General features: G+C 43.7%; 1 protein-coding gene across 1 annotated transcript; it reads right to left on the bottom strand.

The window, feature by feature from the left end:
• Window positions 1-11,278: 11,278 nt before the first annotated feature.
• On the bottom strand, window positions 11,279-56,478 carry rnpepl1 (arginyl aminopeptidase like 1). Its single transcript, XM_034169018.1, has 11 exons — window positions 54,887-56,478; window positions 44,794-44,934; window positions 41,019-41,170; window positions 35,105-35,221; window positions 34,754-34,989; window positions 15,684-15,797; window positions 15,121-15,233; window positions 14,930-15,038; window positions 14,485-14,712; window positions 12,498-12,640; window positions 11,279-12,404 (listed from the first exon to the last, which is right to left on the bottom strand). Exons 1-11 carry the CDS (start codon window positions 55,382-55,384, stop codon window positions 12,090-12,092), a joined length of 2,166 nt encoding a protein of 721 aa, XP_034024909.1. The 5' UTR covers window positions 55,385-56,478; the 3' UTR covers window positions 11,279-12,089.
• Window positions 56,479-68,223: the final 11,745 nt, after the last annotated feature.

Genomic DNA, 68,223 nt, shown 5'->3' with positions numbered 1-68,223 from the left:
AAAAATCATACATCAGCAACATCCAGAAATGCCGCCGCCTTCTCTGGGCCCGAGCTCATTTGAAATGGACAGACGCAAAGTGGAAATGTGTGCTGTGGTCTGATGAGTCCACATTTCAAATTGTTTTTGGAAATCATGGATGTCATGTCCTCTGGACAAAAGAGGAAAAAGACCATCCAGACTGTTACCAGCACAAAGTTCAAAAGCCAGCATCTGTGATGGTATGGGGTGTGTTAGTGGCCATGGCCCACAGTCCATAGGTTTGGAAACATCTATTGATGTGTGTAATAGTTTTCTGTACTTTTTCATTGAGAAGGTTGCTTCTGCAAGAGCTCTCATTTCTCCACCCACCTTTGACCCCTCTGTCCCAGTTCCTTGCCCAGCGGTCTTCAATGGTTTTGAACCTGTGACTCTGTCACTGGTAGAGAATGTGGTGGCCCACATAAAACCATCAGGTTCTCCTCCTGATGTGGGCCCTCCTCACTTCTTTAAAGATTTTTTTCCTACCTCAGGGCAGTCGGTTCTAACTATAATAAATCGCAGCCTGTCCTCTGGTGTCCCTCTAAGCTTCAAACACGCAGTAATACAAGCTCTGCTGAAGAAGCCTGGCCTCAACAGCAGTGGTGGGCACAGCTAACCAAAAAGTTAGCTTTGATAACCATTAATCCGATAACTGAAAAGTTATCTTTTATGATGCTAAATTGATAAACTGCTAAAAAATTTCCAACCCCAATTCCAATGAAGTTGGGATGTTGTGTAAAATGTAAATAAAAACAGAATACAATGATTTTCAAATCCTCTTCAACCTATATTCAACTGAATACACCACAAAGACAAGATATTTAATGCAAAGAAAGAGTTCACTGCGCTTCTGCACAGCACAAACAAATCTGGTGCAACCAGGCAGGACCAATTTGTAAAAAAGAAGAAATAACTGGTGCAGCACAGAAATAAGTGCAAAAAGTCTTTAATAAGGTGCTGAAAAAAAATGTTCAAAGGGACTGACGTTTCGATGTGAGAGTCACATCTTCCCCAGTTATTTCTTCTTTTTTTTACAAGATATTTAATGTTCAAACTGATAAACTTTATTGTTTTTGTGCAAATATTTGCTCATTTTGAAATGGATGCCTGCAACACATTTCAAAAAAGTTGGGATGGGGCAACAAAAGACTGGGAAAGTTGATGAATGCTCAAAGAACACCTAATTGGAAACAGGTGAGTGTCATGATTGGGTATAAAAGGAGCATCCCCAAAAGTCTCAGCCATTCACAAGCAAAGATGGGGTGAGGATCACTACTTTGTGAACAACTGCATGAAAAAAATAGTCCAACAGTTTAAGAACAATGTCTCAACGTTCAATTGCAAGGAATTCAGGGATTCCATCATCTACAGTCCATAATATAATCAAATTCAGAGAATCTGGAGAACTTTCTACATGTAAGTGGCAAGGCCGAAAACCAACATTGACCTTCGATCCCTCAGACAGCACTGCATTAAAAACCAACATCATTGTGTAAAGGATCTTACCGCGTGGGCTCAGGAACACTTCAGAAAACCATTGTCAGTTAACACAGTTCGTCGCTACATCTACAAGTGCAAGTTAAAACTCTACCATGGAAAGTGAAAGCCAAACATCAACAACATCCAGAAATGCCGCCACCTTCTCTGGGCCCGAGGTCATTAGAAATGGACAGACACAAAGTGGAAAAGTGTGCTGTGGTCTAATGAGTCCACATTTCAAATTGTTTTTGGAAACCATGGACGTTGCATTATGAAGAGCAAAATACGACAACGGAGACCCCGGACTGTTGAACAACTGAAGTCGTATATCAAGCAAGAATGGGAAAGAATTCCACCTACAAAGCTTCAACAATTAGTGTCCTCAGTTCCCAAACGCTTATTGAGTGTTGTTAGAAGGAAAGGTGATGTAACACAGTGGGAAACATACCACTGTCCCAGCTTTTTTGAAACGTGTTACAGGCATCCATTTCAAAATGAGCAAATATTTGCACAAAAACAATAAAGTTTATCAGTTTGAACATTAAATATCTTGTCTTTGTGGTGTATTCAATGGAATATAGGTTGAAGAGGATTTGAAAATCATTGTATTCTGTTTTTATTTACATTTTACACAACGTCCCAACTTCACTGGAATTGGGGTTGTACACTGTTTCTACTGATAAACTTATATCATATTTAATCTGGGATCGTGCACATATTCAAATTAAGGTGCAGGAGCCAAAAACAAATACATAAAAAATATAGCTGCAAGCAGCCATGTGGGGGTCGAGCAGAAATGCAGCGTTAATGTTAATTTGCTCACTATGAGGACAGTAACTTTACTGAAGATGTGATGGTGGGCAGACATTGATAAACTATTCACCTGTGATAACTCAGTACAGCCTTCTAGTTATTTTGCAGATATATTTACCGCTTTGCTTAAAACATTTACCCCTTTTCAAACATTTCTCTCTGCTCAGCTGTCAGTCAGTCAGTCTGTCCTGCTCGAGCGTCAGATAACGTTTCAAAACAGACTTCTACTGCTGCTCACCTTCTAGCCAATCAGAGGGGAAAAGGGCGGAACCTTCCCCTACCATACTACGTTTCACAAATTCGCCGGAGACTATAAAGGGAGTGGTAAGATGGCCGCTCCGCGGTCTCTCGTACAGACAATGACTCATCCACAGATTTTTCACAACGATCGATTTTAAAACAATAAAATGCAGCACATGTTCTCAACAATACCATCGTAAAGTTCAAACCACAGCGATAATTAAATTGGTATTGTCAGACCTGTTTTGTTTGGCCTGAATACCAAATCTGGTTTTATTTGTAATAATGACCGACAATAACGTGGTGCTGACTCATAATTAGATCAAGAACGTACACGGGAACACAACACTTTAAAGTCTTACCGTTCAGAACCACGTCCGTTCCCACAAAAATCCACATCTGATCGTAAGTGGCGCTTTTCCAGTCGGAAGGTCGAACAGGCCGCCGGGCCGCGTCCCAATCTGGATCACTGCCTCCTTGATCCAGGCGGGTCCTGCGCCGCTCACCGAGATTCCGGGTTTTCATTAGTCAAACCGAGTACCCGGTCGCTCTCTGATCCGGTCTGATCCTGGGGAATGCGGCAGCTCTGTGAGACGAGTGTCCCTCCTCTCCGGTGTAATGGCGGCTGGCCAACCGAACCGGCTGCTGCATTATTGCCGTAAATACGAACCCTCATCTGGAACCAACCAAAACGCGTTCGGGGGAGACGAAGGGTTTTAAGAAGGCTTTAAACTTTACCTACCTCTTTAGCACATGTACATAGCTTTTATATATTTAAGGCTTTATGGTGATTTGCACTCAGGTTCATCAATTTAATCATGTTCTATTCTTTGAACTTCGTTGTTGAAACACTGTCCAGCTTCATTTCAGTGTATATTTTTGAGTCTTTGACACTGGTAGCAGTCCATGTTTTTAGATTATAGGAAGAAACCTCAAGCAGGCCAGACACAATGAGGGGACAATCCAGCCATCGAGGCAGTGTGAACAGCCACACGTTCCCTAAAAGTGCCCAATCACAAACAGAATTTTCAGTTTTGAAATTGCCTTTTTTCTTTTTTACAAATGAAACAAATTACATATTTACACATACAGATTTATTTGTAAAACCCATCACACGTTTCAGTAACTTGTGGGTTATACCAACCAGCCAACCGCTGATGTCAGGAAACTAATCTTCCCATAATGCATTACAGCATGTGTGTCTAAACTAGGGATGGGCAAACTTTTTGACTCATGGGCCACACTGAGTTCTAAAATTTGACAGGGGGGGCCAATCGAGGAGCAGATGGATGGTTTATGTGAACTAATGTAAATGACATGTAAAAGCCATTATACAAAAGGTTTTGGTCTTTAACAAGCAGCAAAGCATGAATATGAATAGCTTGTTGTACAAATTATTTTACAAATGCATGTATTTCATAATAGTAGAGAAACTCACGTTTATTTTCACAGAAGGGTGCAATGTGAAAAAGCGAAGCTGAGAGTAACCCCTCGCTCACACTTCCTCTGGTGTTACCGTTGTGGGGTACGGATGCGGGACCCACAGAGAATCCAAGTCATTAAAAAGATAAACCTCTCTCAGTGGCCATGGAGCTCTGCGGCTGCGGTTACCGAGACCCTGCGGTGCTGCAGATTTTTCCGCAAGAAGTCTATCCTTGCGTGCTGCCGGAGCGCTCCGCATCAAAACAGCGAGCATAGTCTCTGGACCTGTTGCCAGAGTTGGCTGCAGCTCCGCACAGCAGACGGGGGCGGTGTGAGTGGCCCACTGCGGCATTTACTGAGCCTGTAGACTTGGTAAGTGCATCGGAGGCAGTGACAGCGAGGCCTAATGCTGCATTTATGTGCATTTGGAAACACTGGAGAGACAAACTCTAAATAAAGAGCCAAATGGCCGAAATGACAAGATGTTTAGGTCATTTTGGGATAATCCAAGGAGCATCTGAATGCAGCCCAATACACCACACTCCAACAAGGGTCATTGTGCGCCATCTAATGGGGAAATGCAGTAATTGCAGGAACATTAAAACAAATGTGATTTAATGGTAATTAAATTTAATAATATAGTTTGGACAAGTTAGGCAGGCCACATTAAAAAGCCAAACGGGCCATAGATGGCCTCATAGTTTGCCCATGTCTGGTCTAGGTCAAGGTCAAGGTCAGGTTTATTTATAAAGCACATTTACAAACAGTCAACACTGCCCCAAAGTGCTGTACAATAAAAGGAATTAAAATTATATCAAGTTAAATACAAGAACAAAATAAATCAACAAGACAATAAAAGATGTGGCAGTGTTCAGCTCATCTTGTGTTAAAAGCCAGTGCAAAAAGATATGTCTTTAAAAGAGTCTTAAAAGAGTCAACTGAAGGAGCCAGTCGGACATTCAATGGCAGAGAGTTCCAGAGCTTAGGCCCTGCAACAGCAAAGGCTCTGTCTCCCCGGTCCTTAGCTTAGACCTGGGACAGACCAGTAAACTCTGGTCCGCGGAGCGCAGAGCTCTTCCTGGAGTGTACATTGACAGCATATCAGATAAATAGAATGGGGCTTGACCGTGAATTGATTTAAAAACAAGCAACAAAATCTTAAAATTGATTCTAAAAGCAACAGGTAACCAGTGCAGTGAAGATAAAACAGGAGAAATGTGTTGGTGCCGTTTGGCTCCAGTGAGCAGACGCGCAGCTGCATTTTGCACCATCTGGAGGCGATGCAGAGACGACTGATTAAGACCAACATACAGAGAATTGCAGTAGTCTAAATGAGATGTGATCAAGGCGTGCACAACCTGTTCCAGCTGTTTTGGGGGCAGGTAATACTTGATTTTACTTAAACGTCTAAGCTGGAAGAAGCTTGTTTTGACCACTGTGTTGAACACTGTGAACACTGTGTTGTCTAATTGCTAAAACCTTCAAAATTAGTACATCACTTTAAAACTAAAACATATAGCTGATATTTTCACTTTGTAAAATGACAGATGTGACGTTAATTTCAATAACTTGTCCGGAATTAGTTTGTTTAAAATTTTAACCATAAGTCAAAACTGTCTGCCTGTCCATGACTCCAGTAATACACCAACAGGTCTGTATGGTGTTAAAATAATGTTTTTTCCTCTTCCTTTCTCAATGGTAGCACTCTATCCTCTGCCTGCAGAGGATAGAGTGCTACCATTCATGGCTGTCTCTCTGCTACAAAACATGTAATAGGCAGGCAATGTTTCTGTGTAGGCTTTCAGTGGTCCAGGTGATTTCCATAGTAGAGACGCTTGAATCTTCGACTGGACTGGGTTGCTTGACGCAAGAAACCCAGTCCAGTCGAAGATTCAAGCTTCTCTACTACAATAGGAAGGCACTAAAATCTTTGATTTTAGACAACAAATGTTTAACTGTTAAGCTTTATTCACTGTGCCTGCAAAAATGTGTTAGCGGTGTAAAAGTTATCGGAACTAAATTTATCGGAAGCTAATTGGTCCACTAAGAGCTAGTAGCTTAGCGTAGCTACTAGCTCTTAGCCGATTTAGCATGGCAGCTTCTCCTGTCTCTCCCGCACTTTTCTGCTCTGGGTGTGAAATGTTTAGTTATTCCTCGGCCTCCTTTAGCAGTAACGGTACTTGTAATAAGTGTAGCTTATTCGTAGCTTTGGAGGCCAGGCTGGGCGAACTGGAGACTCGGCTCCGCACCGTGGAAAATTCTACAGCTAGCCAGGCCCCTGTAGTCGGTGCGGACCAAGGTAGCTTAGCCGCCGTTAGTTCCCCCCTGGCAGATCCCGAGCAGCCGGGAAAGCAGGCTGACTGGGTGACTGTGAGGAGGAAGTGTAGCCCTAAACAGAAGCCCCGTGTACACCGCCAACCCGTTCACATCTCTAACCGTTTTTCCCCACTCGACGACACACCCGCCGAGGATCAAACTCTGGTTATTGGCGACTCTGTTTTGAGAAATGTGAAGTTAGCGACACCAGCAACCATAGTCAATTGTCTTCCGGGGGCCAGAGCAGGCGACATTGAAGGAAATTTGAAACTGCTGGCTAAGGCTAAGCGTAAATTTGGTAAGATTGTAATTCACGTCGGCAGTAATGACACCCGGTTACGCCAATCGGAGGTCACTAAAATTAACATTAAATCGGTGTGTAACTTTGCAAAAACAATGTCGGACTCTGTAGTTTTCTCTGGGCCCCTCCCCAATCGGACCGGGAGTGACATGTTTAGCCGCATGTTCTCCTTGAATTGCTGGCTGTCTGAGTGGTGTCCAAAAAATGAGGTGGGCTTCATAGATAATTGGCAAAGCTTCTGGGGAAAACCTGGTCTTGTTAGGAGAGACGGCATCCATCCCACTTTGGATGGAGCAGCTCTCATTTCTAGAAATCTGGCCAATTTGCTTAAATCCTCCAAACTGTGACTATCCAGGGTTGGGACCAGGAAGCAGAGTTGTAGTCTTACACACCTCTCTGCAGCTTCTCTCCCCCTGCCATCCCCTCATTACCCCATCCCCGTAGAGACGGTGCCTGCTCCCAGACCACCAATAACCATGCAAAAATCTATTTAAGCATAAAAATTCAAAAAGAAAAAATAATATAGCACCTTCAACTGCACCACAGACTAAAACAGTTAAATGTGGTCTATTAAACATTAGGTCTCTCTCTTCTAAGTCCCTGTTAGTAAATGATATAATAATTGATCAACATATTGATTTATTCTGCCTTACAGAAACCTGGTTACAGCAGGATGAATATGTTAGTTTAAATGAGTCAACACCCCCGAGTCACACTAACTGTCAGAATGCTCGAAGCACGGGCCGGGGCGGAGGATTAGCAGCAATCTTCCATTCCAGCTTATTAATTAATCAAAAACCCAGACAGAGCTTTAATTCATTTGAAAGCTTCTCTTAGTCTTGTCCATCCAAATTGGAAGTCCCAAAAACCAGTTTTATTTGTTATTATCTATCGTCCACCTGGTCGTTACTGTGAGTTTCTCTGTGAATTTTCAGACCTTTTGTCTGACTTAGTGCTTAGCTCAGATAAGATAATTATAGTGGGCGATTTTAACATCCACACAGATGCTGAGAATGACAGCCTCAACACTGCATTTAATCTATTATTAGACTCTATCGGCTTTGCTCAAAAAGTAAATGAGTCCACCCACCACTTTAATCATATCTTGTTCTGACTTATGGTATGGAAATAGAAGACTTAACAGTATTCCCTGAAAACTCCCTTCTGTCTGATCATTTCTTAATAACATTTACATTTACTCTGATGGACTACCCAGCAGTGGGGAATAAGTTTCATTACACTAGAAGTCTTTCAGAAAGCGCTGTAACTAGGTTTAAGGATATGATTCCTTCTTTATGTTCTCTAATGCCATATACCAACACAGTGCAGAGTAGCTACCTAAACTCTGTAAGTGAGATAGAGTATCTCGTCAATAGTTTTACATCCTCATTGAAGACAACTTTGGATGCTGTAGCTCCTCTAAAAAAGAGAGCTTTAAATCAGAAGTGCCTGACTCCGTGGTATAACTCACAAACTTGTAGTTTAAAGCAGATAACCCGTAAGTTGGAGAGGAAATGGTGTCTCACTAATTTAGAAGATCTTCACTTAGCCTGGAAAAAGAGTCTGTTGCTCTATAAAAAAGCCCTCTGTAAAGCTAGGACATCTTTCTACTCATCACTAATTGAAGAAAATAAGAACAACCCCAGGTTTCTTTTCAGCACTGTAGCCAGGCTGACAAAGAGTCAGAGCTCTATTGAGCTGAGTATTCCATTAACTTTAACTAGTAATGACTTCATGACTTTCTTTGCTAACAAAATTTTAACTATTAGAGAAAAAATTACTCATAACCATCCCAAAGACGTATCGTTATCTTTGGCTGCTTTCAGTGATGCCGGTATTTGGTTAGACTCTTTCTCTCCGATTGTTCTGTCTGAGTTATTTTCATTAGTTACTTCATCCAAACCATCAACATGTTTATTAGACCCCATTCCTACCAGGCTGCTCAAGGAAGCCCTACCATTATTTAATGCTTCAATCTTAAATATGATCAATCTATCTTTGATAGTTGGCTATGTACCACAGGCTTTTAAGGTGGCAGTAATTAAACCATTACTTAAAAAGCCATCACTTGACCCAGCTATCTTAGCTAATTATAGGCCAATCTCCAACCTTCCTTTTCTCTCAAAAATTCTTGAAAGGGTAGTTGTAAAACAGCTAACTGATCATCTGCAGAGGAATGGTCTATTTGAAGAGTTTCAGTCAGGTTTTAGAATTCATCATAGTACAGAAACAGCATTAGTGAAGGTTACAAATGATCTTCTTATGGCCTCGGACAGTGGACTCATCTCTGTGCTTGTTCTGTTAGACCTCAGTGCTGCTTTTGATACTGTTGACCATAAAATTTTATTACAGAGATTAGAGCATGCCATAGGTATTAAAGGCACTGCGCTGCGGTGGTTTGAATCATATTTGTCTAATAGATTACAATTTGTTCATGTAAATGGGGAATCTTCTTCACAGACTAACGTTAATTATGGAGTTCCACAAGGTTCTGTGCTAGGACCAATTTTATTCACTTTATACATGCTTCCCTTAGGCAGTATTATTAGACGGCATTGCTTAAATTTTCATTGTTACGCAGATGATACCCAGCTTTATCTATCCATGAAGCCAGAGGACACACACCAATTAGCTAAACTGCAGGATTGTCTTACAGACATAAAGACATGGATGACCTCTAATTTCCTGCTTTTAAACTCAGATAAAACTGAAGTTATTGTACTTGGCCCCACAAATCTTAGAAACATGGTGTCTAACCAGATCCTTACTCTGGATGGCATTACCCTGACCTCTAGTAATACTGTGAGAAATCTTGGAGTCATTTTTGATCAGGATATGTCATTCAAAGCGCATATTAAACAAATATGTAGGACTGCTTTTTTGCATTTACGCAATATCTCTAAAATCAGAAAGGTCTTGTCTCAGAGTGATGCTGAAAAACTAATTCATGCATTTATTTCCTCTAGGCTGGACTATTGTAATTCATTATTATCAGGTTGTCCTAAAGGTTCCCTGAAAAGCCTTCAGTTAATTCAAAATGCTGCAGCTAGAGTACTAACGGGGACTAGAAGGAGAGAGCATATCTTACCCATATTGGCCTCTCTTCATTGGCTTCCTGTTAATTCTAGAATAGAATTTAAAATTCTTCTTCTTACTTATAAGGTTTTGAATAATCAGGTCCCATCTTATCTTAGGGACCTCATAGTACCATATCACCCCAATAGAGCGCTTCGCTCTCAGACTGCAGGCTTACTTGTAGTTCCTAGGGTTTGTAAGACTAGAATGGGAGGCAGAGCCTTCAGCTTTCAGGCTCCTCTCCTGTGGAACCAGCTCCCAATTCAGATCAGGGAGACAGACACCCTCTCTACTTTTAAGATTAGGCTTAAAACTTTCCTTTTTGCTAAAGCTTATAGTTAGGGCTGGATCAGGTGACCCTGAACCATCCGTTAGTTATGCTGCTATAGACTTAGACTGCTGGGGGGTTCCCATGATGCACTGAGTGTTTCTTTCTCTTTTTGCTCTGTATGCACCACTCTGCATTTAATCATTAGTGATTGATCTCTGCTCCCCTCCACAGCATGTCTTTTTCCTGGTTCTCTCCCTCAGCCCCAACCAGTCCCAGCAGAAGACTGCCCCTCCCTGAGCCTGGTTCTGCTGGAGGTTTCTTCCTGTTAAAAGGGAGTTTTTCCTTCACACTGTCGCCAAGTGCTTGCTCACAGGGGGTCGTTTTGACCGTTGGGGTTTTTCTGTAATTATTGTATGGCCTTGCCTTACAATATAAAGCGCCTTGGGGCAACTGTTTGTTGTGATTTGGCGCTATATAAATAAAATTGATTGATTGATGGATCAGTTTGGATATGTCAGAATACTTGAAGAGGTCATGTTGCCTTATGCTGAAGAGGACAAGCCCTTGAAATGGGTGTTTCAACAAGACAATGACCCCAAGCACACTAGTAAACCAGCAAAATCTTGGTTCCAAACCAACAAAATTAATGCCTCGCAGATGTGAAGAAATCATGAAAAACTGTGGTTATACAACTAAATACTAAAGAGTGTGCATATCATGAATGCTTGGTCTTGATGGATTTGTGAGAATCTACTCAATCTACTGGTACCTTGTTTCCCATGTAACAATAAGAAATATACTCAAAACCTGGATTAATCTTTTTAGTCACATAGCACTACTATTATTCTGAACACTACTGTACGTCCCTTCAGCTGCTCCCTTGTTTGCACTCGGGATCGCCACAGCAAATCCAAGGTGGATCTGCATGTTGAATTGGCACAGGTTTTACGCCAATGTGGCAGGGGTGGGATTTGAACCCGGAACCTTCTGCATTGAAACCAAGCGCATCAACCACTTGGCCACCAGTATTTCACAGAATTTCACAAAGCGACATTCAGATCAGATGAACATTTCAATGAAATAAATTTTTCATCAACAAGTATTCAATAGTTGTTTCCAGTGACGACACCAGTGATTTGCCCTGCCCCCTGGGACCACCTGACCTTTCTGGAGGCGGATTTCCATTTCCCGCCAAATTGTACAATCTGAAAAAATACAATTAATGGAAACACGTGTATTTTGAGAAACAAACCCTCAAGCATCACAAAGATGTTTTTGAGGTAGTTTTTCGGTGATTTGAAAAAGCTGTATTTCACAAACCTGCAATGGAAACACTTTTCCCCACTACCACCGATCTCATCATGTACAGGAAGAGCCACTTTGAACGTTACAAGAGACAAAGGTTATGGTAATGTGTGTGTGTGTGTGTGTGTGTGTGTGTGTGTGTGTGTGTGTGTGTGTGTGTGTGTGTGTGTGTGTGTGTGTGTGTGTGTGGGGTGGAATCTGTCGTCATGACTACTGGAAGCCAGTTGTCACATAACGCTGTCATTGTGTCTACATTCCGAAGAATATCACTGAACTCTGAACAAACCTGTGCTAGAAACCAAGCTGGTGGCAATTTTTACTCAAACAGCTTTGAAATGATGAAATCATGACTGACACATCATGTGAACGCAGTACCCAAATACCTGATGTTACTGTTACCACCACAACAATACTGCCGAGTGGATCTGCATAAAAACTAAGGGCAAAGATTCAAAGAGAGGCTTCACTTGTGAAGAAGTGAACCTTGTTTCATAAAGTCAGGTGCTGGTGTGAATCTTGATATTCAAAAATCTCTCCACAAGTTGCTGAGTTGGTCAACCTGACAATATGTTCAGTCCTGGTTACTGATCCCATCTGGTTATTTTGACCAAAATTTCTCAAAAATCTGGTAAAAGCACATTGTGGTTGGTTGAAACCTGGTTCAGTTCTCTAAGTGACCAGGTTCTGGACTGAGAAGCACCAGATCAGCACCACACTGGCGAAAACCTGCTTTGTCCAGTTGCTTTGGAGGATTTGTCTTGATGGGGAACCATTGATCACACCAAGGTGTCAGCTGGTCATAGTCTGCAGCAGCCATTTTAACTGGACGTTGCAAAGAGCCCACAACTAGTCACAAGTGTAGATTTCTGTTAACTGTCTGCAGCTGAGTTCAGGTGGAGATGTTGCCATGGCGCAGGGTGACGGGGAGGTTGTACCAGTGTCCGGCTGAGGCGAGGATGTGGCAGGAGGAGGTACAGTGGAGAGCGAGCAGCTTATCTCATTGGTGGCCACTGAACTGCTTTGGAAGAGGATCTGCTGTAATGTCTGTCTGAGATTAGGATGGAGTCGGCACTGTGTCTGGTGGAAGATCTCCACGGCAACACACTTCATCACACCAGCAACCAGGTCCTCATAAAGTGGCACCGTGTACATCCTGGATGTCTGTGGAAGGACAACAGTTTCCAACAGCTGAGAGGTTTATTCAGTGCCAAATAAAGACAAGACTCAGCCTCAGACTGGATTTGAGGAGCTTACGTGTTTGTGGAGAAAGGCACGGACTTGGGGAAGTTCGGGGTAGAAGGAGTTTCGGATAACCAGCTGCAGCCAGCGGATTTGAACCTCTGCATTCAGTCCACCAAACAGAGTTGAGTAACAGCCAGAGAGACTTGCCATAACACCTGGAACAGACACAAACCCCATCAGATTCCAGGAACACAGACAGACCAAGAGCTACCTCTTGGTACCGAGTCGCAGTCGAGTTCCAGTCCATTTCCGAAACTTGACAGTTGCTGGAATGATGTCTGGTCAATAGAAAACAGTTTCTTTTCCTGTTCTGACGGTGTCAGTCCAGAAAAACGCAGGCAGGAACTCAGAGAGTTCCAGACTTTATTTTTCCTTTTCTGAGTGTTTTTCAGAATTGCAGAATTCTGTCCTTGTGTAACTAAAACAGTAAAAGTGACACACTATTTACCAGCTTCATCCTCTTAGCTGCTCCAAAACTAGTCTGATCTGTGGAAAACTGAAACGCAATGATAGACCAGCTGAGTTATAAAGCCTTGCTCAAGGGCATCCCAGTGATGCTCATTAGGGTGTCCAGACAACCACAGCATCTGTCTTTACTCTTCTGTAATCTTTGGCACCCCCTTAAGGTCCACATGACACATAACAGTCTGCTTTACATAATTAAATATATTGTCAACCTTCAACAGACTCTGTCAGGATTCGTAATGTTTTCCAACATATTTTATTTTAAAATGCGTACGTCTTCCTTTCATGACCAGGAAGTGTTTTATACAGAAGGTAGAGCTTCACCTCACAGGTTGGATGCTTTCTTCGCTCTGTGGACAAACACATTAGCTTCTGCTCTCTAACACACAGTTTGCACTATAAACAAGAGCAATCAGAGATTTCTGACGTCCGCCAATCCGGATCCAGATCACCTCCACAATTCAGTGGAGTTTTCTACGGCCTAATATCTATCTGTGGTGAAAATATGGAGAGAATCTGTGAAGCAGTTTTGAAGAAATCCTTCAAAGCTTGAATAAAGTGACTCTTGATCCAGAACCCGGATTCAGATCACTCCAAAATTTAATGGGTTCCTCTGTGGCTGAATATCTATCTGTGGTGAACATTTGTCAAAATCTGTTCAGTAGTTTTGATGTAATTTCGCTAACAGACAGAAAGACAAATAAATAAACTGATGATTTTATTACGTCCTTGGCGGACGTAATAAATAATGTGCAGTTTTCAAACACTTAATGATATTGAGCATTTACCTCACCTACGAGTGTGTGTTCAGCGGCCAAAAGAACCAGTTTACCTGTGTTTTGCACCTTGTACAAAAACAATTAGCCTGTTAGCTTCTGCTCATTAATACAAATACTGTGCAGGTTAAAATAATTTTGCATGACACAGGAACAAAACATTTCAAAAATAAATGAACTGGAGCTAAGTGGGGATTTTTTAACTGCTGAATCTGACACAGCTGGACTGCTCACAGTCTGACTCAGTCTCAGTGTCTGAAGTTGAAATCAGACTCTCACTGCATCCACTATACCACAGAATCGCCTTGGATTCCAGACAGGACCTTCATTCTCCTCCAACGATATCAGCATCATCAAACATCCATAAGTTCCTCCCAGACACCTCTGGATCTCATCGGAGACATGAAGGTCCCTGCTGAGATCAGTGATTGTTTCTACGAGTTCAACACTTTCAGCACAGACAGAGACACTTCTGATGGACGAGTCCAGGCAGGACCATCACAAATCCAGACACACTGATACAGAAGACAAAACCGTTTCCATAACCATCAACAAAAAAAATCCCCTCTTCACAACTTGATGTTATTTCAGACCAGAATCCAAGATCACCTTCTTCCACTTTATAACGAGGGGCAGTGACACAGAGGGCGGGGCCTCCTGAAAAATCAGCAACTGTTTCTGTATTTGTGTTAACAGCAACACTAATATTATAGTAGTAGTAGTCGTCGTAATAGTGGTAGTAATCTAGTACTGCATACCGTGAACTAGGGGACAGCTGTCCAGCATTCGGTCAAGGAAGAGAACAGTCTGGAAGGTGCTCCAGGTTGAAAGGTCAAAAGTCGACACAACCTGAAGGTCAGGGGGCTGGTTCCCCCCCCACAGCGCACACAAATCCTGGACAGGTGTGATCAGAACACTGCCTGCTGACAGGTCCGGCTCATAAAGGGGCGGACCGGACCCGTTTAGCCAGCGGTCAAACTCCAGACCTAATGGGAACCAACAGAAACATCCTGCTAACAGAACAACACTTTATTCCAGAATTCAGGGCCTCCCACGGATTTCCTGATTAGTTTAGAGATTTAAGAGCATATCAAATGTTTTCTGCAACACAGATGTGAGTGAAAATTTTATTCAACAAACCTAAAAGCAGGAATGAATAAAAATTAAAATCCAAACTAGGTCTGCGGCGGGGGGCGCTCTCACCTTCTCTGTGGGCGACAGCGGCTTCTTTCAGCTCAGGGAAGTAACCGAGAAAAAAGTCAATGAGGTCCTGAGCAGTCACACTTCTGAACTTAAACTCTGAAATGAAGTCCTGCAAATACACACAACAAAAAGGTCACAGTCAGGCCCCGCTTCAGCTGTGACCTTTGACCTGTCTGTGTGTGCTCACTGACCCTGAGGAATACATCGAAGCGCTGGACGTCTCCACAGAGTTGAGAGAGGTACGAGACGAAGCAGAAACCCTTCTCATAAGTGAAGAGGTTCATAAGAGTGCTGGGATTTACTCCTGCAGGAGACCAAAAGAGTAGTAAAAGGAGGAAGGAAACAGGAACAGAAGAGAGGAGACAAACCAGGGGAGGAAACAGACAAGGAAGCACGGGAGGAAACAAAAACCACGAGGCAGCAAAAAAGAAAAGGAAATGGTCCAAAAATAAAGGAACAAGGAAGCATGAATTTATAAAAAAAAAAAAAAAAAAAAAAAAAACAAAGTTTAAAAGTGTTTGGCAGAAACAAAAGAGGAGGAAACATGAGAAAGTGGGAGATGAAAGAAAAGGAAACAAAGTTGTAATGAGAGAAGGACGATAAAAAAAAGCAAATGTGACTAAAATCAACAATAAAAGGTGGAAACAAAAAGAGCAGAAAGAAAAGTAGAAGACATTCGAGAAAACAGGAAATTCAAACAACAGCAAAACTAAGGAAAAGCAGAAGAGAGAAAAACCAGGAGTCCTCAGGATACCTTGGTCAAACTTGACCTGCAGTTTGCTGACAGGACTGTTGTCTCCGAGGAGACGCAGCTGTCTGTGGAGGGCGTCCATTCGCACCACGGTTTCCAGGCAGGTGAACGCCACACCTGAAGGGGGGATAGAGTTTGAACACGGTGGTGATGATGGCTGAGGTTCTACCACACGCCTCAGTAACGGCAGCAGCTGTGTCACTTATTGTGGTCAAAATGTGTCTGTTTGTCTTCGTCAGACAGACAGAGAAGGTCAAGTGAACAACAGACAGGAAACTGAGCCAAAGTGCTCAGAGAACACAGCGACACCAAACCCACATCATTCACATAAAAAAACAAGAGCACTCTGAGAGCACAGAGACTGATATGAACCACTTGCACACATGGACGCATGCTCCCCCCACCCCCTCCCCCCTTGTGTTTCTGTGTCACGGCCTCAACTTTACCTATAAATTCTGGGTCTTTTAGTGAAGTTTAGGGCAAGTGGCCGGCGATCACCTTACTATTTCTTGTTTTTCTTGTTGCTTAACGTTGACAAATTACACTGTATTTGTCTTACTGATGCTTGAGTCTGTTTTTTTCTTTTCTCTCTGTTTGAGGTGCAGCTCTATCCACAGATGGGTGTCGTATCCGTTTCAGAAACGGTCCTGTGCACCGGCAACATTTCCTGTATATTTGTTTTGTGAATTGTTCTGCAATTTGTGTCTGTATCATGGCCCAAGCAGAGGGTCACCCCTTTGAGTCTGGTTTGCTTGAGGTTTCTTCCTCAGAGGGAGTTTTTCCTTACCACTGTTGCTCTGGGGGTTGGTAAGATTAGACCTTACCTGTGTGAAGTGCTTTGAGGCAACTTTGTTGTGATTTGGCACAATATAACATACAATAATTTGAAGCACTCAGAGGTTACAAAAATGGACAGAGAGAACTTGTGACCTCGCCAGAAAGATGTGTTGGCATCAAGTTTCTGGTCCCCTCCCCTCCCGGGGTAATGATGGGCAACTTGCTTCCGATGGACTGTTTGCTGTTCTAATCTCTACACGGTTGTATCCATTTCTTTTATTTCTGTTTAACAGTCCTTTTAGTTTTTAAGTGCATCTACTGTGAATCTTATTTAACTACATTCCACCTGTTGTGAATCGCTAGCGGTTAGTATTTGTTAGCAGTTAGCTTGCTTGAGCTAGGTCAATGTCCCCCCCACTCCGTTTTTCATTACTGTTTCTACCAGTCTAATACTTCTGTTAGTTTTTCAGTGTAACTGCTGTGAATTTTAGCTCATTATTTTACTCCTGTATGTATGAATCTTAGGAGTGGTTAGCATTTTCATTAGTGGTTAGCTTGTGCTAGATTGGCTACATTATTGTATTTTCTGGTGCACAAAGTACACTACTTTACATAAATCCTGGGTGATGTTGGAAGATAGGGTGGCTGTCTTAGACAGCCGTGTCTGTAAGTTAGAACAGCTTCTCAGCTCAGTGGAGTTAGATGTTACGGGCACTCCAGACAAGGCTAGTGTTGGGCCGGCTAGCGAGCCCATTAGCATCAGCTTAGAAATGTCGGCTGTGGATGACGGCTTTCGGACTGTGGTTAGGCCGAGAAAGTCACGTAGGGCTTGGTGCTCAGTTGCAGTATCCCGATCACACTTGCCACTGCGAACTGTGACCTGGTTCTCCCCCTTGGATTTGCCTGATGTGAGTTCTTTGAGCCCACAGGTGACTTCTACTCCTATCTCCAGGCCAAAATGCTGGGCTTTAGTGATAGGGGATTCTATCACCTGCAAAGTCAGGTTACAGATGCTGGCTGATGTTAAATGTATTCCTGTGGCCAGAGCTCCCAACACTGCATCCCATCTTGCTGATGCTGCAGAAGGGAAGACAGACTAAGGAACATGACATGAGATATAGTCACATACCATTGTGCTCAAAAGTTTAAATACCCTGGCAGAAGTTTTTTTTTGACCATTTTTCAGAGAATATGAATGACAACACAAATGCTTTTTTTTTTTCCCACTCATGGTTAGTGGTTGGGTGAAGCCATTTATTGTCAAGCAACTGTGTTTACGCGTTTGAAATCATAATGACAACACAAACTACCCAAATGACCCTGATCAAAAGTTTACATACCCCTGTTCTTAATACTGTGTGTTGCCCCCTTTAACATCAGTGACAGCTTGGATTCTTTTGTGGTGGTTGTGGTCGAGGCTCTCTGATGGTAAAGCTGCCACTGAATATGTCTTGGACTTTATTTACATCAATTACAAAGAAATACAAACAGTATGGCACTTTATGGTAAATCTGTGTGGAGTAGACAGTTTTCAAAAACTGAGTGACTGTGCAAAAAGGAAAAGAGTGAGGAAAGCCACCAAGACACCCAGACAACCCAGGAGAAGTTATGGGCTTATGTGGCTGTGATTGAAGAAATTGTGCACAGTGTACGCTTTGCACTGTGCACAGTTTCAGATCAAATTGCAATTTCAGATCAAACTATCCTTGAATTTAATGCCTGAGGAACTCAGTGCTGTGGTGAAAAAACAAACTGAATTGCTTCTATTATTGAAGGAGGTTTTTGATCTTAAGAGGAGAAAGAGAATAAAATTAGAATACTGGAAAACTGTGTGGATGAACTGGAGCAACACATTAGGATGGAGGATGTAATTGATTAGGACTAAATATTAAACATTGGACATATGCCAGGGCTGCTAGCTGTGGGCAGCGGCACCTGTGTTGAAGAGGACACACCGGGAGAAATTCACTCCCTGGAGCAACAGGTCATTCAGTTTTTTCTTCCAAGGACATCCGCATTAATAGTGGTGATATTGCAGACTGACATTAAATTTCAAGAAAAGACAAAAAGTCGAAAGCAGTAATTATTATCCAGCGTCGCAGACCGGATCCCCCCCCGCAAAAAAATTGTCCCGCCCTGCCTTCACTGCGCATGCATCATTTGGGACCACAGCAGCTCATCTGAGACAGACTCTTTCCACCCAAAGTGATCAAAGGGAATAATGTGACCATTAGCCATCAGATGACAAAGTAAAACCTCTTTAATCATTCTAAAGTCAGTTTTAAGCAAAAATGAAGTGATAATCGGCGAGTCACGACTGGCACTTTGAAATGACGGAGGCACAGTGAACACAGCACCCGCAGCTCCTCTGGCTGCGGTGCTCGGATCGCTTTCTCCGTCTTTTATCATGAAATAATGCTGAATTTATATGGAAATGATTGTTGTTCAGATATCTGTCACTAAGATGCAGTGGCTTGCAAAAGTATTCAGCCCCTTGGTATTTCACACATTTTAATTTGTTTATGTCATTTCAAATACAAAAAGTAAATCAGGCTTCTCAATATAAAAATTTCTAAAATTTAGATTCAAACTGAAAGTAAATCTCTACAACTTGATGTAAATTAAAGCCAAGATGATGCAGAAGCGAAGCGATGCAAGTTGGTGCACAGGACCCTCCTGTCCTGTGCACCAACAGCATTTCCTGTATGTTCGTTTTGTGAATTGTTTCTGTAATTTGTCTGTATCATGGCTCAAGCAGAGGGTCACCCCTTTGAGTCTGGTCTGCTTGAGGTTTCTTCCTCAGAGGGAGTTTTTTCTCACCACTGTTGATCTGGGGGTTAGTAAGGTTAGACCTTACCTGTGTGAAGCGCCTTGAGGCAACTTTGTTGTGATTTGGTGCTATATAAATGAAAATAAATTGAAAATTGAATTGAAATTGAAGTTGCTTCATTGATGGTACCGCTGTCTGCCAGCCGAGTTTCCTGGAGTCATCATTTAGTTGTTAGGGTTAAAGGGTCAGAGGAGGGTTTTCATTCACCAAAACATTAAATCTAGGTTTGCATCTCAGATGTACCTTCTGGGTGTACCTGAACTTTCAGGTCTTCTTTTTAATAAAATCCTCTTCATCATGAAGCTGTATAACTGGAGACACAAAATCCACATGGCCCACTCGGACTTCATGTCTCCAACCTCCCCCGGGATCTGGGAGAAGTTCTCCCAGAGGTGGGAGTTGAAGACCTCGCTGACGGAGGGTTCCGCCAGTCATTCCCAGCAGACCCTTACGATACATTTGGGCCTGCCAGGTCTGACGGGCTTCCTCCCCTCCCAGCAGATCCAACTCACCACCAGGTGGTGATCGGTCGACAGCTCTGCCCCTCTCTTCACTCGAGTGTCCGAGACACGTGGCCGAAGGTCAAATGATATGACTACAAAGTCAATCATCGACCTCCGGCTCAGAGTGCCCTGGTGCCACGTGCACTTATGGACACCCTTGTGCTGTAACATGGTGTTCGTGATGGACAAACTGTGACTAGCACAGAAGTCCAACAACTGAACACCACTTGGGTTCAGATCGGGGAGGCCGTGCTTCCCGATCACCCCCATCCAGGTCTCACTGTCGCCGTCCATGTGGGCGTTGAAATCCCCCAGGAGAACAATGGAGTCCCCAGTCGGAACACTATCTAGTACCAGGGACTCCAAGAAGGTCGAGTACTCTGCACTGCCGCTCGGCCCGTAGGCCGAGACAACAGTGAGAGACCTGTCCCCGACCTGAAGGTGTAGGGACGCGACCCTCTCGTTCACCAGAGTGAACTCCAACACATGGTGACTGAGCTGTGGAGCAATAAGCAATGCGACCCCAGCTCTCTGCCTCTCGCCGTGGGCAACGCCAGAAAAGTGGAGCGTCCAGCCCCTCTCCAGGAGTTGAGTACCAGAGCCCAAGCTGTGCGTGGAGGTGAGCCTGACTATCTCTAGTCGGTATCTCTCAACCTCCCGCACAAGCTCAGGCTCCTTCCCCCCCAGTGAGGTGACATTCCACGTCCCAACAGCCAGGGGCTGTGAGCGTGGCCCGGGCCGCCGGGCCACCCGCCCTCGACCGCCACCCAATCCTCTCTGCACCCAACCCCCATGGCACCCTCTGTAGGTGGTGAACCCACGTCGCTCTTTCGAGCTAAGGCCCAACCACCAGGCGCTCGCGCGCGAGCCCCAAACCCAGGCCTGGCTCCAGGGTGGGGTCCCGGCTCCACAATACCGAGCGACGTCTTGGTCCTTGATTTTTTACTGGTCATGGGAGCTTCTGAACTGCCCTTAGTCTGACCCATCACCTAGGACCTGTTTGCCTTGGGAGACCCTACAAGGGGCACAAAGCCCACGACAACATAGCTCCTAGGATCATCTGGGTACGCAAACTCCCCCACCACGATAAGGTGGCAGCTAGAGGGGGAGCTTCTTGACAAATATGTTTTTTTTTTTTTTTCAAATTATAGGCCAATCTCACTCGTACCACAATTTTCAAAAATTTTGGAAAAGGTATTTGTAAAGCAGTTAAATGATTTCACAAGTAAACATATACTTAGCAAGCAGCAATATGGTTTTAGAAAGCATCACACTACTTCATTGGCTGTAATTGATTTTGTTGAACAAATTACTAACGCAATCAAAATAAGGAATATACTGTTGAGTTTTTTTATTTATAGAAAGCATTTGATACTACAGATTACACCTGGGCATTTTATGGCCCGCAGGCCATATCTGGCCCTTTGGCTGACTCGGACCGGCCCGCAAATACCTGGAAATTAAAGAATATTTACTGTTGTATCACGTTAGTGTTGCACGTGACCTCGTCCACCTCCCAAGCTGTTTTGGCTGCATGTGTGTGTCCTCTGGAGCATAGCAGAGCCTGGCACGGAGCGCCACACAGCCTGGTACTGAGCCATCACGTAATGTATGCCACACAGCCTGGCACAGTGCCATCACGTTCGCCACACAGCCTGGCATGGTGCCATCACATAATAGCAGAGCCTGGCACAGAGCGATTGCCCCATGCCACACAGCCTGGCATGGCGCGTTCGCGTGATCCATGGGGAACTGTCCATGGATCCAGCGATGGAGACTGTTTGGTTTTATATCCACTTTCGCTGCCGTGATGATGAATGTTTTGTTTTCACACTCATGCGCTCTTGGTGCGCAGACTTTTTGGTGATGGGGAAGGTGCAGATCATTTGTGACTTTTTTCCTTTGTTCTGCTGTCGTCGTGTGACCACACCTTTATGACTGAACTAAAACCGCGCTGCTTTTATTTTGAAGCCCGTTTTTTTTTTTTTATTTGTTCTTGGAAATGATTAAGCCAATCAATATGCACCGCTCCTCAAAAATGTCCACTCATGCCACAAAGGTGGATGCTGAATGCTGAATTTTGATGAAGTTTAATAAATCCAGGTGCAGGTCGTCTCTCACTGATGATCATCTGTCGGCTTCACAGCTCCACCTCAGACATTCAGTCCGACTTTGATACACTTGTTAAAGATCAACAGAGACCAGATTTCTCTCACTGAGCAAGAAAAAAGAATTGAAAAACACTAAAATGTGGAAAATACAAATGTAGTCATGCAAAGACCTAAGAACTAGTGTACTGGGACACTTTTTCTCTTTTTTCAGTTCAGTGACAATGGTATTGTGACTTGTCTTTCATATCTGGTTTACAATGACAACTGATGTGATGAAAGCTAAGAATCTCCTTGTTCCAACAGTAAGTTTCAGTTTCAACAGTATATTCAACTCAAAATGCATTTTGGGGTCACTGTGACTGAAAATGATCACAAATGTAATGAGTCAGAAATGTTTCATATTTTGTTCACTATTTCTGTTTTTCCAAACCAGAAGCCCTGGATGAACAGCGCAGTCCAGTCCCTATTAAAAAGCCCCAACACTGCCTTTAAATCAGTGGACAGGGCCCTGTACAGCGCGGCCGGGTCCGACCTGAACAGAGGCATCAGTGAGGCCAAGGCTGCCTACAAGAAAAAGACAGAGGACCACTTCACTGTGAATGACCCCAGAAAGATGTGGCAGGGAATAAATCATATAACTAACTCCAGAAGCAGTAACCCGGATAGTGCTAGAACTGATACCTTGCTGGCAGAGGAGTTGAACCGCTTCTTTGCCCGCTTCGAAGCAGACAGTCCAGCAGCAACTCCACACCCACCACCCTCCAGCACTAGCACACTAACACTTCAGGAACACGAAGTGAGACGTGTGCTGAAGGTGAATCACAGGAAGGCGGCCGGCCCCGACGGCGTACCTGGAAGGGTACTCAAAGCGTGTGCTGACCAACTGGCTGGAGTTTTCGCCTGCATCTTCAACCTGTCCCTGTCACAGGCCATCATTCCACTCTGCCTCAAATCCTCCACCATCATTCCAGTCCCAAAGAAGTCAGCGGAGAGTGGAGAGCATGAATGACTACAGGCCTGTGGCACTTACACCTGTGGTCATGAAGTGTTTTGAAAGACTGGTCTCTCAGCACATCAGGGCCTGTCTGCCTCCCACTCTGGACCCCCACCAGTTTGCCTACAGGGCAAACCGCTCCACAGAGGATGCTATCACCACAGCTCTCCACACCGTGCTGAGCCACCTGGAGCACCAGAGGAGCTATGTGAGGATGTTCTTCCTGGACTTCAGCTCATCCTTCAACCACATCATCCCGGAGATCCTGGTCCAGAAACTGACACACCTGGGCATCTCCACCCCCATCTGCCAGTGGGTCAAGGACTTCCTCACAGACCGCCCACAGTCCGTGAAACTTGGCCCCCACCTTTCCTCCACCATCACACTCAGCACCGGTTCCCCTCAAGGCTGTGTCCTGGACAAACTAGGACAAACAGACTCAGGGACAGCTTTCTCCCCAGAGCGATCACTGCACTGAACAATAAACCACATGAATCCGCACTTTTCAAAATTTCTTGTGCAATATCTGTAAACCATGTGCAATAGTTTCCCATGCAATATCATTCCACAGTTATACATAATTCTTCTGTTATATTTTGTCTATGTACAACTAAAAGTAAAATGTATATTTATTTATTTTGTTAATTATCATCTGTTAATTTGGTTAATAATCACTTGTACCTCCAAAAAGTACCTTTTAGAGTTGTACTCAAATCTCGTTGCAATGTAAATTACAATGACAATAAAGGCGATTCTGACAATTGTCTTGTAAAATTTGAATAAATTCAATTTTTGTAAGGTAAACTCTTTTTTTCATTGCCTAATCATAACATCTAGTTTGTCAAAACAATGCTATTTACTCCTTTTTACATAGGAATGAAATTATTATTGTGCAGGCTTAAGTTTACCCTTTTGGCTTGGCCCTCCACAATATTTTCTGTTTCTCATTTGGCCCTTTGCAAAAAATAATTTTCCATCCCTGCTACAGATCATACTTTGCTATTGCTTTGGGATTGGCACATGATTGGATAATGAGCTACTTACACAGTACATTTGTATGCAAATGTTTGGGCCCCCCTGATAATTTTCATGATTTTCCTTTATAAGTCACTGGTTGTTTGGATCAGAAATTTCAGTTGAATTTCATATAGCAGACAAACACAGTGATATTTGAGAAGTGAAATGAAGTTTATAGGATTTACAGAAAGTGTGCAATAATTATTTAAACAAAATTAGCCAGGTGCATAAATTTGGGCGTCCTTGTCATTTTATTGATTTGAATACATTTAGCACTAATTACTGGAACACAAATTTGGTTTGGTAAGCTCAATGACCCTTGACCTCCTTACACAGCAGGCACTGACATTAAGCTTTTTAGTGTACTTTTCCTATAGGACAAGTAACCCTGGTGGTTTACTTGTCCTATAGGAAAAGCTGGTTCTCTCCTGTGTGTTTTGTGAATTCATCACTGTTCAATGCATGATCATTTGCCAGTATGTATTTTATAAAGCAAATCAAATTATTTTATTTCAAAATAAAAAATGACTTACTGGTCCACAATTGAAGGAAAATCCCCACAGACATGGCAGTATATTGTGTTGTCCTCTTCCTTGTGCCTCAGTCATGGATAATCCTGTGTCCAGCTCCTCATAAACTTCCTCTCTCTTCCTTTCTCTTCATACCTCTTCTTTGAAGCTTCTACACTTGCAGGGGTTGATGCTTTGCATTTGACTGGTGTTTTCCCTGGTGTCTGGTCCGGTTTCGGAGGGTTTAGAAAAGACATTCTGTTCAATATATTTTTCAAAAGGCGTGTTAATCGATGCGATGTTCGTTTTCTAATGTTTCCCACCACAGCATCTTCCAAGCAGATGCTACGAACGCACACTCCATACAGTGGTCTTGTGCACACATGATACAGGGTTCTCCCCAGAAATGTTTAGTATAGCAGTGCTGTTGGCAATTATCGCCCGAGGCGGTGCGTTGCAAGTCATTTTGACTGGTTTTAGATGCATTGAAAGCAAGAATAATAGACAAAAAAATTACACTTGCGTTGTAATATCAAAGTTCTCTTTTGCATTTTTCTGTCTATGTTAAGAAAATAAATGACATTGAAAAGTTTAAAAACACATTAATGTTTGATGGACATAACGTTTGCTCTCTTCTTTAAAAATGACACACTGTACCTGTGCTGAGCTTTTTCTGTCATGTTGACAGTTTAGCTTTTTTTTCAACATTTTTGAGTGGAATTGCATACTTATTTAAAAAAAAAACAAAAAAAACAATATAACCCCTAATTGTATTGTTTGAACAAGAGCTAAATCTGGCAGGCAGTTCAGCACAAACAGCCTGGCTGGATTTAAAAAACTACCTGATAGCAGAGCAGAGTGTGACGGCGCTGTCATAACACTGTGGCGCTGCGCCGTTGTTCCATTGTCTGGGGAGAACCCTGTGATATTACGTATTCCGACTGTCTGCTGCGTGGAGAGTTGTGGGAAAAACCGAAGACGCTTTCTTGCGAAGTGCGAGACAAGACATGATATAAATGAGAAAACAACTTCTCCGGTCGGACAACGATTTACAGCTATTGCTTGTCCAATCACATTTTACACTTGTCCCGGACAATCGGACAAGTGTTAATGCCGATGGTAGCACAGGTGATTCCAATCATGAGAAAGGGTATTTAAGGTGGCCATTTGCAAATGTTTCCCCTCTTTGCATCTCTTCTAATGAGTGGCAACATGGGAGCCTCTAAACAACTCTCAAATTACCTGAAAACAAAGATTGTTCAACATCATGGTTTAGGGGAAGGATACAAAAAGCTATCTCAGAGATTTCAGCTGCCAGTTTCCACTTTGAGGAACATAGTGAGGAAATGGAAGACCACAGGCACAGTACTAGTTAAGGCCCAAAGTGGCAGGCCAAGAAAAATCTCAGATAAGCTGAAGCGAAAGATGGTGAGAACAGTCATAGTCAACCCCAAAGACCTGCTCGACAAGCCAGCTTCATTTTGGAATAAGGTGCTGTGGACTGATTAAACTAAAATGAAGTTATTTGGACATAACAAGGGGTGGTATGCATGGCTGAAAAAGAACACAGCATTCCAAGAAAAAACACTTGCTACCTACAGTAAAATTTGGAGGTGATTCCATTATGCTGTGGGGCTGTGTGGCCAGTGCAGGTACTGGGAATCTTGTTAAAGTTGAGGGTCACATGGATTCCAGTCAATATCAGCAGATTCTTGAGAACAATGTTCATGAATCAGTGACAAAGTTGAAGTTGCGCCGGGGCTGGATCTTTCAACAAGACAACAACCCTAAACACTGCTCAAAATCTACTAAGGCATTCATGCAGGGGAACAAGTACAACCTTCTGGAATGACCATCTCAGTCCCCAGACCTGAATATTATTGAGAATCTGTGGTGTGATTTTAAGCGGGCTGTCCATGCTCAGAAACCAACAAACCTGAGATGTTTTGTAAAGAAGAATGGTCCAAAATACTTTCAACCAGAATCCAGACTCTCACTGGAAGCTATAGGAAGCGTTTAGAGTTATTTCTGCAAAAGGAGGATCTACTAAATATTGGTGTATTTTTTTCTGTTGGGGTGCCCAAATTTATGCACCTATCTAATTTTGTTTAAAGAATTCTTGCACACTTTCTGTAAATCCTATAAACTTTATTTCACTTCTCAAATATTACTGTGTTTGTCTGCTATATGATATATTTAACTGAAATTGCTGATCCAAACAATCAATGATTTATAATGGCCCAGTCACATGGCACATGACGAAGAAAGGGGAAAAAAGTAAAAAAAAAAATTACAATTTGTTGAGGAAAGATGGACAAATGAGCTTTATCACCAAACAGCCTGTGTGTGAACCAAGAGCGCACATGGGACGAAAGAACAAAATGAAACCGAAGCTAATGTTGATCTCCATCTTTAAACAAAATGTGCCTGGAGCCACAGCTGGAGCAGTGTGTGTCTGCATCTCTTGAGTTCCAGGACTCGGTGCTGGGACGAAGCTCATAGCGCCTGAGTCCTGGACAAACTGCAAACAGAAGCTGTGGAGATCTGTTCGCATGTCGGTGGTGGACCCACCTGCTTTGGTTACTTGTCCAGAACAAAAGATGGATCATGTCCTCATTATCAGAATTCTCACTGTCTGATGTGCTACGTCTTATTCCAATAAAAAAAGAAAAAGAAAAAAAAAAAACTCTGGTGTGCTGTGGTCACTGCTGTATCAATGTATTACGTTACTAAGCCATATATATATATTAATAACAGAAGACTGTCAAAAGGGGGAATAAAAATAAGTGTAAAGATGATTGAATATATCAGAGCAGTAAACTGATCAGTCCGTGTGAACGCCGCGTATTGACTCCCCATGTGCGGTTATTTCCACCAGCTGCAGCTGATCCACAACGTGAATTCTGCCTTCCAGAACAGCTCTTATATAATCATCTGAATCATCTACTTGTTGCCACATGTACATATGGGCTGGATTGTCATTCCTACTCTCATATTGTTATATTTAATAAAAATAAGCGCATGCAGCAGCTGCTGCTGCCGCTGCGTTCATGTACTGTCGGAAATTACACAACTTTTTTGTTGTTTCAAATTCAGCAGTTGCTTGTGGCAAAATAATTAATTGCATCCACACAAAAGATTAATTCTTCCCTATATAAGGTGCCTGAGCCCAGTGAAGCTGACGCCCCACCCACATTAAAAAAAAAAAAAAAAAAAAATCCACGCCAACAGGCTGAGTTTGCCCTGTAATTTCCGATGGTACATGAACACAGCAGCAGCCTCAGCGCTCACAAACCGGCTTCTGCACTGTGTGAAAACATTCAGCCGGTTAAACTAAACACTAACGTTACAAAAACTAAGCAAATGATTAAAAACTATCAAGAACAACAGCAAAATGCAATACGGACAAATTGAGGTTTTCGGTAGCATTTGTTAAATTTTTTCAACAGTTTAAAAATCCTGACAAAACACCAGCTGCAGGAATGAAGCTGAGCGAAGGTTAAACAATGCCAATGAAAGTCCAGATTTTTTGTTTCGTTTGGGCTTCACTGCACTTCGTTAAGTGCCGTGTGACCGGGCCATAAAGGAAAATCATGGAAATCATCAGGGGCGCCCAAACCTTTACATACAACTGTAAGTTACTATACTCTTGTTAAGATATTCATGTATCTTGTAAAAGCTAAGCGGCTTTCATTATGTTATGTGATTTGTGTGATCTTTGTTATGTGAGTGTGGAAATCTGAAATTTCCCCATTGAGGGATGAATAAAGGCTTATCTAGTCTAATCTAATCTATCACGTGAAAAGACAGTTCCACTAACACAAGGCCCTGTTTTTATGTCTTTAAAGTTTGACCTAGTAAGCCACATGGCCTAAACATGACATGGCAGTTTTTGATCACGTAAGCACACACATGGGAGGATCACTTCTTTATCAATGATGTCAATGGATGTCTATAAAGCTTCACTGTAAACTGTGTTCGAGGTTGCTTTCCTGAACAAGTTCCCACGTGACCTTGGGACAGTGAGAACACCAGATCTGGTATGATTAACTCCACATGAAATTCAATAAATTATCTTTTTGTAATAACAGTCTTGTTGATTCAGGACAGACCCAAAGAACAATTACCCTATCTACATATTAAAGTATAATGTTCTCTTGTTTGTTTATTCAAGCAAAGGCTTTGCATATACGAGGTCTGTCAATAAAGTATAGGTCCTTTTTATTTTTTTCAAAAACTATATGGATTTCATTCATATGTTTTTACGTCAGACATGCTTGAACCCTCGTGCGCATGCGTGAGTTTTTCCACGCCTGTCGGTGACGTCATTCGCCTGTGAGCACTCCTTGTGGGAGGAGTCGTCCAGCCCCTCGTCGGAATTCCTTTGTCTGAGAAGTTGCTGAGAGACTGGCGCTTTGTTTGATCAAAATTTTTTCTAAACCTGTGAGACACATCGAAGTGGACACGGTTCGAAAAATTAAGCTGGTTTTCGGTGAAAATTTTAACGGCTGATGAGAGATTTTGAGGTGATACTGTCGCTTTAAGGACTTCCCACAGTGTGAGACGTCGCGCAGCGCTCTCAGGCGCCGTCGTCAGCCTGTTTCAAGCTGAAAACCTCCACATTTCAGGCTCTATTGATCCAGGACGTCGTGAGAGAACAGAGAAGTTTCAGAAAAAGTTGGTTTCAGCATTTTATCTGGATATTCCACTGTTAAAGGAGATTTTTTTTAATGAAAGACGTGCGGACGGGTCCGCGCGTCGGGACGCAGCCGGCGCGGTGCGGTGGCACAGGAAAAACACCTCCGTGTTGATAACCATTTGTAAAATCCAGGCGGCTTTTGATGGCTTTCAGTGGAGTGAGTATATGAGAAATTGTTTAACAGCTGGACATGTTCCAACTTGTCCTTAAGGCTTCCAACGGAGGTGTTTTTCAGAAAGACTTTTAATCCGGCTCCACAAATTTTTGGAAGCCACCAGAAACAATTTTCAACAAGCACTTTCACCCCTTTGGTAGAGCTACAACGGACCTGCCTGCAGAAGAAGCAAACAGCCAGCCTGCCGGCAAACCAACTGATGCCGACAGTGCCTTGGGATCACCTGGGAAAACCAGTGGTTCAACCCCAGACCTAAGCGACCTTAGGTCAAAAAGGCCTACCACAAAGGAATCGGACAGATGGCTCATCCAAACCACCTCTTTAAGGGACCAGCTAAGTGACCCGTTAAAGGTTTTTGTTGTCAATGGATGCAAGGTGGCTTTAATTAAATTATTTACTTAATTCCTTAATCTTTATTTCACTACTTTCTTTCAATGTCTCATGAGTAACAAATGTGTCCACAATAAACTCATTTAATCACTGTTCATAGACTCAAAACGCCAATAAACTGTTCATTTTTCTTGTATATGTATAAATAAAATGTAAATATTCCTACTGTGGTTCATTGTGTTCAGATGGAAATTTTTAGTCAATCTTATCGTAGAAGTTACAACTTTCATATCTGACACTGATTGATTTGATACTGATTAATTAATAATGTTTAAATTAAAGTTCCTATAGCTTAAATTATAGGTGGTGCCCTGATAAAGATTAATCAATCTCACTCATCACTGATCTTCAACCACTGATCTGGGTTCGGGTCACTGGGGCAACAGCTCCAGCAGGGGACCCCAGACTTCCCTTTCCCGGGCCACATTGACCATCTCTGACTGGGGGATCCTGAGGCGTTCCCAGGCCAGTGTGGAGATATAATCTCTCCACCTAGTCCAGGGTCTTCCCCGGGGTCTCCTCCCAGATGGATGTACCTGGAACACCTCCTTGGGAGGCACCCAGGAAGCATCCTTACCAGATGCCTGAACCACCTCAGCTGGCTCGCTGAGGTGGAGCAACGACTCTACTCTACTCCTACGTATAGGAGCAGCAACTCTACTCCGAGCTCCCCATGGTTGACTGAACTTCTTACCCTATCTCTAAGGGAGACACCAGGCCGCTTGTACCCGCGACCTAGTTCTTTCGGTCATGACCCAACACTCATGCCCATAGGTGAGAGTAGGAACGAAGACTGACCAGTAGATCGAGAGCTTCACCTTTTGGCAGCAGCTCCCTTTTCGTCACATCAGTACAGTAGAGTGAACGCAACACCACCCCTACTGCGCCGATTCTTCAGCCAATCTCACGCTCCATCATCCCCTGACTCGTGAACAAGACCAAATAGTCATTAAATCTTAAGATTAATTATTTTGGTGACCCACTGAATGAGGTCCAGTCCAATTTCATCCAATTTAGGATCTTAATAATTCTACTTGCTACAGGATTCATGATGCGTCCGGGTGCAGCAAAGTTTAACTGCTACTGCACTGCAAAGCAGTACTAATAAAGCAATAATCCATTATTGATTAAATTATTCAAATTTTCTTTACATATGTTTGTGGTTCCCCTGTGTGAGGTGCCATTACAGGGTCTGTAATCAACATAGAGAAATTAATTTTCCTGACAAACACCCCCAAAAACAAAGCTAATTAGAGGCTAATTTCAGCTTAACCTATACCTTCATGTATTTAAACATATTCTTGCAGTAAAAATCACCAAAACACATCTAAATTGATGTAGAAGAATTTAAACCAAAAGATACCTTGTTCCCATTATAGCCAAGTTCTTCATTTCCACAACAGGAGCCTTACATGTGACAAAACCACCATTAAACTTTACGGAGTGGCTCCCAACCGTTGGGCCAATAAAGTAAATTCACGAGCATATACGCCCAACCACAACCGACCAATGAGCGCACTTGTAAGCTCACTTCCGGTTTCAATGCAGGAGGGAAAAAAGGCGGATATTTTCTCGCCGGCTGTGGGAGGGTTAGCAGCCTGTGGAGGGGCTGTGATCTAAAGCGGTTCTGTTTGGCTCATCACACCCAGGGAACAGTGTCAAACTAACACCATCTTACAGCCAACAAGCAGCATTTTGTTCAAAAACTGTTTTGTCGTTGTTAACAGGCTTCCGTTCAAAATGCTTATGAAGTTTGTCTGTTTTCATCCATTGTGGTGTTTTCGCAGTAATTAAAGACGGCGCCGTTAAATGCATCAAACATATGCTGCAATAGAGCCTTAAAAAGTGGTGTAAAAAACGTAGTTTAGATGCACAAAACATGTCAAATACACAATCACGATTGGGCGAATAAGATAAGATATTTATCTGGCCAAACGGTTGGACGTATAGCCTTTGCCCAAACTTTACTTCGTTCTGCAAAGACGTCAAGCTGCAGTTAGATGTGCAAAGGCCCATATCACTGGAAGTACTTCAAAATAAAATCATCAAACAATGAACTGCCTTTAACACAAAGAAGTGTTTTTACATAAAAGGTAGACCTTCAGAGGAGTCATTTACAACTCCTTCAACTGCAGCAGGAGAGAGGGGTCTTACCATTGGTGGAAAACTCAAGAACTAACCAGTCACATTCACCAACTCCATGTGGAATTGATGACAACACGCAGACCCCACGTGTGTGTGTGTTTTGCGAACAGGACTTTTTTGACAGCAAGCAAATTTATAAAAAAAAACAAAAAAAAAACCACATTTTTCTTTATCACTGGTGTAAAATATATTATCAATTAGACAATGATCCCCAATCCATGTAATCTGCTTGCTGAGAGAAGTGTGGTTTTCTTCTGTTTGCGTCTGCGAACAGTTTTGAATGTTGTCATATTTGCTGTGCTTGGAGTGTGTTTTAGTGTGCGTGGTGCTTTTTTTAAATTTAGTGTGTCAAAATAATCGGCGTCTTGAAACATCTCTCTCTCTCTCTCTCTCTGAACTGCATGAAGACGATCGAAACAAGGAGCACGTCATCAGAGTCTGAATTTGATGACAAAGTAGACTTTATTGATCTGGTCTGGACAAACGAGAGCAGGTGGATTCACCGATCTGTGCGCACAGATGTGTACAGTGAATCGGACTGTGTGCTTCTTGTTCCATCTTCTCCAGGACTCATGCATTTCTGCTTCAAGTCCTGGAGCAGAGAACAGGGTGGAATCACACACTGCGCCAGCGGTCAGCAGGCTCCAGGGGCGGAGAGCAGAGGAGTTCTTGTAGAGGACCCCCCCCCCCCCCCCCCAAAACAGTCCAAAACACCTTTTTTCTTTTTTTCTTTTTTTTTTGGCAACTAACACAGTCAGGACAGTCTGTACCAACACCAAAAAAATGCTATAAAAACAAGGAATTAGAGAAAAATATACATGGATATTGAGGTGGAATATCTGTACAAACTCTTGAAGCTTCTGATGTGCATTGAACAGAAACTGTTTTCTGAGTGGCACAAATATAATTTGTGTGGCATCTTATTGCATGTAAATAGCCACAATAAATGCAGAAAGCATTTCCTGCATTGTGAATTGTTGTATATAACTTTGTTTATGCTACATTTTTACATATATTTTTGAAATTTACAATTTATGCTTGCATTCCAAGTTATGAAAATGGTCCATTAAAAATATTTCTGGTTTTCACAGTAAAAAAAAAAAAAAAAAAAAAAAAAACAACAAAAAAAAAACAACACTTTTTTCTGATTATTGGGTCACTGTTTTAATGCAGTATGTCAGAATGAAAGAAAAACTAAAGTCACACACAGGTGAGGATGTACTGAAAAAAATGACACCGAACAAGACCAGGTAAACAGTTTTTTAAGGTAAATTATGAAGGTAAAACTAAAAGTCAAAAATGCCCCAAAATAGCCAAGACTCCAGAGGGTTAATGTTTTCCCAGTGCGTGGTTACTGAAGAGATAAATATTCGGAAATGCGCACCACTAAAAACCAGGAACGTCGGAACGACTCAAGACAGTGGAGAAGAAGGAGGAAGTGACATCAGCGGGAGGACAATTATCTTGACAGCACCATTTATTTGGTTAGCGATCGGACGTATTTCTGTGTGCAAGTGCTTCATTTCTGGAGTTATGCCGACTACATGTGTTTGCTGCAAGCTTTTATCACTGACTCGGCCGTCCTGTCCTCCACACATTTTGAAGATAGCGGTTTTGACATTGTCCCACTGAAGAGGGTAGACTTCAGCTGGAACCAGAAGTTTAACAGCTGTGGACCAGCGGGCACTACTTTTTCACACGCTTTCAACACTGAGGCTTAAACAATGACGTGGCTAATTTATGGATTTTTACAGGCTCCTGACTGCCTCGTTTCCACCGTTCAGGTCAGTGCTGCATGGTATTATACGTGTGGGAACAGTTACGTCTGGCAGGCAGAACCCTTTTGATTGGCAGGTTGAATACACTGATGAGCACACGAACGGTGTCGCGCGTCTCCACACGGAGGCAAAACTGAGTATTTTCACTTTTTTTGTGGATCATGGGATAATTTCATCGCATGCAGACAGAATCCACTGATGCTTGTGGTAACTGACACATTATGAGCAGATGAGGTGCTGCAGTCTTTCAACTCGAGGCACAGTGATGCCCGGAGGAGGAAGGAGGCGGCTCTGTTCACAGCAGAGACTCAAACCAGCACCCACAGACACAATCAACAGATTACACCTGTGCCGGCGCTGTAATCTGGCACCAACTGCCGATGTCACAGGGGGACTTTTCTTCAGCCAGGACAAGGAATTAATAATCACACTGAAACAAACAGGTAAGACTTTTAGACATTTACAACATTTATATTTAATAACATATTTATCACGCTACTCATTTTTGTCTAAAGAAGGCTCAAAACCATAAGGCTGTGTCCTTCACAGCTTCTTCAGAAACACCTTCAGACTGGGAAAAAGGTCAACACTAAAAAAAAAAAAATGTCTGAAAACAGCTCGACCTCCGCTGTGTTTACAATTGATTTGTGCTTGAATCCCGTTCTCCCGATGATGTAGCAACAATATGGCCGCGGCTGAGGGCTGAAATTGAGCGCAGGCTATTGCATCATTTTTATTGATTATTTGTGGAGGTAATGGTCTGTTGGTTAAGGTGTTAAGGTGGGTCCAGAAGATCATGTGTTCAAATCCCCGCCTGACTGTAAAATCACTAAGGGCCCTTGGGCAAGGCCTTTAATCCCCTATTGCTCCCGGTGTGTAGTGAGCGCCTTGTATGGCAGCACCCTGACATCGGAGTGAATGTGAGGCATAATTGTAAAGCGCTTTAAGCGTCTGATGCAGATGGAAAAGCGCTATATAAATGCAGTCCATTTACCATTTGTGCACATTTTTTGGTGTCACCTACTCTTTAACTACAAATGGATATTGGCTCCAAATGAGTGGTTAATGATACCCTTAAAAACAATAACAAGTACGAGCTGGATCAATTCTGAGACTATAGCTGTCGTTTAAAAATGGAGTCCTACCGCAGGCTTCAGTGGTGATCCTACGCTGTGCATAGGTGGCTAGTCCTTCGCTCAGCCACATCTCTTCCCAGGTCGCGTTGGTGACGGCGTTGCCAAACCAGCTATGTGCAATCTCATGAATGATGTCAATCAGAAGAAACTCACTGCTCTCCAGGATGGAGGCAATGATGAAGGTCAGGCATGGATTCTCCATGGCAACGATGGGGAAGGAAGGAGGTAGGAACACAATGTCACACCTGAGGATTAATTAGTCCTTTAATGCAATGAAATCATGAACTAATTTAATTTAATTCATTTAAGGTTTTTTTTGTTTGTTTTTTTTAAGTTTTTCAGTCAATGTCTGCTCCTCACCTGCCCCACAGGTATGGGCCAAACAGCTCCTCAGCCACTGCCAACCAGCGTTCCACACTGCCCCCAAGGCTCTTCACCACGCATGACAACAGACAAGACTCTGCCCAAACTCGGCTTCTGGAAAGAGGAGATCAAAGGTCAGTCTTATCAAATTCACATTAACAGTTCAGCCAATGGAGACATTTTCATGAACAGACCCTCTGTTTTCAAAGCCCACAATTAGTCATCACTTTTACAGCCAGTTCTTTTTAAACAAACAAGAAATACAACTACAGTACGGCCTGCAGCAGGCAGTTCTCAATTAAGCCGGCACTCAATTTTCACTTAAATCTTTCTGCAGGATGAAATAATGTCTAGATGTGATGACACTCATTCAACTGTGATGCCATTAATTGTGCAGCCTGATTTCTGAAGTTGGTCTTCAAGATATTTCCACATTCATCCACAAGTATCAAAGTACAAAAGTTCAACAGTACTTTGATTTGATTTGTTTATTTAGCACAAGATAAAACACATAAAAAAAAACTTCTTTACATTATGTTTTAAAAGTCATCACAGCACAGGATCCTCGAAAAGCTGCTGTCTTAGTCTAACCCAACTGAACAACCTCATCTTCACATGTGTCTATCACATCAGTTCTTTGATGGGAAAATGAGCTGGGCCTGAGCACAGACTAAAGAGCTCAGCCCGGACCCAGTCCAGAGAACCCAACAACAGTTTGACTGCATAATGCAAAAAGCCAGTCTGAGATTCTGCCCCATCCAGGTCAGCTGAGGACTTAACCTGGTTTGGGAACAGCACAGAGCAGGAAAACACTTTAAAGGGTCATAACAGATAATCAGCTGGAAGACCTGCTTTGATTCCCAGTCACATGACCCGCCTGTGTCCTTGGACAAGACACTTAATCTGCACTGTGTCAGTCTACACAGCTGTAAATGGTCCTGTCCCAGGGAGGAGACGTAACCTGAGTCAGACTGGCATCACATCCAGGGAAGCTCATCCACTTGGTGCTGTGAAATCCAGGCATAAGGACAGACAGTGGTTTGATGTCTCCATGAGGGCTCAATCAACTCAACTTTTTTTTTTATATAGCGCCAAATCACAACAAACAGTTGCCCCAAGGTGCTTTATATTGTAAGGCAAGGCCATACAATAATTATGTAAAACCCCAACGGTCAAAACGACCCCCTGTGAGCAAGCACTTGGCTACAGTGGGAAGGAAAAACTCCCTTTTAACAGGAAGAAACCTCCAGCAGAACCAGGCTCAGGGAGGGGCAGTCTTCTGCTGAGACTGGTTGGGGCCGAGGGAAAGAACCAGGAAAAAGACATGCTGTGGAGGGGGGCAGAGATCGATCACTAATGATTAAATGCAGAGTGGTGCATACAGAGCAAAAAGAGAAAGAAACAGTGCATCATGGGAACCCCCCCCCCAGTCTACGTCTAAAGCAGCATAACCAAGGGATGGTCCAGGGTCACCTGATCCAGCCCCAACTATAAGCCTTAGCGAAAAGGAAAGTTTTAAGCCTAATCTTAAAAGTAGAGAGGGTGTCTGTCTCCCCGATCTGAATTGGGAGCTGGTTCCACAGGAGAGGAGCCTGAAAGCTGAAGGCTCTGCCTCCCATTCTACTCTTACAAACCCTAGGAACTACAAGTAAGCCTGCAGTCTGAGAGCGAAGCGCTCTAATGGGGTAATATGGTACTACGAGGTCCCTAAGATAAGATGGGACCTGATTATTCAAAACCTTATAAGTAAGAAGAAGAATTTTAAATTCTATTCTAGAATTAACAGGAAGCCAATGAAGAGAGGCCAACACGGGTGAAATATGCTCTCTCCTGCTATTCCCCGTCAGTACTCTAGCTGCAGCATTTTGAATTAACTGAAGGCTTTTTAGGGAACTTTTAAGACAACCTGATAATAATGAATTACAATAGTCCAGCCTAGAGGAAATAAATGCATGAATTAGTTTTTCAGCATCACTCTGAGACAAGACCTTTCTGATTTTAGAGATATTGCGTAAATGCAAAAAGGCAGTCCTACATATTTGTTTAATATGCGCTTTGAATGACATATCCTGATCAAAAATGACTCCAAGATTTCTCACAGTATTACTAGAGGTCAGGGAAATGCCATCCAGAGTAAAGATCTGGTTAGACACCATGCTTCTAAGATTTGTGGGGCCAAGTACAATAACTTCAGTTTTATCTGAGTTTAAAAGCAGGAAATTAGAGGTCATCCATGTCTTTATGTCTGTAAGACAATCCTGCAGTTTAGCTAATTGGTGTGTGTCCTCTGGCTTCATGGATAGATAAAGCTGGGTATCATCTGCGTAACAATGAAAATTTAAGCAATACCGTCTAATAATACTGCCTAAGGGAAGCATGTATAAAGTGAATAAAATTGGTCCTAGCACAGAACCTTGTGGAACTCCATAATTAACTTTAGTCTGTGAAGAAGATTCCCCATTTACATGAACAAACTGTAATCTATTAGACAAATATGATTCAAACCACAGCAGCGCAGTGCCTTTAATACCTATGACATGCTCTAATCTCTGTAATAAAATTTTATGGTCAACAGTATCAAAAGCAGCACTGAGGTCCAACAGAACAAGCACAGAGATAAGTCCACTGTCCGAAGCCATAAGAAGATCATTTGTAACCTTCACTAATGCTGCTTCTGTACTATGATGAATTCTAAAACCTGACTGAAACTCTTCAAATAGACCATTCCTCTGCAGGTGATCAGTTAGCTGTTTTACAACTACCCTCTCAAGAATCTTTGAGAGAAAAGGAAGGTTGGAGATTGGCCTATAATTAGCTAAGATAGCTGGGTCAAGTGATGGCTTTTTAAGTAATGGTTTAATTACTGCCACCTTAAAAGCCTGTGGTACATAGCCAACTAACAAAGATAGATTGATCATATTTAAGATTGAAGCATTAAATAATGGTAGGGCTTCCTTGAGCAGCCTGGCAGGAATGGGGTCTAATAAACATGTTGATGGTTTGGATGAAGTAACTAATGAAAATAACTCAGACAGAACAATTGGAGAGAAAGAGTCTAACCAAATACCGGCATCACTGAAAGCAGCCAAAGATAACGATACATCTTTGGGATGGTTATGAGTAATTTTTTCTCTAATAGTCAAAATTTTGTTAGCAAAGAAAGTCATGAAGTCATTACTAGTTAAAGTTAATGGAATACTCAGCTCAATAGAGCTCTGACTCTTTGTCAGCCTGGCTACAGTGCTGAAAAGAAACCTGGGGTTGTTCTTATTTTCTTCAATTAGTGATGAGTAGAAAGATGTCCTAGCTTTACGGAGGGCTTTTTTATAGAGCAACAAACTCTTTTTCCAGGCTAAGTGAAGATCTTCTAAATTAGTGAGACGCCATTTCCTCTCCAACTTACGGGTTATCTGCTTTAAGCTACGAGTTTGTGAGTTATACCACGGAGTCAGACACTTCTGATTTAAAGCTCTCTTTTTCAGAGGAGCTACAGCATCCAAAGTTGTCTTCAATGAGGATGTAAAACTATTGACGAGATACTCTAACTCCCTTACAGAGTTTAGGTAGCTACTCTGCTCTGTGTTGGTATATGACATTAGAGAACATAAAGAAGGAATCATATCCTTAAACCTAGTTACAGCGCTTTCTGAAAGACTTCTAGTGTAATGAAACTTATTCCCCACTGCTGGGTAGTCCATCAGGGTAAATGTAAATGTTATTAAAAAACGATCAGACAGAAGGGAGTTTTCAGGGAATACTGTTAAGTCTTCAATTTCCATACCATAAGTCAGAACAAGATCTAAGATATGATTAAAGTGGTGGGTGGACTCATTTACTTTTTGAGCAAAGCCAATAGAGTCTAATAATAGATTAAATGCAGTGTTGAGGCTGTCATTCTCAGCATCTGTGTGGATGTTAAAATCGCCCACTATAATTATCTTATCTGAGCTAAGCACTAAGTCAGACAGAAGGTCTGAAAATTCACAGAGAAACTCACAGTAACGACCAGGTGGACGATAGATAATAACAAATAAAACTGGTTTTTGGGACTTCCAATTTGGATGGACAAGACTAAGAGACAAGCTTTCAAATGAATTAAAGCTCTGTCTAGGTTTTTGATTAATTAATAAGCTGGAATGGAAGATTGCTGCTAATCCTCCGCCCCGGCCCGTGCTACGAGCATTCTGACAGTTAGTGTGACTCGGGGGTGTTGACTCATTTAAACTAACATATTCATCCTGCTGTAACCAGGTTTCTGTTAGGCAGAATAAATCAATACGTTGATCAATTATTATATCATTTACCAACAGGGACTTAGAAGAGAGAGACCTAATGTTTAATAGACCACATTTAACTTTTTTAGTCTGTGGTGCAGTTGAAGGTGCTATATTATTTTTTCTTTTTGAATTTTTATGCTTAAATAGATTTTTGCTGGTTATTGGTGGTCTGGTAGCAGGCACCGTCTCTACGGGGATGGGGTAATGAGGGGATGGCAGGGGGAGAGAAGCTGCAGAGAGGTGTATAAGACCACAGCTCTGCCTCCTGGTCCCAACGCTAGACAGTCACAGTTTGGAGGATCCAAGAAAATTGGCCAGATTTCTAGAAATGAGAGCTGCTCCATCCAAAGTGGGATGGATGCCGTCTCTCCTAACAAGACCAGGTTTTCCCCAGAAGCTTTGCCAATTATCTATGAAGCCCACCTCATTTTTTGGACACCACTCAGACAGCCAGCAATTCAAGGAGAACATGCGGCTAAACATGTCACTCCCGGTCCGATTGGGGAGGGGCCCAGAGAAAACAACAGAGTTCGACATTGTTTTTGCAAAGTTACACACCGATTTAATGTTAATTTTAGTGACCTCCGATTGGCGTAACCGAGTGTCATTACTGCCGACGTGAATTACAATCTTACCAAATTTACGCTTAGCCTTAGCCAGCAATTTCAAATTTCCTTCAATGTCGCCTGCTCTGGCCCCCGGAAGACAATTGACAATGGTTGCTGGTGTCGCTAACTTCACATTTCTCAAAACAGAGTCGCCAATAACCAGAGTTTGATCCTCGGCGAGTGTGTCGTCGAGTGGGGAAAAACGGTTAGAGATGTGAACGGGTTGGCGGTGTACACGGGGCTTCTGTTTAGGGCTACGCTTCCTCCTCACAGTCACCCAGTCAGCCTGCTTTCCCGGGATAGTGGCAACCGTGTCAGAGGTGACACTCTGCTGGTCATAGGTGAGGGTTAGTAATCATTACGTTAACCTCACCAACATGGCTGGCTGGAAAGACTGCAGCTATCCTCATGGATCTAGAAACTATAGCCAAAAAATAAAAAAAATAGCTTCATATTCAACTTTGCAAAAAGGTGGGTCTGCGAGCAGCAGGATTCTGTTTCGATGTCCACTGCAGCATCACTCACTGTTGCAGTTTTATAGGATATGAGGGTCTAACATGGATTCACCTTCACACAGACTGTGGGACACTATACAGTCTAGAAACAGTATGAATGTGGGTGCTGCCTTTGTGGTGGTGCGAGAAGTGAATTCCCACCAGCATTCTGGAGGAGAAAACTCAAACTGAAGTCAGCGTGATATGGAGTGAGTATTTTACATAGCAACAAACCAATTATGTTAACTTATTGTCTTTAACAGCAAGTTCAGCTTTGCTGAGTTAACCTGCTGTCCTGCAATGATGCAGAGACAGAGACACCCCACCAAGGGCGAGTGCCAGCTATAGTCTCATGCAGCTGTAGCTAAAAAAACAAAACAAAAAAATCCAATGTTTTCAGACAGAGGCATCCACTGTTCTATACCAGGGCCACGCCGCGGTGCATGCTGCGGTGCACACCACGGGTGGTCCCTGACGAAAGCATGCAAACCTTTCAGTCAATGCAGCTGTGGCTGTGAAGAGCCCGACTCACCGAGGGCCAACATCGACGTGCTGAAGTTCTCCGGCCACCAAGGCCACCAAATAGGATGGCACAGGAAACGCCATGGAAAACTGGAATATTCTGTCTTGTTTGGAGTAAGAACTATGAGATGCACTCATCAGTACTGTCAGACCATCTGGAACCTGAAGGAAAAATGAAAAAGACTGTTTTCTAGCGCATGTTTAATTTATATCAGGTTCTGATTTGGAGAACATCATGTCCCGTCAGCACACCTTCCACCCAGACAGCAGGAAAACACCTCAGAACCCTGGTTTGAAATGTCAATATTTTGGTCTTGCTATATGGAGGCAGCAGGTAACTGTTGTCACAGTTCACAAGATCGGCCCTGAAAATCAATGTATCCTTCATATATTCATTTTCAATATGAAACACAAAATTAAAAAAACATTAATGGTACATGGACTGCATTTATATAGTTCTTTTCACATCCATATCAAAAGCTCAAAGTGCATTACAGTAATGCCTTGCATACACCCACATACTGATGTCAGGGTGCTGCCATGGCGCTCACTACAAACCCAGGAGCAACTAGGGGATTAAGGACCCTGTCCAAGGGCCCTTAGTGATTTGAAAGGAGGACGCTCTGGTCTCAAGCCCACTACTTAACCACTAGACCAGGAGCATTCAACTGATTCCAGAAAGGGCGGAGAGGGCGCAGGCTTTCTTTGCAACCACCCACTCCACCAGGTAATTTCACTGATTAACATCACTTTGAGCAGATGGAATCAGTTAATGAGGTGGGGAGGTGATGGTCTAGTGGTTAAAGTGTTGGGCTTGAGACCAGAGAATCCTCGGTCCAAATCCCAGCCTGACCGGAGAAGTGTAGTGTAGGTATTCAGTAAGCAACTTGTATGGCAGCAGCCTGACATCGGGGTGAATGTGAGGCATTACTGTAAAGCGCTTTGAGCGCCTGATGCAGATGGAAAGTGCTATATAAATACAATCCATTTACCATTTCTGGAATCAGCTGAATACCCCTGCACTAGACCATCACCTAGACAAGGGTATTTTTTTCCAATATTTTTTCCAAAACCACAATAAATTTTCAGTGTGGAAGGTTTCCGGTTCAAACCCCACTTCTGCAACATGTCTCCATGTAATGTGGAGTTGCATCAGGAAAGGTATCCGGCATAAAACTTGTGCCAATTCAACATACAGATCCACCTTGGATCTGCTGTGGTGACCCTGAATGAAAACATTATCACTTTGCCCCAACTAGGAGCCACATTCATAAAGATCAATTTAAAATACTGGTGACGACTTTTAGCGCTCTGCACAGACAAAAGCCACTTTACATGAGTGAACTCTTGCACCTGTATGTGACAAGCAGGTCTTTAAGGTCCTCGGACCAGAACCTGTTGACCAAAGGAGAGTGAGCAACTGAGGTTGTGGCACCCAAACTGTGGAATGCACTGTCACTACACCGACATTCCATGGACTCTGTTGCAACTTTTAAGGAGAAGAGCAAGACCTATTTGTACAGACTTGCCTTTAACTAGTTTTATGTTATTGCTGCTTTTATTTTCTGCGTTTCTTAAATTCCTGTAAAACATTTTGTGATTTTATCTTGAAAGGTGCTGTACAAATAACCTTTACCTACTTACAAGACAGTCCATCACAGGCAAACTCCACAAAAATTATAAGAACATTTTTTCAGAAAATCATCACATGGTGCACTGCATACAAATCTCAATTGTACTCGTCCTATAGACCTCAGTGCCCCCTAACATCAATCAATCAATCAATCAATCAACTTTTTTTTTATATAGCGCCAAATCACAACAAACAGTTGCCCCAAGGCGCTTTATATTGTAAGGCAAGGCCATACAATAATTATGAAAAACCCCAACGGTCAAAACGACCCCCTGTGAGCAAGCACTTGGCTACAGTGGGAAGGAAAAACTCCCTTTTAACAGGAAGAAACCTCCAGCAGAACCAGGCTCAGGCAGGAGAACTGCGTGCCTCACCTGGTGCCTTTTTTTGCAGCTGTTTTGTGATCGCTCAGCACACGACGCACATTACACACACATACAGCTGTAAACACTGTACATTATGAACATCAGCTAAACTATGGAATTTAAGTTCATATAACCAAAGTGTTTGACCATTTTAATGAAGACATACAGAGAGACAGTGAGACAGTCTGACTGCACAGCGTGTCGGCAGTTAGTCCAGTGACTGAACAATTCAAGGTGAGTTGTTCCTGTGATGGTTCTTGGAGCCCAAACTGTCACGCGTTATTACGAAGTAACACGGAAGCTGTCAAGTTTTGACACGACTTGTAACACGGCGTCACATTTCACTGAGCGCCATGACGAATCAGTTTTCCGTCACGTGCGCACAATTAAACTCGGTCCACAGTTCCTGCTGAAGCTCCTCAGGATGCTCCTGCAGGTTTTCCACCTGCTGTTGTAACCGATGAGCGGAAGAATGAGTCTGAGCCAAAGGAAGCAGAGGAGCGAGAGGAGACTCACATGCAGCCAGACATCTCTGCACCTCCTCCAGTCCGGTGGAGGAAGAAGTGCGCGCACAATTAAACCCTGCTGCACCACATTCAGTTTGATTGCTGACACCAAGTCGGCTAAAAGTCTAATTTCAGTGCTCCTCAGGACGCTCCTGCAGGTGTTCCACCTGCTGCATGTGCCTGATGTTTGGCAAAATGCGCAAGACGAGACCTGCCTGAAGCCACACATCTGGCTCTGTCCGTCTTCTCCTCCTCCTCTCTGTGCCACTTCATGGCACAGGGCCCAACTACGTATGCAGTCACAAAGTTCTTCTGAAAAACTGGAGCGATCTGAATTCGGTTGGATGAATATGGGTGTGTGTGTGGAGACAATTCACCTCATTCACAACGTGACAGAACTTAACAATGCGCTGTTACGCGCAACAACGCGGAACACTATTCTTAACTGTGCGTAATGGTTCCTGATAATTCTCCAGCAACACGTGCCATTAATGGTAACGAGTGGTAACAGGTTGCAGCAGTTCCTGAGGACATCTGACACCTCTGCCCCGAATCATCACATTTGTGATCAGCGGCCAAGAATGTGTACTTCGTGGCATTCGTGACTTGTCGTCGTTATGTGTAAACGCAGCATAAGGGAGACACCACCCACCCTCCGAAGGAAGCCCATTTCAGTCGCTTGTACACGCGATCTAGTTCTTTCAGTCATGACCCAACCCTCATGACCATAGGTGAGAGTAGGAACAAAGACTGACCAGTGGATCAAGAGCTTCGTCTTTTGGCTCAGCTCCCTTTTCATCACAACAGTACGGTCGAGCAAATGCAACACCACCCCTGCTGCACTGATTCTCTGGCCAATCTCACGCTCCATTGTCCCCTCACTCATGAACAAGACCCTGGGGTACTTGAACTCCTTCACTTGGGGTAAGACCTCATTCCCTACCCGGAGTAGTCAATCCATTGGTTTCCTGCTGAGAACCATGGCCTCAGATTTAGAGGTGCTGATCCTCATCACAGCCGCTTCACACTCGGCTGTGACCTGATCCAGTGCATGTTGGAGGTCACAGGCTGATGAAACCAACAGGACCACATCATCTGCAAAAAGCAGCACTGAGACCCTGAGCTCACCAAACCGGAAACCCTCCTCCCCCTGACTATGCCTCGATATCCTGTCCATGAATATCACAAACAGGATTGGTGACAAGGCGCAGCCCTGGATTTAATCAATCATTCTACATTCACACAATAACATTCCCAGCAGGTATCAGCTGTGCGACTCACTCTGACTGTGGCGGTGTATGTGCTCTTGACAGCAGGCGTGTCGAAGCAGGGGAAGAAGGAGCGGTTACACACCGAGTGACCTTGAGTGAAGACCAGAGGATGAGACTGACTGCAGGTCAGCTCCGAGTCCAGCCACCAGATCTACAAACACAAGAGACTGAGATCTTAGTCAACAGAAATATCAAGTCAGAAGGTCCCCGCTGAGTAAACCCTAGAATATGGGTGAAAGCATGGTCAACACCCCAAAATTTGGCCCCCAAGTACTTCAAAATGAAAATTACAGCAGACACAAGTGTAATATATCAAAAGAAAGAATGACTAAGCTGCTTCAGTGACCTGGGAATACCAGTTATATACATGAAATACCAGTGGTGGGCACAGCTAACCAAAAAGTTAGCTTCAATAACCGTTAATCTGCTAACTGAAAAGTTAACTTTTATAAAGCTAAACCGATAAACCCCTAAAAAGTTTAGCGGAAGTTACAGGTACATTTATTTTCACAGCCGTACAAGATATATCACAGGAGTCCTGCACAGCAAGACAGTTTTGACTTATGGTTAAAATTTTAAACAAACTAAATCCAGACAAGTTTTTTTTTTTAATTAATGTCACCTCTGTCATTTTACAAAGTGAAAATATCAGTTCTATGTTTTAGCTTTAAAGTAATGCACTAATTTTGAAGGTTTTAGCATTTTACAGACACACATGCTGGAAACCATTATGGGAAAATTAAGTTTCCTGTCATCAGTGGTTGGTTGTTTTTTTGTCCAGTAGATGGCAGTGTTTATGGCAGTGTGAATACCAACACACATTCGCTAAAAGTGATGATGAATCACTTAAACTGAATTTTCAGTTTTAAAATGGCCTTTTTTTAACAAATGAGAAAAAAAAAAATCACATTTACAAATACAGATTTATTTGTAAAAACCAACACACGTTACAGTAACTTTTGTTTTTTTTTGTTGTGTTTTTTTTTTTTTTTTTACACATACCGAGGTGACCATAGGATCCTTGGTTCAGATCCCAGCCTAACGGGAAAATCACTAAGGACCCTTGAGCAAGGTCCTTAATCCCCTAGTTGCTCCCGGTGTGTAGTGGGCACCTTGTATGGCAGCAGCCTGACATCAGGGTGAATGTGAGGCATTGATATGTAAAGTGCTTTGAGCGTCTGATGCAGATGGAAAAGTGCGATATAAATGCAGTCCATTTATTTATTTACCTTCGATTGGTAGAGTCAGACTCAGAGAGTCAGACTCAGACATGCTGCTGTGCGCTCTAATCACTCCCCCGTCTTTTATTGTGGATTATTGCTGAATTTATGTGGAAATGGTTGTTGTACAAAAGATTCACTGGAGTGAAGTGTGAAGCAGAAAGGAGGTGATAAAATTAATTAATTAATTAATTTTATTTAATTCAAATTGATAATCGGCGAATTGCTGCTGACACTCCGAAATGATGCTTGAGCAGTGAAGGCAGGGACAGACCAATCAGAAGAGGGGGAGTGCTGAGCTCGTCACACCGGGGGCACAGTAAATAACTGCTGCAATCTGAATATTCTTCTCATAGGAATCAAACAAAATATGCACAAAAGAAAAAGGGCCACTGGTAACATGCAAATGCGGGTAAACGTACTGTTATTAAGTGCCACCAAATTTTTGTTTTTAGTAGACTGCTGAAACTTTCAGAAATTATGCAAAATGACTAGTACATCATGTTGTTAATCAGTTGGGATTATTTTTTCACTGAAAGACCCACTGAAGTCCCGAATTTACTTTCCTTCACATCAATCTCGAAACTAAAACTGAAAGTCCAAACTGAGACCTTTGGTCAGCACTTTAGAGCAAAATTATTTTGAAAAATATCAAAATAATGTCTGAGAAAGCAGAAAGTCCAGAGCCAGCATTTTGACAGTCTTTATGAATTAATGAATTTACAACCCCAATTCCAATGAAGTTAGGACGTTGTGTAAAATGTAAATAAAAACAGAATACAATGATTTTCAAATCCTCTTCAACCTATATTCAATTGAATACACCACAAAGACAAGATATTTAATGTTCAAACTGATAAACGTTATTGTTTTTGTGCAAATATTTGCTCATTTTGAAATGGATGTCTGCAACAACTACAACTTGCATTTGTAGATGTAGCGACGAACTGTGTTAACTGACAATGGTTTTCCGAAGTGTTCCTGAGCCCACGCGGTAAGACCCTGTTCACAATGATGTTGGTTTTTAATGCAGTGCCGCCTGAGGGGTCGAAGGTCACGGGCATTCAATGTTGGTTTTCAGCCTTGCCGCTTACGTGTAGAAAGTTCTGCAGATTCTCTGAATCTTCTGATTATATTATGGACTGTAGATGATGGAATCCCTAAATTCCTTGCAACTGAACATTGAGAAACATTGTTCTTAAACTGTTTAACTATTTTTTCACAAAGTGGTAATCCTCACCCCATCTTTGTGAACGGCTGAGCCTTTTGGGGATGCTCCTTTTATACCCAATCATGACACAATTACTGTCCTCAGTTCCCAAACGCTTATTAAGTGTTGTTAGAAGGAAAGGTGATGTAACACAGTGGTAAACATACCACTGTCCCAGCTTTTTTGAAACGTCTTGCAGGCACCCATTTCAAAATGAGAAAATATTTGCACAAAAACAAAAAAGTTTGAACATTAAATATCTTGTCTTTGTGGTGTATTTAACTGAATAGAGGTTGAAGAGGATTTGAAAATCATTGTATTCTGTTTTTATTTACATTTCACACAATGTCCCAACTTCAATGGAATTGGGGTTGTACTTATGTCCGCGTGTCCTTTTATATGTACGTACACATACACACACACCTCAATAACTAACCCATACATTCACACAAACATTATATATATATATATATATATATATATATATATATATATATATATATATATATATATATATATATATATATATCCACCATTCGGAAGATTCAGAAGGCTTTCGGTGGCTTTTCAGTCGTGTGACTATCCGAGAAATTGTGGACGAGCTGGGCATGTCAGGGCATGTCCTGTGAGGCTTCATCACGGAGGCGCTGTTGCTGCGCCATCAGCGTCGTGCTGATGAATTTCGCTGCAACTCTTTTCATGGCAAAATCTTCTGTCTACAGTGGAATGTGCTGAAAAAATGCTGATGTCCACCTCTTCCACAATTTCTCGGATAGTCACACGACGGTCCCACATCACCACAGCGTTCACTTTGGAAATGATCTGGTCATTTCAGCATGTTGATGCCGACCGGAGCACGGCTCGCTCTCCACCATTGTGCGGACGTCTTTAAACCAGTTGTACCGCTCCTTAATCTGTGTGATGCCCATAGGATCGTCACCGAAAGCCATCTGAATAATCCGAATGGTTTCCACCTGGCTGTCACCCACTTTCTAGCAAAATTTCATGCAGTTGTGCTGCTCCAGTCGTTCTGCCATTTCCTTGAAAAGAAAAAACGCAGAGAGACTCCACCCATCCTCACACAAAGGCTGCTTACAAGCAAATGACGCAATTGACAGGCGTGAAAAAAATCACGCATATATATATATACATATATATATATATATATATATATATATATATATATATATATATATACACACGAGGTCTCTTAGATAATAAACCGACCCTTTTATTTTATTTTTTTAACTATATGGATTTGAAAGACATGCGATTACACCAATCATGCTTGAACCCTCGTGCGCATGCGTGAGTTTTTTCACGCGTGTCGGTGACGTCATTTCCCTGTGGGCAGGCCTTGAGTGAGATGTGGTCCCGCCCTCTCGGCTGAATTCCTTTGTTTCACACGCTGCTCGAGACGGCGCGCGTTGCTTTATCAAAATTTTTTCTGGACCTGTGAGGAATATCCGAGTGGACACTATTCGAGAAATTAAGTTGGTTTTCTGTGAAAAGTTTAACGGCTGATGAGAGATTATGGGGTGTTTCTGTCGATGTAAGGACTTCCCACGGAGCGGGACGTCCTGCAGCGCTTCCAGGCGATGTCGTCGGCCTGTTTCGAGCTGAAAACATCCTAATTTAAGGCTTAATTCACCCAGGACATCGTGAGAGAACAGAGAAGATTCAGAAGAGGCCGGCATGAGGAATTTATGCGGACATTCCACTGTTTAAGGACATTTTTTTAATGAAAGACGTACGCGCAAATTCGCCGAGTCGTTTCCGTGACAACTCGGCAAGTCTGTGTGCGCCGCGACAGGAAAAACACCTCCGTGTTGAAAACCATTTGTAGAATTCAGGCGGCTTTTAATGGCTTTCAACAAGTGAGTAACTGAGAAATTGTTTAACAGCTTGGGCATGTTCCAACTTGCCCGTTAAGATTTCCAACGGAGGTGTTTTTCCTGCCGCGACCCCCCGCGGTCGGGTCCAGCCCGACATGCGACTCTGCCCGCACGTTCTTTCATTACGCTTAAAATCAGAGCTTAGAGCTTTAAATCAGAAGTGTCTGACTCCGTGGTATAACTCACAAACTCGTAGCTTAAAGCAGATAACCCGTAAGTTGGAGAGGAAATGGCGTCTCACTAATTTAGAAGATCTTCACTTAGCCTGGAAAAAGAGTTTGTTGCTCTATAAGAAAGCCCTCCGTGAAGCTAGGACATCTTTCTACTCATCACTAATTGAAGAAAATAAGAACAACCCCAGGTTTCTTTTCAGCACTGTAGCCAGGCTGACAAAGAGTCAGAGCTCTATTGAGCTGAGTATTCCATTAACTTTAACTAGTGATGACTTCATGACTTTCTTTGCTAACAAAATTTTGACTATTAGAGAAAAAATTACTCATAACCATCCCAAAGATGTATCGTTATCTTTGTCTGCTTTCAGTGATGCCGGTATTTGGTTAGACTCTTTCTCTCCGATTGTTCTGCCTGAGTTATTTTCATTAGTTACTTCATCCAAACCATCAACATGCTTATTAGACCCCATTCCTGCCAGGCTGCTCAAGGAAGTCCTACCATTATTTAATGCTTCAATCTTAAATATGATCAATCTATCTTTGTTAGTTGGTTATGTACCACAGGCCTTTAAGGTGGCAGTAATTAAACCATTACTTAAAAAGCCATCACTTGACCCAGCTATCTTAGCTAATTATAGGCCAATCTCCAACCTTCCTTTTCTCTCAAAGATTCTTGAGAGGGTAGTTGTAAAACAGCTAACTGATCACCTGCAGAGGAATGGTCTATTTGAAGAGTTTCAGTCAGGTTTTAGAATTCATCATAGTACAGAAACAGCATTAGTGAAGGTTACAAATGATCTTCTTATGGCTTCGGACAGTGGACTTATCTCTGTGCTTGTTCTGTTGGACCTCAGTGCTGCTTTTGATACTGTTGACCATAAAATTTTATTACAGAGATTAGAGCATGTCATAGGTATTAAAGGCACTGCGCTGCAGTGGTTTGAATCATATTTGTCTAATAGATTACAGTTTGTTCATGTAAATGGGGAATCTTCTTCACAGACTAAAGTTAATTATGGAGTTCCACAAGGTTCTGTGCTAGGACCAATTTTATTCACTTTATACATGCTTCCCTTGGGCAGTATTATTAGACGGTATTGCTTAAATTTTCATTGTTATGCAGATGATACCCAGCTTTATCTATCCATGAAGCCAGAGGATACACACCAATTAGCTAAACTGCAGGATTGTCTTACAGACATAAAGACATGGATGACCTCTAATTTCCTGCTTTTAAACTCAGATAAAACTGAAGTTATTGTACTTGGCCCCACAAATCTTAGAAGCATGGTGTCTAACCAGATCGTTACTCTGGATGGCATTTCCCTGATCTCTAGTAATACTGTGAGAAATCTTGGAGTTATTTTTGATCAGGATATGTCATTCAAAGCGCATATTAAACAAATATGTAGGACTGCCTTTTTGCATTTATGCAATATCTCTAAAATCAGAAAGGTCTTGTCTCAGAGTGATGCTGAAAAACTAATTCATGCATTTATTTCCTCTAGACTGGACTATTGTAATTCATTATTATCAGGTTGTCCTAAAAGTTCCCTAAAAAGCCTTCAGTTGGTTCAGAATGCTGCAGCTAGAGTACTGACGGGGACTAGCAGGAGAGAGCATATCTCACCCGTGTTGGCCTCTCTTCATTGGCTTCCTGTTAATTCTAGAATAGAATTTAAAATTCTTCTTCTTACTTATAAGGTTTTGAATAATCAGGTCCCATCTTATCTTAGGGACCTCGTAGTACCATATTACCCCATTAGAGCGCTTCGCTCTCAGACTGCGGGCTTACTTGTGGTTCCTAGGGTTTGTAAGAGTAGAATGGGAGGCAGAGCCTTCAGCTTTCAGGCTCCTCTCCTGTGGAACCAGCTCCCAATTCAGATCAGGGAGACAGATACCCTCTCTACTTTTAAGATTAGGCTTAAAACTTTCCTTTTCGCTAAGGCTTATAGTTAGGGCTGGATCGGGTGACCCTGGACCATCCCTTGGTTATGTTGCTTTAGACGTAGACTGTGGGGGGTTCCCATGATGCACTGTTTCTTTCTTTTTTTGCTCCGTATGCATCACTCTGCATTTAATCATTAGTGATCGATCTCTGCCCCCCTTCTCGGCATGTCTTTTTCCTGGTTCTTTCCCTCAGCCCCAACCAGTCTCAGCAGAAGACTGCCCCTCCCTGAGCCTGGTTCTGCTGAAGGTTTCTTCCTGTTAAAAGGGAGTTTTTCCTTCCCACTGTGGCCAAGTGCTTGCTCATAGGGGGTCGTTTTGACTGTTGGGGTTTTTCATGGTTATTGTATGGCCTTGCCTTGCAATATGGAGCGCCTTGGGGCAACTGTTTGTTGTGATTTGGCGCTATATAAGAAAAAAGTTGATTGATTGATTGATTACAAAATGACCGTTAACAATGGAATGTCCGAATAAACTCCTCATGCCGACTTCTTCTGAAAGTTCTCTGTTCTCTGACGACTTACTGCATCAACAGAGCCTGAAATGTGGAAGTTTTCAACTTGAAACGGCGAGACGCTGCCGCCTCGAAGTGCAGATCACCGTCAGGCGCCGTGGACCGTCCTTAAAGCGACACTACCAGACCAAAATCTCTCATCAGCCGTTAAAATTTTTACCGAAAACCAGCTGAATTTATTGAATGGTGTCCACTCAGTTGTGCCTTACAGTTTTGAAAAAATTTTTATCAAACAAAGCAACAGTCTCTGAGCCATTCCTAAACAATGAAAAAAAACGGGTGGACGACTCCTCACTCAAAGACTGCCCACAGGCGAATGACGTAACCGACAGGCGTGAAAAAACTCTCGCATGCCCACGAGGGTTCAAGCATGTCTGACACGTGATTCAAGTCCATATGGTTTTTGAAAAAAATAATAAGGTCGGATACTTTTCTAATAGACCTCGTGTATATATGTATATATGTATATATATATGTATATATATATATATATATATATATATATATATATTTTAGGCTGAAAAAAATCGAGTAATTCGATTACAAAAAATGTTCGAGGCAAAGAATTTGCCTCGAAGCATCATTTAAAGCTGTAGTACAGTGGTGTCCAAACTATTCCAGAAAGGGCCAAGAGGGTGCAGGTTTTCTTTGCAGCCACTGACTCCAGCAGGTGATGTCACTGATGAACTCATCCCACCTGCTCAAAGGGAAGTTAATCAGTGAAATCACCTGCTGGAGTCAGTGACTGCAAAGAAAACCTGCACCCTCTCGGCCCTTACTGGAATAGTTTGGACACCAGTGCTGTAGTACATATGCCAGGCCTGTAGGTGGCACTGTAACGCTCCCACAAAAAAAACAAGAAGACCATAGATCACACCCGTAACTAATGTAAGCACTAATCAATGTAGCAGGCGATGTTTAACTATTCAAAAAAAAGTTTTTTTTTTTCAGATTTGATAAGCGTTTATCAACAGGCTGTAGAGTTAATTCATCAGTGCAGCTGTTGTGGAAATGTTGCACTCCACAGCCGTTTTTTTCAAAGGCTTTGTTATTCGCCTAGTATCCACAGTAAACAAGGAATTTGACTTTGGTTTGAGCTGTTCTGTACGGCATGTAGAAATATACACTAAACACTGAATAAATCACACGCAGACTGAAGATTTCACGGAGCGCCTGGGCTTATGGTTTGGCAAAGCTCCAAAACTCTTAATAATGTGAAAAAATAAATAATTACCTGGGAAAACAGAGAGAGAGAGGGAACATCCTAAAGTTAAAAATCTGCATGATGGCACAGCGACATTGTGCCATTACTTAGGGAGAGCCTTGCCACTACTGATAGTGTTTAAAAATACAAAAGTACTTTTTTATCCGATTACTCGATTAATCGATAGAATACTCGATTCCAAAATTATTAGATAGCTGCAGCCCTAATATATATATATATATATATATATATATATATATATATATATATATATATATATATATATATATATATATATATATATATATATAGAGTGAGAGAGAGACCCCATACGAGGGCTGTCAATAAAGTATAGGTCCTTTTTATTTTTTTCAAAAACTATATGGATTTCATTCATATGTTTTTACGTCAGACATGCTTGAACCCTCGTGCGCATGCGTGAGTTTTTCCACGCCTGTCGGTGACGTCATTCGCCTGTGAGCACTCCTTGTGGGAGGAGTCGTCCAGCCCCTCGTCGGAATTCCTTTGTCTGAGAAGTTGCTGAGAGACTGGCACTTTGTTTGATCAAAATTTTTTCTAAACCTGTGAGACACATCGAAGTGGACACGGTTCGAAAAATTAAGCTGGTTTTCGGTGAAAATTTTAACGGCTGATGAGAGATTTTGAGGTGATACTGTCGCTTTAAGGACTTCCCACAGTGCGAGATGTCGCGCAGCGCTCTCAGGCGCCGTCGTCAGCCTGTTTCAAGCTGAAAACCTCCACATTTCAGGCTCTATTGATCCAGGACATCGTGAGAGAACAGAGAAGTTTCAGAAGAAGTCGGTTTCAGCATTTTATCCGGATATTCCACTGTTAAAGGAGATTTTTTTAATGAAAGACGTGCGGATGGGTCCACGCGGATGGGTCCGCGCGTCCGGACGCAGCCGGCGCGGTGCGGCGGCACAGCAAAAACACCTCCGTGTTGACAACCATTTGTAAAATCCAGGTGGCTTTTGATGGCTTTCAGTGGAGTGAGTATATGAGAAATTGTTTAACAGCTGGACATGTTCCAACTTGTCCTTAAGGCTTCCAACGGAGGTGTTTTTCCTGTGGCGGAGCATCGCGGCGGCTGCGAGCCGACGCTGCAAGCCGCCCGCACGTCTTTCATTAAAATAATCTCCTTTAACAGTGGAATATCCGGATAAAATGCTGAAACCGACTTCTTCTGAAACTTCTCTGTTCTCTCACGACGTCCTGGATCAATAGAGCCTGAAATGTGGAGGTTTTCAGCTTGAAACAGGCTGACAACGGCGCCTGGGACCGCTGTGCGACGTCTCACACCGTCGGAAGTCCTTAAAGTGACAGTATCACCTCAAAATCTCTCATCAGCTGTTAAAATTTTCACTGAAAACCAGCTTAATTTTTCGAACCGTGTCCACTTCGATGTGTCTCACAGGTTTAGAAAAAATTTTGATCAAACAAAGCGCCAGTCTCTCAGCAACTTCTCAGACAAAGGAATTCCGACGAGGGGCTGGACGACTCCTCCCACAAGGAGTGCTCAAAGGCGAATGACGTCACCGACAGGCGTGGAAAAACTCACGCATGCGCACGAGGGTTCAAGCATGTCTGACGTAAAAACATATGAATGAAATCCATATAGTTTTTGAAAAAAATAAAAAGGACCTATACTTTATTGACAGACCTCGAATTCTGTCCCCCCTGGTTGAAAGGGGGGGGGGACATGTCCCCCTATACCCCACCAAATTGCACCCATGCTTTAAGGCAATTTAGGTCAGTTCATAATATCTTTAAACCACTTTAATTCCAGTTAGGTGTTCAGTTCAAGACACGTTAAAACCACTTTAAATCAAACCCTCCCACCAGTGGATGGCTGTAGGTTTGGATTCATAGTAATGGTACTACTATAATACTGCATCCTGACTACAGGGATGAAATCTTACCGCTGGCCCATCGGTGGTGGTGTAGCGGACTGTGATCTGAACTGTCCTGCCTGGCTTTGATGCTACTGCTGGCAGGTTGATGTTCAGTGATGAGCCGTAGTCTGTGAACGGGTCGACTCGGTAGGACAGGAGGATGGGCTCGTTCTGTCCGGCCTCCAGCACTTTACAGTCTACGTAGTGGATGAGGAGGGAGGAGTGGCAATCCAGGACCAGGGTGTGCACATCTGGCTGGACAGGGACCAGGTCCAGCATCAGCCAACCATTCATCTCCTTCATGGCAAAGTTCAAACGCAGGTCCAGGTGGAAGTGCTGCAGGTGGAAGCAACAGAAATTGGATGCTGAGGCCACATCTACCAAAGTGTGGTTTGTTGTAGGCCAAGGAATGTTTCCCAGGCTGTCTGAAGACTGGCTGGAGTCTCCGGCACAGCGCCCTCTGGAGGCTGGGAGGGCTTTACGGCAGCAACACAGCGTGTTTGGTGATGGTTGCAACTCTGCCATAACGTTCAGCCTTCAGTCCTGGAACCAAACCTGAGATTAAAGGCCACGACAAAGACGCTGCAGTGCGGGGAAAGCCTACACATCATCTGGGGTTTTTGTTAGTAAAAGCCAATGACAGCCCATCGATCATTTATCCAACCCGAGTCCACTTTGATAAACCAAAAGACTTAACGCAAAGCGCCGTTTTTTATTATTCTTCTTCTTTACTTTGAGCTAAAACGACTTAAAACTAAATCTATTTTTACTTGAAATGAATCTAAAGTGTCCCAGAGTTCAGTCGTGTTTATGGGACTACAATGACCTCGGTCCAGGACAGAAGACGTATATGTCCGTCTACATTTAGAAGTTTCTCTTCAGCTAAAGTAAATCAAGACTGGTTTTATTCCAGCGGGACTTCATTGATAAAACCAGAATAAATTTCATCTGATATAATAACACCTGAAATTCAACCTTTAAACCCTCAATATCGCATTTTACCATTAAAACTAAGTCAGACTATTAAAATCGATTTGGGTTCACATTAATCTCAGAATGGAAATCAGATTTATGATTTTAAACTGAATCTGATCCACTTTTAAATACGAGTTTAATCCGGATTAGCCTGCTTTTAAGCACACGCACAGTTCTGTTTTTAAGGCACTTTAATTTGAAGGCGACAGCGATTCTGGTTCTGACTGTCCGGGCCTAAATGACTCTAAAGGATCGGAGCCGGGTTTCAGCCTTCAACTACGTAAAATCCATCGGGCCCGGAACCGATTCGGCTCCTCCTGCGGGCTGAACCCGGATGCGGCTGGACCCCCGATACCCACAAAAGGAACCGAAACTCAAACCTTTAAAGTCCAAAGACAACAGTCGGATCCGATTCAGACGAACCAGGAAGTAAGTAGAGCAAAAGTTTGCCGACCTGAGGGGGGCGCTGTGGGGCCAATCAGCAGAACGCCTTCCTTAAAGTTCAGTATTTATGTTTATGTTCCGACATAGATAGTCTATGGCTGCGAGTCGCTAAACATCAACATTCAAACAAACAAACAAACATCCTCACGTCAAACTCGAACCTGCAAGGACTTTCCGAGCAGGACTGTCCCATGATGCTTCACTGCTCATATTGATGACGTAGTTGAATGCGCATCGCTGTGGAAGCGATTGAAGTCACCGTCCGCCATGTTGCCACTCCCTTCACAGAAACTATTGATTTTAATCCCTTAAATGCTGTGAATTATGATGACTCTTTTAATATAATGAAGGCAAAGCGTTTTTCTCTATGGAAAAATATTGAAGTTGTTTGATTCAAATACTGTAAAACATTGAAGATTCAATTGACAATATTATTTTAAAAATTTTCTTCAGGGGTTGATGATTTCATTTAAAAAGTGATGTTTACACAAATAAAATATTTATTCTCCTGACTTACAGACAGACAAGTCGAGCCGGGTATCGATTCAAATTTCAATAATCGATTCGATTCCAATTCTTAAGATTCAGAATTGATTATTTTGTTTTGATTCAATCTGATATCGATGTATGTATATGTGTACACACACACACACACACACACACACACACACACACACACACACACACACACATATATATATATGTATGTATGTATGTATGTATATATATATATATATATATATACATATATATATATATATACATACATACATACATATATATATATATATATATATATACATATATATATATATATATATATATATACATATATATATATATATATAGTAGAGAAGCTTGAATCTTCGACCGCTCTCGCCGAGCAAATGGAGCATTTTGGAAACATGAAGCCTTTATCATACATAAACCATACATTTCTGAATGAATCAGCATCTATGCGACACAAAAGTAACTGAATTATTTAATGAAAGATTCTGATAGGAGTTTTTTTTCTTTCTTTCAACTCAGAGCGGAGAGCGACGCTTCACTTTGTTGATGGAAGTTACGGCAGTAATGCGGCTCACTCAGTGTATTCCTACGCCAGCCTTTCGCTGGTGTGCAACAGGACAAGCGGTAACCAGATAACGGCGTTCTCCCATTGTGCACCTCGCTTTCTCCCATCATGCTTCTTGTGTACTTCCCATGTACTTCCTGTTTTAACTTCCTGTTTGCGGTGATGAAAGTGTGCTTCTGGTTTGCGGTCATGGTGGAAACTGATTTGGATGGACTACGACTCTGATGTCACGCCCGTCTGTTAACATCCTCGCTTCACTCAGCGGCTCCGCCGCCTCGCACTGCTTGGTATGAAACGATTTCTTGGGTTTACGAGGTCTCTTAGAAAAGTATCCGACCGTTTATCTTTTTCAAAAACCTGATGGATTTGAATCACATGTGCTTGCATGAGCAAACCTTGAACCTTCGTGCGCATGCGTGATTTTTTTCACGCCTGTCGATTGAGTCATTTGCTTGTAAGCAGCCTTTGTGTGAGGACGTGCGCTCGGCGGATTTTCATTTCAAGGAAATGGTGGAACGACTGGAGCAGCACAAGTGCATCAAATTTTGCCACAAACTGGGCAATAGCGAGGTGGAAACCATTCGGATTATTCAGACGGCTTTCGGTGATGATCCTCTGGGCGTCACACAGATTAAGGAGTGGTACAACTGGTTTAAAAACGTCCGCACAACGGTGGAGGGCGCGCCGCGCTCCGATCGACATCAACATGCTGAAACGACTGGATCATTTCCAAAGTGAACGCTGTGGTGATGTGGGACCGTTGTGTGATTATCCGAGAAATTGCGGAAGAGGTGGACATCAGCACTTTTTCGGCACATTCCACTGTGAAAGAAGATTTTGCCATGAAAAGAGTGGCGGTGAAATTCATCGGCAAGAAGCTGAACGCGCAGCAACAGCGCCTCCATGATGAAGTCTCACAGGACATGTTGTAACATGCCCAGCTCGTCAACCATTCGGAAAATTCAGAAGGCTTTTGGTGGCTTTTCAGTCGTGTGACTATCTGAGAAATTGTGGACAAGCTGGTCATGTCAGGGCATGTCCTGTGAGGCTTCATCACGGAGGCGCTGTTGCTGCGCGTTCAGCTTCTTGCCGATGAATTTCACCGCCACTCTTTTCATGGCAAAATCTTCTTTCACAGTGAAATGTACCAATAAAGTGCTGATGTCCACCTCTTCCGCAGTTTCTCGGATAATCACACGATGGTCCCACATCACCACAGCGTACATTTTGGAAATGATCCAGTCGTTTCAGCATGTTGATGTCGATCGGAGCGCGGCGCGCCCTCCACCATTGTGTGGACGTCTTAAAACCGGTTGTACCGCTCCTTAATCTGTGTGATGCCCATAGGATCGTCACCGAAAGCCATCTGAATAATCTGAATGGTTTCCACCTGTCCCAACAGCCAGGGGCTTTGAGCATGGACCGGACCGCCGGGCCACCCGCCCTCAACCACCACCCAATCCTCTCTGCACCCGACCCCCATGGCCCCCTCTGCAGGTGGTGTCTCAGACACTCGAGTGAAGAGAGGGGCAGAGCTGTCGACCGATCACGACCTGGTGGTGAGTTTGATCTGCTTCGAGGGGAGGAAGCCGGTCAGACCTGGCAGGCCCAAACATATCATGAGGGTCTGCTGGGAACGACTGGCGGAACCCTCTGTCAGCGAGGTCTTCAACTCCCACCTCCGGGAGAGCTTCTCCCAGATCCTGGGGGAGGTTGGAGACATGGAGTCCGAGTGGACCATGTTCCTCAACTCTATTGTTGATGCGGCCGCTCGTAGCTGTGATCACAAGGTCTCTGGTGCCTGTCGCGGCGGCAATCCCCGAACCCGGTGGTGGATACCGGAAGTAGGGGATGCCGTCAAGCTGAAGAAGGAGTCCTACTTATCTTTGTTGGTAGGTGGGACCCCAGAGGCAGCTGACAGGTACCGGCAGGCCAAGTGTGCCGCAGCCTGTGCGGTCGCAGAGGCAAAAACTCGGGTCTGGGAGGTGTTCGGGGAGGCCATGTCTTGGCTGACACACCTCTGCAACATCACGTGGTGATTGGAGACAGTGCCTCTGGATTGGCAGACCGGGGTGGTGGTCCCTCTGTTTAAGAAGGGGGACCGGACGGTCTGTTCCAACTATAGGGGGATCACACTCCTCAGCCTCCCCGGTAAGGTCTATTCCAGAGTACTGGAGAGGAGAATTCGACTGATGGTCGAACCTCATATTCAGGAGAAGCAGTGTGGTTTTCGTCCTGGTCGCGGCACACTGGACCAGCTCTACATGCTCCATCGGGTGCTCGAGGATTCATGGGAGTTTGCCCAACCAGTCCACATGTGTTTTGTGGATCTGGAGAAGGCGTTCGACCGTGTCCCTCGGGGCACCCTGTGGGGAGTGCTCCGGGAGTACGGGGTCTGGGGTCCTTTGCTAAGGGCTATCCGGTCCCTGTACGACTGCAGCAGGAGCTTGGTTCGCATTGCTGGTAGTAAGTCAGACCTGTTTCCAGTGCACGTTGGCCTCCGTCAGGGCTGCCCTTTGTCACCGGTTCTGTTCATTATTTTTATGGATAGAATTTCTAGGCGCAGCCACAGTGTAGAGGGGGTCTGGTTTGGGAACCACAGAATCTCATCTCTGCTGTTTGCGGACGATGTGGTTCTGTTGGCTTCATCAAATCAGGACCTTCAGCGTGCACTGGAGCGGTTTGCAGCCGAGTATGAAGCGTCCGGGATGAAAATCAGCACCTCCAAATCCAAGGCCATGGTTCTTGACCGGAAAAAGGTGCTTTGCCCTCTTCAGGTCGGTGGAGTGTCCTTGCCTCAAGTGGAGGAGTTTAAGTATCTCGGGGTCTTGTTCACGAGTGAGGGACGGATGGAGCGTGAGATCGATAGACGGATCGGTGCAGCATCTGCAGTGATGCGGTCGCTGTATCGGACCGTCGTGGTGAAGAGAGAGCTGAGTAGGGGGGCAAAGCTCTTGATTTACCGATCGATCTATGTTCTGATCCTCACCTTTGGTCATGAGATTTGGCTCATGACCGAAAGAACAAGATCACGAGTACAAGCGGCCGAGATGAGTTTCCTCCGCAGGGTGGCTGGGCGGTCCCTTAGAGATAGGGTGAGGAGCTTGGTCATTCGGAAGGAGCTCGGAGTTGAGCCTCCACGTCGAAAGGAGTCAGTTGAGGTGGCTCGGGTATTTTTTCCGGATGCCCCTTGGACGCCTCACTGGAGAGGTGTTCCGGGCACTTCCCATTGGGAGGAGGTCCCGGGAAAGACCCAGGACACGCTGGAGGGACTACATCTCTCGGCTGGCTTGGGAACGCCTTGGGGTTCCCCCGGAGGAGCTGGGGGAGGTGTGTGTGGATCATGAGGTCTGGGCGGCTTTGCTTGAGCTGCTGACCCCACGACCCGACTCCGGATAAAGCGGAAGAAAATGGATGGATGGATGGTTTCCACCTGGCTATTGTCCAGTTCGTGGCAAAATTTGGTGCAGTTGTGATGCTCCAGTCATTCCGCCATTTTCCTTGAAATGAAAATCCGCCGAGCGCACTGCACATGTCCTCACACAAAGGCTGCTTACAAGCAAATGACGCAACCGACAGGCGTGAAAACAAATCACGCATGCGCACGAAGGTTCAAGGTTGGCTCATGCAAGCACATGTGATTCAAATCCATCAGGTTTTTGAAAAAAATAAAAAGGTCTTTTCTAGCAGACCTAATACAGTTAGAGTTAGGGTTAAAGTTTGGATGATGGTGGTACAACAAAGCCTCGTCTCGCAGCCGTAGAGTTACCTATATGAAAGCTCAAGTGAGGACTTATTTTTCGTCTTTTTTCAAAAGCTTTAGGTTTAACATTGAACCTCAAAAAAATGCGAACTCCTTGCTATTCACAATAATCATGTAAATGTGATAACTAATATCCAGGTTAAAGATGAAATAAAATATTTTGGGGTTGTAATTACACAAGTTAAATATTACTCCCGGGATGAAAGATGTCGAGAAATTACTTAATCACTGGTTAACAAGACATTTATTGCAATTTGGCCGTATTCTCTTCACTAAAACAGAAGCCTTATCAAGGCTTATTTATCCAAGTCACTCTCTGTACACCTCTAGGAGGAGCCTAGGAGGAGAATGTTTCCACAAACAGCGGAAGAAAAAGAAAACTAGAAGGGTGGAAATGAGAGTGGGGACTTTGAATGTTGGTAGTATGACTGGTAAGGGAGAGAGCTGGCTGATATGATGGAGAGGAGAAAGGTAGATATATTGTGTGTGCAAGAGACCAAGTGGAAGGGAAGTAAGAGCAGGAGCATCAGCGGTGGGTACAAGCTGTTGTACCATGGTGAGGACAGGAAGAGAAATGGTGTTGGGGTCATTTTAAAGGAAGAGTATGTTAAAAGTGTGTTGGAGGTTAAGCAAGTGTCTGACAGTGTGATGAGTGTGAAGTTGGAAATTGAAGGGGTGATGATGAATATCATCAGTGCATATGCCCCACAGGTAGGTTGTGAGATGAAGGAGAAAGAAGATTTCTGGAGTGTGTTAGATGAGGTGGTGGAGAGTGTGCCCAAGCATGAAAGAGTGGTGATAGGAGCGGACTTCAGTGGGCATGTTGGTGAAGGGAACAGAGGTGATGAGGAAGTAATTGGTAGATATGGTATCAAGGATAGGAATGGGAAAGGGAGGAGCACAGGGTGACATATAAGAGTGGAGGAAGGTGCACACAGGTGGACTACATTCTTTATAGGAGATGCAAGCTAAAAGAAATCAGAGACTAAGGTGGTGGCAGGAGAGAGTGTCGTTAGACAGCATAGGATGGTTGTTTGTAGGATGATTTTAGAGGTAAAGAAGAAGAAGAGAGTGAGAGTTCAACAAAGGATCAGATGGTGGAAGCTGAAGGAGGAAGACTGTTGTGTGAAATTTAGCGAGCAGGTGAGAGAAGCACTGGTTGGAAGGGAAGCAATTTTGGACAACTGGAAAAGTACTGCAAATGTGGTGAGGGAGCCAGCTAGGACAGTACTGGGTATGACATCTGGAAAGTGGAAGGAAGACAAGGAGACTTGGTGTATAAGGAGAAAGAGGTTGGTGAAAAAGTTTTGGGATAGTCAGACAGATGAAGAAAGTAGACAGGAGTACAAGGAGATGTGGCATAAGGCGAAAAGAGAAGTGGCAAAAGCGAAGGTTAGGGTGGTAAAAGATGCACATGGAAATGTGCTGACAAGTGAGGAGCGTGTGCTGATAAGGTGGAGGGAATATTGTGAAGAGCTGATGAATAAAGAAAACGAGCGAGAGAAAAGGCTGGATGATGTGGTGAGAGTAAATCAGGAAGTACAAGAGATTAGTAAGGAAGAGGTGAGGGCTCCTATGAAGAGGCTGCAGAGTGGAAAGGCAGTTGGTCCAGATGACATTCCAGTGGAGGCATGGAAATGTCTAGGAGAGATGGCAGTAGAGTTTCTAACCAGATTGTTTAATAAAATCTTGGAAAGTGAGAGGGTGCCTGAGGAGTGGAGACGAAGTGTGCTGGTTCATATTTTCAAGAACAAGGGTGATGTGCAGAGCTGCAGTAACTACGGAGGCATAAAGTTGATCAGCCACAGCATGAAGTTATGGGAAAGAGTAGTAGAAGCTAGGCTTAGAAAACAGGTGAAGATCTGTGAGCAGCAATATGGTTTCATGCCGAGAGAGAGCACTACGGATGCAATGTTTGCTCTGAGAATACTGTTGGAGAAGTACAGAGAAGGCCAGAAAGAGTTACACTGTGTGTTTGTGGACTTAGAAAAAGCTTATGACAGGGTGCCAAGAAAAGAGCTGTGGTATTGTATGAGGAAGTCTGGAGTGGCAGAGAAGTATGTTAGGGTAGTGCAGGACATGTACAAGAATAGTGTGACAGCGGTGAGATGCGCAGTCGGAATGACAGACTCATTCAAGGTGGAGGTGGGATTACACCAAGGATCAGCTCTGAGTCCTGGACATCAGCACTTTTTCGGCACATTCCACTGTGAAAGAAGATTTTGCCATGAAAAGAGTGGCGGTGAAATTCATCGGCAAGAAGCTGAACGCGCAGCAACAGCGCCTCCATGATGAAGTCTCACAGGACATGTTGTAACATGCCCAGCTCGTCAACCATTCGGAAAATTCAGAAGGCTTTTGGTGGCTTTTCAGTCGTGTGACTATCTGAGAAATTGTGGACAAGCTGGTCATGTCAGGGCATGTCCTGTGAGGCTTCATCACGGAGGCGCTGTTGCTGCGCGTTCAGCTTCTTGCCGATGAATTTCACCGCCACTCTTTTCATGGCAAAATCTTCTTTCACAGTGAAATGTACCAATAAAGTGCTGATGTCCACCTCTTCCGCAGTTTCTCGGATAATCACACGATGGTCCCACATCACCACAGCGTACATTTTGGAAATGATCCAGTCGTTTCAGCATGTTGATGTCGATCGGAGCGCGGCGCGCCCTCCACCATTGTGTGGACGTCTTAAAACCGGTTGTACCGCTCCTTAATCTGTGTGATGCCCATAGGATCGTCACCGAAAGCCATCTGAATAATCTGAATGGTTTCCACCTGTCCCAACAGCCAGGGGCTTTGAGCATGGACCGGACCGCCGGGCCACCCGCCCTCAACCACCACCCAATCCTCTCTGCACCCGACCCCCATGGCCCCCTCTGCAGGTGGTGTCTCAGACACTCGAGTGAAGAGAGGGGCAGAGCTGTCGACCGATCACGACCTGGTGGTGAGTTTGATCTGCTTCGAGGGGAGGAAGCCGGTCAGACCTGGCAGGCCCAAACATATCATGAGGGTCTGCTGGGAACGACTGGCGGAACCCTCTGTCAGCGAGGTCTTCAACTCCCACCTCCGGGAGAGCTTCTCCCAGATCCTGGGGGAGGTTGGAGACATGGAGTCCGAGTGGACCATGTTCCTCAACTCTATTGTTGATGCGGCCGCTCGTAGCTGTGATCACAAGGTCTCTGGTGCCTGTCGCGGCGGCAATCCCCGAACCCGGTGGTGGATACCGGAAGTAGGGGATGCCGTCAAGCTGAAGAAGGAGTCCTACTTATCTTTGTTGGTAGGTGGGACCCCAGAGGCAGCTGACAGGTACCGGCAGGCCAAGTGTGCCGCAGCCTGTGCGGTCGCAGAGGCAAAAACTCGGGTCTGGGAGGTGTTCGGGGAGGCCATGTCTTGGCTGACACACCTCTGCAACATCACGTGGTGATTGGGGACAGTGCCTCTGGATTGGCAGACCGGGGTGGTGGTCCCTCTGTTTAAGAAGGGGGACCGGACGGTCTGTTCCAACTATAGGGGGATCACACTCCTCAGCCTCCCCGGTAAGGTCTATTCCAGAGTACTGGAGAGGAGAATTCGACTGATGGTCGAACCTCATATTCAGGAGAAGCAGTGTGGTTTTCGTCCTGGTCGCGGCACACTGGACCAGCTCTACATGCTCCATCGGGTGCTCGAGGATTCATGGGAGTTTGCCCAACCAGTCCACATGTGTTTTGTGGATCTGGAGAAGGCGTTCGACCGTGTCCCTCGGGGCACCCTGTGGGGAGTGCTCCGGGAGTACGGGGTCTGGGGTCCTTTGCTAAGGGCTATCCGGTCCCTGTACGACTGCAGCAGGAGCTAGGTTCGCATTGCTGGTAGTAAGTCAGACCTGTTTCCAGTGCACGTTGGCCTCCGTCAGGGCTGCCCTTTGTCACCGGTTCTGTTCATTATTTTTATGGATAGAATTTCTAGGCGCAGCCACAGTGTAGAGGGGGTCTGGTTTGGGAACCACAGAATCTCATCTCTGCTGTTTGCGGACGATGTGGTTCTGTTGGCTTCATCAAATCAGGACCTTCAGCGTGCACTGGAGCGGTTTGCAGCCGAGTATGAAGCGTCCGGGATGAAAATCAGCACCTCCAAATCCAAGGCCATGGTTCTTGACCGGAAAAAGGTGCTTTGCCCTCTTCAGGTCGGTGGAGTGTCCTTGCCTCAAGTGGAGGAGTTTAAGTATCTCGGGGTCTTGTTCACGAGTGAGGGACGGATGGAGCGTGAGATCGATAGACGGATCGGTGCAGCATCTGCAGTGATGCGGTCGCTGTATCGGACCGTCGTGGTGAAGAGAGAGCTGAGTAGGGGGGCAAAGCTCTTGATTTACCGATCGATCTATGTTCTGATCCTCACCTTTGGTCATGAGATTTGGCTCATGACCGAAAGAACAAGATCACGAGTACAAGCGGCCGAGATGAGTTTCCTCCGCAGGGTGGCTGGGCGGTCCCTTAGAGATAGGGTGAGGAGCTTGGTCATTCGGAAGGAGCTCGGAGTTGAGCCTCCACGTCGAAAGGAGTCAGTTGAGGTGGCTCGGGTATTTTTTCCGGATGCCCCTTGGACGCCTCACTGGAGAGGTGTTCCGGGCACTTCCCATTGGGAGGAGGTCCCGGGAAAGACCCAGGACACGCTGGAGGGACTACATCTCTCGGCTGGCTTGGGAACGCCTTGGGGTTCCCCCGGAGGAGCTGGGGGAGGTGTGTGTGGATCATGAGGTCTGGGCGGCTTTGCTTGAGCTGCTGACCCCACGACCCGACTCCGGATAAAGCGGAAGAAAATGGATGGATGGATGGTTTCCACCTGGCTATTGTCCAGTTCGTGGCAAAATTTGGTGCAGTTGTGATGCTCCAGTCATTCCGCCATTTTCCTTGAAATGAAAATCCGCCGAGCGCACTGCACATGTCCTCACACAAAGGCTGCTTACAAGCAAATGACGCAACCGACAGGCGTGAAAACAAATCACGCATGCGCACGAAGGTTCAAGGTTGGCTCATGCAAGCACATGTGATTCAAATCCATCAGGTTTTTGAAAAAAATAAAAAGGTCTTTTCTAGCAGACCTAATACAGTTAGAGTTAGGGTTAAAGTTTGGATGATGGTGGTACAACAAAGCCTCGTCTCGCAGCCGTAGAGTTACCTATATGAAAGCTCAAGTGAGGACTTATTTTTCGTCTTTTTTCAAAAGCTTTAGGTTTAACATTGAACCTCAAAAAAATGCGAACTCCTTGCTATTCACAATAATCATGTAAATGTGATAACTAATATCCAGGTTAAAGATGAAATAAAATATTTTGGGGTTGTAATTACACAAGTTAAATATTACTCCCGGGATGAAAGATGTCGAGAAATTACTTAATCACTGGTTAACAAGACATTTATTGCAATTTGGCCGTATTCTCTTCACTAAAACAGAAGCCTTATCAAGGCTTATTTATCCAAGTCACTCTCTGTACACCTCTAGGAGGAGCCTAGGAGGAGAATGTTTCCACAAACAGCGGAAGAAAAAGAAAACTAGAAGGGTGGAAATGAGAGTGGGGACTTTGAATGTTGGTAGTATGACTGGTAAGGGAGAGAGCTGGCTGATATGATGGAGAGGAGAAAGGTAGATATATTGTGTGTGCAAGAGACCAAGTGGAAGGGAAGTAAGAGCAGGAGCATCAGCGGTGGGTACAAGCTGTTGTACCATGGTGAGGACAGGAAGAGAAATGGTGTTGGGGTCATTTTAAAGGAAGAGTATGTTAAAAGTGTGTTGGAGGTTAAGCAAGTGTCTGACAGTGTGATGAGTGTGAAGTTGGAAATTGAAGGGGTGATGATGAATATCATCAGTGCATATGCCCCACAGGTAGGTTGTGAGATGAAGGAGAAAGAAGATTTCTGGAGTGTGTTAGATGAGGTGGTGGAGAGTGTGCCCAAGCATGAAAGAGTGGTGATAGGAGCGGACTTCAGTGGGCATGTTGGTGAAGGGAACAGAGGTGATGAGGAAGTAATTGGTAGATATGGTATCAAGGATAGGAATGGGAAAGGGAGGAGCACAGGGTGACATATCCTAGCTCACTGCGGTATTGTATCACTTCCTGTTCCGGAGCACAGCGGTGTTTTGCTGTATCTGTTAATTTTGGCTCTCTGTTGGGACTGTTTACACAGAGACTGCTACCTGCTGCTTTGGACTTTGAACTAATAGTCTTTTTCAAGACTTTTTTACTTTTTTACCTTTTTATTTTTATTTTTTTTTTTTTTACTTTTTTACTTGACTCTACTGGTGGTCGGCTCTCACTGCGGTATTGTATCACTTCTTGTTCCGGAGCACAGCGGTGTTTTTCTGTATCTGTTAGCTGTTTGATCTGCGCAGTTAGATTGATCTAGTTATCTAGATTACGATTTGTTTCCCAGTGTAATCTTTACGTGCCTTAACTAAAGCACTCCTTCTGCTGAATCACCTCTAAATTATTTACACATTATTCGCTTTGCGTGTTTTTAGGAATCCACTAGCTTAGCGTAGCTACTAGCTCTTAGCCGATTTAGCATGGCGGCTTCTCCTGTCTCTCCCGCACTTTTCTGCTCTGGGTGTGAAATGTTTAGTTATTCCTCGGCCTCCTTTAGCAGTAATGGTACTTGTAATAAGTGTAGCTTATTCGTAGCTTTGGAGGCCAGGCTGGGCGAATTGGAGACTCGGCTCCGCACCGTGGAAAATTCTACAGCTAGCAAGGCCCCTGTAGTCGGTGCGGACCAAGGTAGCTTAGCCGCCGTTAGTTCCCCCTGGCAGATCCCGAGCAGCCGGGAAAGCAGGCCGACTGGGTGACTGTGAGGAGGAAGCGTAGCCCTAAACAGAAGCCCCGTGTACACCGCCAACCCGTTCACATCTTTAACCGTTTTTCCCCACTCGACGATACACCCGCCGAGGATCAAACTCTGGTTATTGGCGACTCTGTTTTGAGAAATGTGAAGTTAGCGACACCAGCAACCATAGTCAATTGTCTTCCGGGGGCCAGAGCAGGCGACATTGAAGGAAATTTGAAACTGCTGGCTAAGGCTAAGCGTAAATTTGGTAAGATTGTAATTCACGTCGGCAGTAATGACACCCGGTTACGCC

This window comes from Thalassophryne amazonica, chromosome 4 (assembly GCF_902500255.1).
Source record: "Thalassophryne amazonica chromosome 4, fThaAma1.1, whole genome shotgun sequence".
Lineage (NCBI taxonomy): Eukaryota > Metazoa > Chordata > Actinopteri > Batrachoidiformes > Batrachoididae > Thalassophryne > Thalassophryne amazonica.
The sequence above is the reverse complement of the archived record's forward strand: the minus strand, read 5'-3'. Positions and strand labels throughout refer to the sequence as shown.

What these genes read in the sequence shown, in the direction of transcription:
- rnpepl1 (XM_034169018.1), bottom strand. Translation starts at nt 55,384, where the DNA reads ATGGCAGAGTTGCAACCATCACCAAACACGCTGTGTTGCTGCCGTAAA. An exon ending in CCACCACCGATGGGCCAGCG is followed by an intron (nt 44,935 to 54,886) that starts GTAAGATTTCAT and finishes TTGTGTTTGTAG; the next exon opens with ATCTGGTGGCTGGACTCGGA. An exon ending in CGCTGTCGCCCACAGAGAAG is followed by an intron (nt 14,713 to 14,929) that starts GTGAGAGCGCCC and finishes GGTTCCCATTAG; the next exon opens with GTCTGGAGTTTGACCGCTGG.